The 72,089-nt window shown below is 37.6% G+C and overlaps 1 protein-coding gene across 1 annotated transcript; it reads right to left on the reverse strand.

Moving 5' to 3' along the window:
* Positions 1–12,755: 12,755 nt before the first annotated feature.
* On the reverse strand, positions 12,756–16,134 carry LOC143585004 (protein NRT1/ PTR FAMILY 4.5-like). Its single transcript, XM_077066902.1, has 6 exons — positions 15,956–16,134; positions 15,751–15,847; positions 15,454–15,671; positions 14,720–15,163; positions 14,010–14,137; positions 12,756–13,832 (listed from the first exon to the last, which is right to left on the reverse strand). Exons 1-6 carry the CDS (start codon positions 15,965–15,967, stop codon positions 12,935–12,937), a joined length of 1,797 nt encoding a protein of 598 aa, XP_076923017.1. The 5' UTR covers positions 15,968–16,134; the 3' UTR covers positions 12,756–12,934.
* Between the last annotated feature and the right edge of the window lie 55,955 nt (positions 16,135–72,089).

Raw genomic sequence — 72,089 nt, forward strand, 5'->3', positions numbered from 1 at the left:
GCTTGGGTGCATTAAGTCTTTCCCTAAAGGGACTTCGTGTGGGCGGGACGGTTTGCGAGCCCAACACATTTTAGATGCGTTGTGCGGAGAGGGGTCTCCGATTGCGGATGGTTTGCTCAAGGCTATCTCTGCGGTGGTTAATTTATTTTTGGGGGGAAGGTGTCCTAAGGTGTTGGCAGAGTTTGTTGCGTCTGCCCCACTTACGCCGTTGCTTAAACCGGACAATGGGATTAGACCTATTGCCGTTGGGGCCATTTGGAGGCGGTTGGTCTCTAAGGTGGCTATGAGGGGTGTCTGGAAGGAGATGGTTAAATACCTCGGTGACTTTCAATTTGGGGTGGGAGTCCCCAGTGGGGCAGAGGCCGTGCTTCATAGCGCGAACAGGTTTCTAAATCAGTTTCATTCGGATGGGTCATTGGCTATGCTTACTGTTGATTTCTCCAATGCCTTCAACTTAGTAGATAGGACGACCCTTCTACATGAGGTTTGGAGTCGATGTCCTTCCATTTCTCTTTGGGTGGATTTTTTATATGGGCAGTCGGCTAGGTTATATGTGGGTGATACTTTCATTAAATCCACCACTGGGGTTCAACAGGGGGACCCTCTTGGGCCTCTCCTTTTTGCCTTAGCTTTGCACCCACTTGTTCACCAAATCAGAGATCGGTGCAAGCTTCTCTTTCATGCTTGGTACTTGGATGATGGCACGATTATCGGGGATACTAGAGAGGTAGCCAAAGCATTAGATATTATCAGGTCTGAGGGGCCTCGTTTGGGTCTTGAATTAAACGTTAAGAAAACAGAGTTATTTTGGCCAACATGCAATGGGGTGAAGGCACAGGAGGGGTTGTTCCCTTGCGGGATTGGAAGGCCGGTGCTTGGTGTGAAACTTCTTGGTGGTGCTGTAAGCCAGGATGCGGGGTTTATCAGCAGTTTGGCTATGAAAAGGGCATCTAGCGCTGTGGAACTGATGAGCTGTCTCCCAAGACTTCGGGATCCTCAATGCGAGCTTCTTTTGCTTCGCTCATGTATGGGAGTCGCCAAGCTTTTGTTCGGTTTGAGAACATGCCAACCTATGTATGTGGGGGAAGCTGTTTCTATATTTGACAATGGTCTTCGAAGGGCGATTGAGGACATCGTGGTTTGTGGAGGTCCGTTCTTTGGGGATCTCCAATGGAGGTTGGCGTCACTTCCGATCCGTTATGGGGGGTTGGGTCTCTGTTCGGCCGAGGATGTATCTACATATGCTTTTGTGGCTTCGAGAGCACAGTCGTGGTGTTTGCAAGACCATATTCTTCGGGGTTGTGATATTCATAGGTTGGACTCTGATTATGGGTGTGCGATGGTCGTTTACGTACTTCACTTCCAGATTTTGATCTTAGCGGGTTCTCTAATAAGGACACCGCCCCCCCTAAAGCCCAACATGTTGTGGCGAGTGCCTTATTTAGTGGAATCGTCAAGAGTTTAGAAGTGAAGTTTGATCTATCCCCTCGCCAAAAGGCGGTGTTTGAATGCCTTCGGGCTCCTCGGGCTCAGGATTTTCTAACGGCTATCCCCATTGAAGGATTAGGCCAACGTATGTCGGGTTTGGAGTATCGGGCTATCCTTAAGTACCGGTTAATGATCCCTATGTTCCCGACGGATGAACCTTGCCCAATTTGTCGCAAGGTCTCTTTGGATTCTTTTGGTGACCATGCGGTGCATTGCAAAGAATTGCCTGGCTTTAAATACAGAAATGATCTGGTTAGGGATGTTCTGTGTGATGTTCTTAAACGGGCAGGGATTTCTGCTAAAAAGGAGGCCCCTGTTAACTTTCTCACGGACCCTATTGAAGGGAGGTCTACTTTACGACCAGCTGATATTCTTGTGTTCGGGTGGGCAGGGGGGAAACACGCCTGTGTGGATCTTACAGGAGTGTCTCCTCTTGTTGGGCTCAGGGACCGTGGGTTTGTTGTGGGTCAGGCTGCGTTGAAGGCTGAATCGGGCAAAGTTGTTAAACACGAGAAAGCTTGTTTAGATAATCAACATGTCTTTCTACCATTTGCCTTTGATACATTTGGTTTTCTGGCTCCAGAGACTGTGAAATTTTTGAGTAGGGTTCAGCGCGTCGTACACGGAACCTCTTCAGCTTCTAGGTCTCAAAGCTTCGTTTTTAGCAGGATTGGCTTTGCTGTTCAAAAGGGGGTTGCGACGCAGCTTGTTGCCCGTTTGCCTGCCACTTTATTGTAATTGTTTTATAGTAAATTATATAAAACTTCGATTATTTATATAAAAAAAAAAACTATTATTAACCAATTATTATTATTATTATTATTATTATTATTATTATTATTATTATTATCCTCTTTTGGCTCTCGGTCATTTTAAATTCCTTACAAAATCACTTTATGTTGAGTACCTGATGGTATATCTCAGTCCGGAATAACACGAGCAACATGTCAGTTGCTAAAAAAAGAAGACCAGAAAGATTCAAAAGCACCATATCCAACATCTACAAATAATAATTCAATCAATCATCTAACTTCATAGGTAATATATTATTAACAATTAACATTAAAGACTCACTCTTGGCTTTAAGTGAAAAAAAAACTTACACCCTTACTGTTTAAAGGTATATGAAGGATCAAACAAACCAGCTTATATTAAAAGATACATAAATGATTTAAAAAATAGCAACCTTACATCCATTGACCACAAAATTCATTAAGTCCCGTGTCAAAAGTCCAAACTGGTTACCAACTGGCTTCTACTGTAAGTTTGTAACCGGTTAGAATAGGAACTTGTACCCCTACAATCTTGTATAGTTGTATGTAACAGACAACACATAACCCTATGGATTCAACCTGTTGCATTATCATAATATCATGCTCAAATTGACCTAATCAATCACATAACACAATTTGGGAAATTTGACCTAATTCATCAGCAGGTAGGTGCAATCATTCAATAACACAGATCTATCACTAACAGAATTGAAATGCAGAATGAATACCTTCAAGAGTCCGGAAATTGAACCCTAGCCAATTTAGATAACAAAACAAAAATTGAAACCCTAGCCAATTAATAGTATAATAAGGTAAATTTGAAAACATATACCTCAAAGAAGATGAAATCCTTCAAAATTTACTTAAATAGACTCAAAATATTGCTTCAATTCTTCAAAAATTCCGACGTTAGTGGTGGTGACGGCGTTCGTGGGAGAATTTCGTGGTGGTGATGGCGTTCGTGGGCGGTGCGTGGTGGGAGAATGTCGTGGTGGTGATGGATTTCATGGCCGGTCGGTGGTGTTTAGAGATGAATAGTCGTGATGTTAATTCGAGAGAAGAGAGAAAGAAGGTCGGTGGGTTTTGATATATATTAGGTAAAAATGGGTCTTGGATATATCACACACATTTATGACGCGCAAACTTATTTTTTCAATTTATGACACCTGTTTAATGACACACAAAAATGAGTGTCGCAAATTTTCTAATTTTCAAAAATTATGACATTGTTTTAATGACTTGCACAATTGTGCGTTATAAGTTGAGCGTGTCATTGTGTGCATGTCATGGAATATGGTTGGAATTTTTGTTTACACTACAAAAAAGTGAGCAATAGCGCCGCTAAAGGTGTCAAAAGTCGCTGCTATTAGTATTAGCGGCGACATCTCGCCGCTAATAGGTTGCCGCTGATTGCTCATCGCTAAAGGGAGGTGTCGCCGCTAATGGGGTAGGTTCGTCGCCGCTAATACGTTACCGGAGACTAAGCCGGAAATTTTGACGGAGAAGAAGTTGCACGTGGCCGGGGCACATTATAACACCACAAGACATGATTATTAATCAAATTGAACACGAAAATGAAACAAAACATGTGTAATTTCTTAATTAAAATGGTTAAATTACAATATTTCAACAAAAAGTTTACATAAAACTACAAGAGATGGCTGTTGGAATACCGTATGCCCGAGACACATAATTAGGTTAATGTGGCTAGCCGTGTTTGATCCAAGTCGGGTCATACCCAATAACGAGTTAGACACACACCAATTATATATTTGTTGAGATATGATCTATAAAACAAATACAGAACACAACACATTCAGAAATCGGGTTTCTGAATAATTACTTGAAAGTGTTAAATAAATTAATTGGTTAATTTATTTATTCAAATAATTATTATTGGAATGATTATTTAAACATGTGTTCTTTTATAAAATGGTTTATAAAAGATGGGATGTTTATATATTTTATAAGGTATAAAATATATATTATTTAGACATGTATGCCTTACACCCCATACACTTGGTCAAAGTTGGTAAGGACTTGATGGAGGTTGAGTAACTTTTACTTGACAAAAAAAAAAAAAAAAACCTAACTTAAGATATGAATGAGATATGATCTCATTTATATAAAGATCAACATACTTTCAAGATATATAAAATAGGAACCACAACTCTCTCTTTCCCTCTAGCTTTTGGTTCGGCCGAAGTCAAGAAACAAAAGAGGTTCGAGTCTCGGTTTCTCGTGTTCAAGCTTCCTAACATAGCTCGGTGTGTGTTGGAGGCTCGGGGTATCTTCCGTTTGAGGATTTTCCCTTTGAAAGTCTAGCATCAACATCATCATCTTCTTCAACCATCAACTACATCTCTTAAGGAGTTAAGAATGTAAGTTTTACAAGCTTTGATAGTTTAGTTTTTCCGTATTATTTGATCCTTAGTCTCGGGTTTCTAATCTTAAGATTAATGGTAATCTTGAAACAAGAATAAAGGGTTATTCATAGATTAACACACATATGAACTTGTAATATATATATGGATATATGTACATAAAGTTTATAGATAATCACGCTTCCGCCTTAATTAATGACTAGTTAAATGGTTAACTAAGTTTAAAATATCCATAGAAACCCAACAAATGGCATCAAGAGCCGGGATACGGGAAACTAAGCTTCGGGTTTTCGGTTTTATATTTTCCCTTTGAAAGATTTTATACAAAAAATTAACATGCATGATTTTTTGTATTTAATCTTGTTATATTTTTGGCTTTGTTCAAAAAAAAATAAAAATAAATAAATAAATAAAACCGAGCAAATGGGCCGAAGCCCAATTCGGGAGTTATTGGGCTGAAGCCCACTTCTTTTGGTTAATGGGTTAACCGAAAAAAAGGGAAGAAAGTTAAATGGGCCGAAGCCCGTGAGACTTTCTTATGGGCCGAAGCCCAAGAACAAGTTATTGGGTCAAACCCAAATGGGTTGGGCTAGGCCCGATAAGGTTAAGGGGTTTTGGAACGGGATCCTAAAACATAACGGGTTATGTTTGTTATTTATTAAAACTAGACCGAGCCGTAGACCAAAATGGATGTTTGTTTGTGGTTGATGATTGTAATTGTAATTAATTATTCAAGTTTCGGTTTGTAATAATTAATTAGGGGCAGTTTTGTAATTTTGTAATTATTTATTCATATGGGTATGTAATAAATAGATTATTTGTAATATCTTTATTTTATAGAATAAAAAATGTATTAGGACATTTGGTTTTGTAAAATTAAAGAAGATTGCAAAATTGGAAGTTTGGGCCTTATTGGGCCGGGTATGGTGATAATGGGCCTCACAAGCCCATTAAGGGGATTCAAGCCCAAAAGGACCTAAGCCCACCAATTGAGCCCAAATGGAAGCTTATGGAAGGTAAGGCCCAAGTTCAAGCCCAATGGATTACAACGGGGTTGAAGAAGATGCTTGACGCATTTGGATGCGGGATCAAGTGGGAGCTACAACATCCATGTGTCGTGTGTCCCTTAGGATCGGACCTAAGACACACACTTGTTTCGGTTAACAAGTGTGGTCTAACTTAGTGGCTCGTGTCTAGTATAATTGTGTATGCTTGTTAATTGATTGTTTGATTATGTGGTTGTTAGATATTAGGATATCAACTTCGTCACATAGAATTAATTAACAAAGCATAAAACGGGTTCTAACAATTATCGGTAATCACGTGACACGTAGTTTAATAAAATGGATTTATTAACTAGCCGTCTCACGTCCATAATAAAATGGTTTTATTATAAATTAGAATTTTGAAAATGGTTTCAAAATAATCATGTTACTAAATGCATGTTAGAACATGATTTAAAGTTTTACAACTAGAATTATTAAAACTAAAAATCCCTTTTAAAATTAAGGATAACAAGTTAAACACCATCCTTTTGTATTACGCTTAACATATTAGTAAGCTCTTAGTGGGAAAAAGGTCACCTAACCGCGTAGAGTAAATTAATATGTTGAGGTAATATTGGCATATAAATGGGAAAAAGGTCACCTAACCGTTTGTATGTTGATATTACAAGTTGATACAAGTAGGACGACTTAAATTAGAACCATGTGAAGAGGGTCACCCAAGCATAGGGTCTAATAGGTGTTGATGGGATAAACATGCCGACACGAAATATGATTTCGAACCGGTCCCATAAACTCTAGAAGTTGCAAAAGGGTTTGCAATTGTTATGAATAACTACCTTGATAAACCGACAATGGGAAAAAGGTCACCTAACCGGAGTCGGGTTTATCGTTGGATTCTAGATTTTAATTATTAATTATATTTGGTATATATAAAAGGGTATTAATAATTAAAATAAGTAAAACACTAAAATGAACTTAATTAAAATTATGCAGATGGCCGCACACGTCGACGACAACATAATCCCTAACGTCCAAAATGTATCTCTCCGATCTATTCTCGCTAAAGACCGTCTTAACCACAATAACTTTTCGGATTGGTTCCGAAATTTAAGGATTGTTCTAAAACAAGAAAAATTATATCATGTTTTGGAAACACCTATCCCCAACGAACCGGAAGAGGGAAGTGAGGTCGAATACATGAATTGGGTCCAACACACGGAAGATTCCATTCAAGTGTCATGCCTCATGTTGGCGACTATGGTTCCCGAAATCCAAAAGGATTTCGAAAACCATAATGCGTACGACATGATTACTCAACTTAAGGAAATGTTCCTTAAGCAATCGAGGGTTGAAAGGTTCGAAACGGTTCGAGCCTTGCATGCATGTAGAATGGATGATAATCAACCAGTTTCAACTTATGTACTTAAGATGAAAAGTTACATTGATCGCCTCACCAAGCTCAATTGTCTCATCTCAAAAGAGTTAGCAACGGATTTGATCCTTAACTCTTTGTCGAAAAGGTTCGACACTTTCGTGTTAAATTATAACATGAACGGGTGGGACAAAAACATTGGAGAACTTCACTCAATGCTTAAAACAGCCGAGGCGAGCATGGGAAAAAGGGTTTTACCCGTGTTTGCGATCAATGAAGGTGGATCCAAGAATCAATCTCAGCCCAATCCTAAGGCTAAGGTAGCAAAAAGAAAGGGTCCTCCTGTGCATCTTAAGGGTAAGGGCAAGGCACCGGTTATGGCAAAGAAACAAAAGGTTGTGGAACCGAGGGGTCATAAGGATGATCCTTGTTTTGGTTATGGGGAGACCGGACATTGGAAACGCAATTGCCCGGTCTACCTAAAGGAGCTAAGAGACAAGAGGAATGCGGGGCATGCCTCGGGTAATGTCTTTATGATTAATATTGAGCTAAATCTTATTTCTTCTAACACATGGGTATTGGATACCGGATGTGGAACTCACATTTGCAATTGGTTGCAGGGGTTCAAAAGGAATGAAGACTTAAAGAAGGGCGAAGTGAGTCTTTTCATGGGCAACGGTGCAAGGGTGCACGTGGTCGCTAGAGGAGACTTCACTTTATCGCTTCCAAGTGGTTTGGAAGTTGTTTTGAGGAATGTTTTGTATGCTCCTAGTTTGACTAGGAACATTATTTCCGTGCACCTTCTTAGACAATGTAATTTTGACTTTAAATTTGTAAAATCAGAAATGCATGTATCATCTAATGGTATCTTTTATTTTAAAGCTGTACCAAACAACGGTATTTATGAACTGGTTCATGATAATACCTCAAATAGCTCATTATATCAAACTTCCACCAAAAGACTCAAAAAGGATTTGAGTGATTCCTACATTTGGCATTGTCGCCTTGGACACATAAACAAGAATCGTGTAAATACTCTCCAAAAGAATGGTCTTTTGAAAACAAACGAGTTAGGTTCGTTTGATGAGTGTGAATCTTGTATTCAAGGCAAGATGACCAAAGAGCCTTTCAAAGGTACAAATGAAAGGGCTAAGGACTTATTAGGTATCATACATACGGATGTATGCGGACCTCTCAAGCCCACTAGTAGGAATAGTGAAAGGTACTTCATTACCTTTACCGACGATTTTAGTCGATATGGGTATGTGTATCTAATGAAACACAAACATGAAGCCTTTGAAATGTTCAAGGAATTTCAAAATGAAGTACAAAATCAGCTCGACCGAACAATCAAGGTACTCCGCTCCGATAGAGGAGGCGAATACCTAAGTGATGCTTTTCAAAGTCATCTTAGAGATTGTGGAATTGTTTCACAGCTCACTCCTCCTGGTACTCCTCGACATAACGGAGTATCCGAGAGGAGGAATCGAACACTGTTGGACATGGTTCGATCAATGATGGCACGAAGCTCACTACCACCATCATTTTGGGGATATGCACTACTTACAGCAGCTCGTATTTTGAATATGGCCCCGACCAAAAAGGTGGATCGAACACCCTATGAAGTGTGGCATGGAAAGGTTCCATCCCTTTCATATTTAAGGGTATGGGGATGCAAAGTTTATGTTAAACGAGACACCCCAAATAAGCTTGAGGCTCGATCCATCAAGTGTATCTTCATAGGATACCCAAAGGATGATATAGGATATATATTCTATGATCCTAGTGAACAAAGAGTGTTTGTTTCACGCAAAGGATACTTCTTAGAAACTAAGTTCTTTATGGAAGGACCTAGTGAAAAGAGAGTGGAACTTGAAGAGGTTCAAGAATCACTGGATGATACACAGTTGGTCGATACTAGCTTTCAACACGAGGATGTTGAAGGTGATCAAATGGTTGATCATACACACGTTGCTCGCAGATCTAGTAGGGTTAGTCAACCTCCCGAGAGATATGGATTTCTCGTGGATGATTGCTACTTGGTCGATTCGGATGAACCGATCTCCTACAAAGATGCTATGTCACAACCTGATTGTGAAAAATGGCTTGAAGCCATGAGCGCCGAGATGCAATCCATGCACGATAACCAAGTTTGGGAATTGGTTGATCGTCCACTTAACTACAAACTGGTTGGATGTAAGTGGGTCTTCAAGAAGAAGACCGATATGCATGGAAATCTAGATACTTACAAAGCACGACTTGTAGCAAAAGGTTTCACACAAACTCAAGGGATTGATTATGATGAAACCTTCTCGCCGGTCGCAATGCTTAAGTCGATCAGGATATTATTTGCCATTGCAGCTCATTTTGATTATGAAATATGGCAGATGGATGTCAAGACCGCTTTTCTTAATGGATATCTTGAGGAAGATGTCCATATGGTTCAGCCTGAAGGTTTTGTCGATCCATCTAATCCTGACAAAGTATGTAAGTTAAGGAAATCAATCTACGGGTTGAAACAAGCATCACGGATGTGGAATCATCGTTTTAATGAAGAAATCAAAGCGTTTGGTTTCGTCCAAAACGGTGATGAGGCGTGTGTGTATAAATGGGCTAGTGGGAGTATAGTCATGTTCCTTATTTTGTATGTCGATGATATACTTTTATTTGGAAATGATATACCAAGTATGGAAAACGTTAAAGCGTGGTTAAGTAGTCGTTTCTCAATTAAGGATCTTGGAGAAGCGACATATATCTTGGGAATAAAAGTCTATAGGGATAGACAAAGGAAATTGATCGGACTCAATCAAAGTGCGTATATTGATAAAATCCTGAAAAGGTTCAGGATGGAAAACTCTAAGAAAGGTTTGGTACCTATTCCTAGAGGAACCGTGTTAAGCTCATCCCAAAGTCCTAGCTCTAAGGAAGAGCAGGATAGGATGAAGCATGTTCCTTATGCTTCGGCAATAGGATCTATTATGTATGCAATGATGTGCACTAGACCGGACGTCTCGTATGCTTTAAGCATAACGAGTAGATACCAGCACAACCCAGGTGACAGTCATTGGATGGCTGTCAAGAATATATTAAAATACCTTAGAAGGACTAAGGATATGTTTTTAATATATGGGTCTGGTGAGGAGGAACTCGTCGTAAAGGGTTACGTGGATGCGAGTTTCCAAACTGCTCGGTCACAGTCGGGATATGTCTTCATTTTGAATGGAGGCGCTGTCTCTTGGAAGAGTTCGAAGTAGGATGTTGTCGCGTTATCCACTACAGAATCTGAGTACATCGCCGCTTCAATGGCAGCCCAAGAGGCTGCATGGATGAAAAAGTTCATCATGGATCTAGGGATTATCTCTACCATTCAGGAGCCCCTAGAGATATTCTGTGACAATGAGGGTGCTATTGCACAGATCAAGGAGCCTCGTGCTCATCAGAAAACGAGGCACATTGAGCGCAGATTCAACTACATAAGGGATGAAGTTGAAAAGGGAAAGATATGTATTCATAAAGTTCATACCGATCAAAATATTGCGGACCCACTCACGAAGCTCCTCGATAGGCCAAAGCATGAGGGTCATGTTTGTGCATTAGGACTTCGGTATTCTAGTGAGTGGATTTAATCTGTGTTTAGTGTTTGTATAAGAACGAATGTAATGGGTATCTCATGAAAATTAATTATGTTTTAATTATTCAATGAGTTATGTTCTATATTTGCATGTTTAATCCATGAATGACTTATGTTGTTCTAAACGTCCGTAGTCGATCATACTTGTGGGAACAAGTATGAAGGTAAGACTATTATGAACCCGGATTGGTTGATATTCATGTGATGAATATAGGGCATAGGTTTGCCACCAAAGTTCATAGATATTTGTGGGATACAAATATTGGACTGACCCGCTCTCAAGGATCACTGCATGGAGTTAGTGTAACTGATCATAAGTAATCCTTGAGTAAAGGCGAGTATCATTGTGTCCTTTGACCTAAGATGCATATTGGATCTGGTCTTTCATCAAGTCTGATAACTTGACTCTCTTCTTTGTTATTTCGGTAACACGATAACGTGTAAGAAAGAGCTCAGATATCATACGAGATGTCAACAAGGGTGTATGCAGTCAAGATGGGATTTGTTCCTCTTATGTGTTGAGAGTTTAGATGTCTAAGGCCTGTTAAGTTAAATCATTGAGAGAATGATCACTCTGTGTCTCTTCGATTTGACAGGACATCTAGTAACAAAGGGATGTAGTGATAAGACTTACCTATATCATATCAAGTATGGACTTGAAGGGGATGATGTTATTGAATGGCACTTAGTCAAACACACTAGGGATGGTGACCTGTTGTTAGGCGGTATTCACCATTAGCATTAACTTCCTATGAGTCACGTGCAAGTGGGAGATTGTTGGAATACCGTATGCCCGAGACACATAATTAGGTTAATGTGGCTAGCCGTGTTTGATCCAAGTCGGGTCATACCCAATAACGAGTTAGACACACACCAATTATATATTTGTTGAGATATGATCTATAAAACAAATACAGAACACAACACATTCAGAAATCGGGTTTCTGAATAATTACTTGAAAGTGTTAAATAAATTAATTGGTTAATTTATTTATTCAAATAATTATTATTGGAATGATTATTTAAACATGTGTTCTTTTATAAAATGGTTTATAAAAGATGGGATGTTTATATATTTTATAAGGTATAAAATGTATATTATTTAGACATGTATGCCTTACACCCCATACACATGGTCAAAGGTGGTAAGGACTTGATGGAGGTTGAGTAACTTTTACTTGACCAAAAAAAAAAAAAAAACCTAACTTAAGATATGAATGAGATATGATCTCATTTATATAAAGATCAACATACTTTCAAGATATATAAAATAGGAACCACAACTCTTTCTTTCCCTCTAGCTTTTGGTTCGGCCGAAGTCAAGAAACAAAAGAGGTTCGAGTCTCGGTTTCTCGTGTTCAAGCTTCCTAACATAGCTCGGTGTGTGTTGGAGGCTCGGGGTATCTTCCGTTTGAGGATTTTCCCTTTGAAAGTCTAGCATCAACATCATCATCTTCTTCAACCATCAACTACATCTTTTAAGGAGTTAAGAATGTAAGTTTTACAAGCTTTGATAGTTTAGTTTTTCCGTATTATTTGATCCTTAGTCTCGGGTTTCTAATCTTAAGATTAATGGTAATCTTGAAACAAGAATAAAGGGTTATTCATAGATTAACACACATATGAACTTGTAATATATATATGGATATATGTACATAAAGTTTATAGATAATCACGCTTCCGCCTTAATTAATGACTAGTTAAATGGTTAACTAAGTTTAAAATATCCATAGAAACCCAACAATGGCCAGTGGCGGGAATGAAAAAAAAAATTGTGGCTGAAGTTGCACGTTGCCGGAGTTTGATGCCTTGACAATAGACAGAGCTTGAAGAAACGGTGGCGGAGCTTGACGGTAGCCGGAGCTTGAGCTTGATGGTGGCAGAGCTTGACGATAGCCGGAGCTTTATGGTGGAAGAGCTTGACGATAGCCGGAGCTTTATGGTGGAAGAGCTTGACGGCGGCGAGTGTTAGTATAGTTCGAAACTAAGTCATAAACCAAGTAGACATGGAAACACTTAATGCTATTGGAATATGTATTAAAAACATAATTATCAAATGTTATCAAACGTTATAATAGGTACACAAATCCTAACAATTTTTTTACAAAGCAAAAAACTAGTAAATAAATCAACACAACCACACCGTCACATCAACTTTAAACATACATGTAAACTGAAATTATACAACAACTTAAAATCATAAATACAAAATACAAGATAATGAGGATGCTCAGATTTAAGAACCCTAGTTATACTTAGAGATCTTTAACTTCAAATAACTAAAAATACTCTGTTGAAGGATTCATTGTCTTCGACTGATGTGTCTCGTGGTCATCCTTAACATCAAGACTCTGTGGCCTATACTTGTACTTTGATGCAACAAAGAGATAGATTATGAAATTGATCAAACTCAATATAGCAAGTAGCCAGTAAAAGTTTTCTAAATGATTTCGATTTATGTTGTTTCCAGCCAACCATCCTTTGCTTTTCGTAACCCCTTTTGTCGCGTGATTTACTATTTTCACCATGATACTACTCATGAAATACCCGATTGCCATTGAGCTCCATAGAAAGCAAGAAGAAATGGATTTGATTGATTTTGGTGCTTGTGAGTAGAAAAACTCAAGTAGTCCCACATAAGTGAACATATCAGCTATACCAAAGACAAAATATTGGAAGGATAACCAAAAGACACTGATGGGCAATGGTTGAAGCACAGGGAGCGCGTCTAGCATGTTATGGTGTTTAGCGATGTTTTTTCTCTTTACTTCCATAATTCCAGCAATCGCCATAGATAATGCTGAGAGAACAAGCCCTACTCCTACTCTTTGTAAGTAAGTTATTCCTGTAGGTATCCCGGTAAATTTACGAATCAAAGGTACAAATATTTGGTCATAAATTGGAACTAGAACGAGCAGGAACGCTATAGGAATTATTGGGAGGGATGCGGGTGGTATATTGAAAGAGTTTGTAAGCTTAGTATCCATGGTGGCTCCTTGTTGAACTGAAAATGTTTGTAATTGTGCTAAGCAAAGTGTCATAATAAAGCTACATAAGAAAACAGGAAGCATTGCTAATAAGATTTTTGCGTTTTCGACTTGTGTGACTGTACATAGTTTCCAAGGACTTGTTGATTGCTCAGTGTTATCAGATCGGATTGCTGCTTTGTCTAGCCATCTAGTAATAGAAACCACTAGTTATTTTGTTGTTTATTCATAACATCAAATAAATTATGGTCTAGCAAAATGATATGAATTATTGATAAAGAGTAGCGCTTATGATTTTGCTAGACCACCTAGAAATAATAAAAAATCATGAATGAAGACAAAACTTAATTTAAATACAAAACCAAACCTGTAAACATCTCTATGAGGTAAGAATTCTTGATGAAGTGCCGCCTCTTTGTCCATTGGGAGCTCATGTAGTTCAGTAGGGTCCTCAGGAAGTTGAAGCTTTCTATTTCTAATCGCTGCAACGTAAACCTAAACATGTACATACAAGAAGCTTAAGGGCAAGCGTATAATCAATGTTTAAGTAAACTTATAAATGTGACAATAGTGGGGTGAGGTTCTACAGAAACGAAGTTATTGTGATAACAAGCCAAAATTGTTTAATTCTTTTAATAAATGGTTCATATTTTCTATAACTTACATTTTTTACACACAAATGCATATGTTAAGTCCATAATATATCATTTAAACAAGTTAATTTATAAACGTTTACATACACAAGTGTAAGTTATGTGCAGGTAATATAACATACATATGACTTGCACATGTGTAGGTTCTATAAATAAATTTATTTTCTTCACATATCTTTTTTTAAGTTTCAAAAGAGAGAAATAATCTTTGCTTTCAATCATTCTTTATATTTTAAGATTGGAAAAATAAATGTTCTTTTTTGTTCTTCCAGATCTAACAAAAAATATGTTTTGCCTAGAACCTCCTCTATAAGTACTCATAAATCCTCCTGAAAAATCAAAAGTCTTTCTAAATGACACTTAATTAATAGATCCACAATTATTAAGTTCTTGTAACATATTTAAATGTTTATGTTCAACTAACCTGTATAATTTCAGTAATGGCACTGCTTCCTAGCACAACATATATACAATACCACGGCAATCCAAGAATACAGATAATTGCACCCAAGAACATGGCGATCAACGACAGCCCGAATCCCCAATCAAAACCCTTGTTGTCTTGTACCCACACGAAGACAGTTATGCTAATTGAACCCCCGGCTGCAATGCTTACTAGCAACCAGTTAAAGTAAGTTGACATTTGTATACCCTCTTTTGGGTCTTTTTCATCAAATTGATCTGCTCCATGTGATGGTAATGCTGCTTTTACACCCCCATTACCAACAGCCAACAGGTAGACTGCAAACAACAAGAGTGCAGCATTTCGTCCACTCACTTTCTCGCAGTTTGATGTTGGCAAAAAGATGTTGCATAGAGGTGGTTTGAGGCTTGGGTAATGAGCTTGAATTGTGAGTAGTGAAAACCCCTAGGGTAATTAATAAGTTATGAATCAAAAGAAAGAATATCGATTCGCTTGAATGAAGATTTTCTTTTATATCTAGATGTTTTAGCAAAATGATAAGCGTTTCTAAGAGTTCTTGGAAGTGTTTTGGTTTTTAGGGAGTTCGCTACTAGGGTAGCGGACTCTAAATTAAGAAACTAAAACACTTCCAAAAGGCAAAAACCTCCTATCAACATTTATCATATTGCTAAAACACTTAGTAATAAAACAAAATGGTCGATTTAATGGATATGGGAATTAGAATCAATACTTACGGCGCATTCTACAAACACCGCAATAAGAACAGTTCTAAATCGGCCAACGTAGGCATCAGCAAGACAAGCCATAACGATGGAGATGATGTAACCAGTGCCCATAAAATTCGTTACATGGTTTGCTGCTTCGGCCACGTCATAATGCATTACTTGAGTAAAATATGTCACGAAATTCACTGCCAGGGCCATGTTTGCCATATTTTCAAATGCAAACGTTGCTGCAAAACAAAAGTAGACAAAATATCACTGCCATATTCTCAACTTCTGCCCCTGTAATCACAAAACCATATATCCTACCTAATATTAAAACCGCAGCCCGCATGCCTCCATGCTTATTCTTTGTTGCAGCTCTACCTTTCCAGTTCACCTTGCCTTCAATGAACACATCCTTTTCCTACAATAATTAGAGGAAAATCATGAAAAATGGAAATGTATAAATCTAAAGCCAGTAAACAAATGCATGCAATAGAAGAATTTAAGAATATATGTAAGAATTAATTACAGTGAGGTCCATGATAATTAAGGTTTTTGAGACTGCTACAAGATAGAACTAGAAATTACAAGCTAGATTAATGGTGAAAGCATCGGTTTAAAACCATATATATAGACAACTATGTTGTGCTACTTGTACAAAAGCAAACTATTAAAGTTATATATTTAACCATGTTGAATTAGTCAACTATCAAAACATTAATTGCATATGTAATGACCAATTAAATTAAAGTATACATGAGCGGCCATTCCATCTAGTGGTTTATAACTTTATATTTCGTTGGACAAAAATAAGAAGCATTTGAATTATAGAAAATATGTCTGTTTATATTTTTAGGTAAATTGGATTCAATAATCCAAACACCGCACATTAATCAATAATGATTTATATTTACAGTTTGATATCAATCACACTTGTAACTTTTATATTCATTACCAAAATCATTCCTAGTAGAATAATCATCATTTGCACTTAGTTTACACTGTATTTACTTGATTTTGAGTCATAATTAAAATCTAATTTTCATATTTATTATACAACTCATGCGACTTAACGACTTAACGTTCCACGCGAAAATCTAAACTAATTTAGAATCTATTTGAGATATGTCTGTAGATATATTTTAAACTTTATCCATTATATGGGGATTACATTTCTTTTCTCTTTTTATAAACACTTAGAACTATTTTTTTATAATTGTATCGTCTCATTTATATGAAAAAATACATAATACATTTAACGTCAATATTGATGTACTAGTTTGAGACCCATGTGCTACACGGGTAGTTCTTGAAAATACAATAATCCCCCGTCCCATTTTAAATGTCATGGGACCCAAAACACACAAATTAAGAAATGTTTGATCATTTTTTATGAGCTGTAAAATGACAATAATGTCCTTTAAGTTATTATGCTAAAAATTATTTTTTCTTCCTTGGCTAAAAAATGACATTTAATAGTAAGGGCACAATTGGAAATTGAATTTATATGTATAGAAATGATATTTAAATTAGGACAACCAAAAATGGAAAAATGGACATTTAAAATGGGACGGAGAGAGCATTTAATAAATAATCAGTATACAAGAAACAATAAACCTGTTAAACACTATTAATGTAGTCGTTGTACAATTGTCTTTAAAACAATTTTAAGTAAGAGATAATTATAAATATCAAATTTTTGAAAAAAAAATAGGAAGTAAATATTAAATTAACAATTTTTGAAGCATAAATTTTAAATATGATAACTATATTTTACAATTATAAATTTGTTGTAAAGGATGAGGTTTAATGTGAGAGTGACAAGTAGCAAAACTCGTAGTTATTTATTAGAGAGTATATATACTCTATTTTTCTGATTTGAATTCTATATCAAAATTCGTCCAATCTCCTTATCTCCACCAAATCTTCTCAAAACCAACTATTTTCGTCAACAATATTGTGCTATTTAAAGTAAATTATGTCGGTTGTTTGGTGTCAGTTAGTTTGGAATTTTAAGTTTTAACAAAAGATGCTTAAGTGAGATTTGTTTCCCTTAATATAAGATCCACTTTTGTAAGTTTGTGAATAATATATTAATACAACTCTTTCTTTTAAAGTATGTGTTCAAAGCGAAGCTTGTTGTCCGATAATTACATTTGGTATCGATGTAAACACTGCTTTTTAATGAAATGTAAAAATGGATTGAACACAGTATTAATTTCAGTTTTATACCGTTTACTAAATCGCAGATTCCTAACCCTAAGAAGCAAGTAATGATTAGCATGCTCAATGTTGTACATACACAAAAGTTATTTATTTGCCGTCTAGTCTTTCCTTTTCCTTTAATCATTCAGACAATAATAAAATATTGAGAGGGGATAGTTTTGCCGTCTTGTAGACAGCAACTGAGTGACTCCAAACAAGGAGACAAGTACATTCAGAGGATATGTACAAAGAATATGAGGTTGGTTGATTGTTGGCATTAAGTTCTTATAATATAGGGTTCTTCACATTAAAGTGGTGATAAGCACTTGAGCTTGATTTAACTTGGATGATTTTGATTCGAACGGCAGTATTATAACTAATCGACATTGCTTGAAAGCAACCATCGTGAATCAGTTTTATTAGAGACGAAAGTTTGATTACTTCAGAACAAAAAGGCCCAGACAAAATTTACACAAACATGATAAAATATGTAAAATTATAGAGAGGTAGATAAATGCTCTTTAGCGAATACTCTTCTTTTTCAATTAGTAAAACTAACACCACCATAATATTAGCTAAATTATTTATTAAGCTTCCTCACTTGTCACACATTTTAAAATTTTTCATGTGCACTTAAATTCATATAAACGACATTTGTACCCAAATAGAATTTATATTAACCACACCTCATATTATTAGTTTAATCCGGCCGTAATAGGGGGTCTTAAAATGTTAAAACCTAGTCAATATTAATTCTTTTCATTTATGAAGTACTTGTTTTCACTCTGCAATCCACAAGATTAATAAAAGTAACAGTTATATGTGCCGTTAAAAAATTGAAAATTAAAGTGTGACATTAGGTGTTTGAAGGAGATTGATATTAAATTTCAATCTAAAATTATTTGGACAACAACCAAAATAATATTAAATGAACTCGTATTTTAAATTATGGAAACGATATGGCAGGTAAATTATATTTTTCTGTTGGAATTTTGTATGCTATCGTCACATGATATATATCCCATATAGCAGAAGGATGATACCGACACAATAGACAGTATTATTAAGATAGATGATATGGTAATCTTTGAAGATAAAAATACTCCCTCCGTCCCGTTATAAGTGTCATAGTTTGACTTTTCAAGTCTTTCTTTTGCAACTTTGACCGTAAATATTTTTTTCCGTGTCATATAATACTTGATGAAAATTATATTAATGTAAAATACATTTAAAACCCAATCCATTCATATATTTTACATCAAGTATTATATAACACAAACAAAAATATTGTTAGTCAAAGTTATACAAGAAATACTTGAAAAATCAAACTAGGACACTTATAATGGAACGGAGGGAGTAATAATTTAACCTTCTAAGTTTTATTTTAGAAGTCCTAGTTAGAAATAGACACTTGCAATATGGGTAAGGAAAATGTTAGCTTTCAATGCAATATATGTTAATATTGTTATCGAAATCTCCAAGCTTATATTGTTATAAAATCTTCAAGTTTGCACACACGTCAACAATAGGTAGATACAGTTAGTCCAAAACCTGCACACTTTGGATAGTATCTAGGTTATTTTTAAATTTAAAATGATCTAGTTTTGCTTTTCTAAAAAAGATTAGTGGAACAGTTTGTTGTTCGTTTGCCTCCTCTATCAATATAAACATCTTTTAATGAATAAAATGGTACTACAAGTCAAATTTATCGATGTACCTCAAAATGAATAATATATAAATTTCACATTAGCATTTATTGTAACTATAACAACAATCAATTTATTTTAGTCCTAATTTTTAATTTGGCTAGCGTTGACTCCAACTAAAAATTATATCATGTTAGTTTCAACTTTTAATTTATTTTCCGCCAACGAACTTTTGCTAGAATTAGATCCCATTAACATGGGATGACGTGGTGGGTTATGTGGATGTTAACATGGTTGCTTAGTTGTTAAAGATAAATTTTTTTATTAATTCGATATTCAAACTACTTAAACACCTCCTACACTTCCAATTTAAGACTTAGAAATGCTAGTTTCACTTGATCGGCATAAGTTTGCCTTCGTCTTCTTCATGTATCACATACAAGAACCCTAGAATCTATAAAGTTGACTCAGGTTGAATGTCAATCACAATAACCTTGAAATCCTTCGAGTTATAGGCCATAGAAGTCCTTGAATTTGGGGGGAATTTTTTGGCTACCACTATGGCCACTAAGTTTCACATTTGATTCTCCTTAGATTTCAATTCTCTTATATTGATTCGTTTTAATTCTTATTAGAGAATGGACTACAAATTTTTATCCTACACCTCCTACACTTCCAAATTTTTATGTCAAAACAGGATGTTGATGTTGACAAGGAAATTGCAAATATAGTGGCACAAAGATTGATGTTTTTGGAATTAATGGACAAATTGCTGCAAAAGGAGAACAAAGATTCAAAGAGCAACTCTCATTGACAAAGTCCAAGTGCAATAAACAATATGTGTTAGGTTAGTATTTGTTGTCATGAAAATCTGGTGGATTTTAGTTGTTTGAAGCTGTAAACATAAGTTTTTTTTATTGTCAATCTATGGAAGTTGTTATCAATCAGTTGTGATGTTAATGTTGTTGTTAATCTTTTGTAATGTTAACATTCTCAAAATAGACAATATGCTAATAACAGAATGAATAAAAAATCTTCACAAACCATTCTGATAGCCAACAATATGGCTCAAAATAGAATGACCTTAATGATCCTAACACAAGGACTCAATACAGAGTAACCAGAATAACCCTAACACAACGACTAAAAATGACCATAATGACCAAATGCTACACAAACCATTGTGATAACATGCTACTAAAGAATTAATCAAAATAGAATGACCATTATTCACCTAACGGATTTACCATAATGCCATTACACAACGACTCAAAATGTTGCATAAACTAGTTTAATAACCACTTCACAAACCAGTTTGATAACCACTGCATAAAATGACCATATTAACCTGCTACCATTGTATATAATTGATTGTTACATACATACACATGCATCATACATAAACTAAATTCCATACATTAGAAGTGTTGTAAATTACATGTGTTTAACCAGTACACATGGAACATCAAATGTGACAATCGGAAAAATTTATCTTGAACATTTGCAATACCACCAAAACAATTGCGTCACTAACCAATAGACAGGAGGTCTACTAGATTCATTTGTGATCTTTCAATGGACGGGAATTCTACTGAATTCATTTTGATCATACTTATAGACTGTGAGTCTACTTATTTATTTAGCAGCGCCTATCAATTTTCGGGACGGAAATAACGAGGGAATAATGTGACACCCCGCACTTTCACATCAGCAACATTAACCCAAACTCTGTTATCTTACACGTCATGCGTAACATTTACATGACTTAATACAGAGTCACACACATGAGTTCGTCAGTACGCGTTGGTGATTAATGTCGAATACGATATGTTTAAATCATTCGAATACAATTGTTATGTGTTAAATGATTTTTATGTGTTACACAATTTAGTACATTATGCTAGCTTAACAGGCTATTAGTTATTGTTTCGGTCAAAAATTAACAAACAAACTTTTGATCAAATTAGTGCGTGAGGCGAGGTGCTTAGTAGTAAAAAGATTGAACACGAGGATATGATTACGAGGGAAAAAACCCTTGATTATGATAATCTTCGTTTCGGTCAAGAGTTTACAACGTAATATTTAATCGAATCTCTTCGGTTAAAGATTATGACCTTAACTTTTGGTCGAATTATGCTTGATTATTATGATCTCCGGCACAAAAAACCCCCGGACGGTGAAAACTATCACCGTCGATATTATTAATAACAAAACCAGTGATTACAAAGGTTGGAGCTGATTAGTAAACGTGAGCTAAGTGATACAATTAGTACTAGCAGCTAAACAAGTGAGTTGTGTGTGACCTATCGATACTATCAGCTCGAATTTATAATAAGAAGATTACAACTGTTATTCCGATTATTCCGGAAACCCTAGACTAAGTCTTTAACAAGCCGCTGCTGCCCACGTTGTTTGTTGACAAAGTTCAAGCAGTATTCCGTTGCAATCCACGTTCTTATAAAACATATTTAACACGTGCTCTTATCTGCAAAACAATTAGATAATATAGGACAATTGAATTAGTCAACGTACCTTCCTCAGAATAACAACTTAAGTCAACATCCTCAAGTTATGCTCAATTCCGAGGACAATAAATCTACACCTAACAGTTATTATACGAAAATAATATCTCTAGCGTATGTTTATTATATCAACTATGTGAAATTACATGCTAAATGTGTATGCGTTTAGTTTATAGCCCATTTCATGAAATTGTGATTGAATGTGCGTAATTTGTATGTTTTCGGCTTTTATAAAATTGCTTAAAAAATTATATCAACGATAATTTTTTTTATTAACTTGGATTAGTATTTTAGTCTTAATGATTTGTTATAACATGGTTCGGTGTTAAAAAGTTAGTTTGAAGCCAAAACTCATTGTAAAAGGGCTATTATTGTAAATAAGATTAATAATAATACTAATAAAATGAAAACCCTAAATTCCCCACCAAAAAACCATCGATCCCTTTCCTTTGATCTTTTTCACGTCCTCAAGAACCCCCTAACCCTAATTCATCTTCAATTCAACATTAGTTATTGCAATTGGTGGTGTATTTGATTGATTCTCATCATTCCTAATGTTAATTGGTAAGTGTTATGCATCAATTTCATGTTTTGATAAGTTCTTGATAAAAACTAATGTTGGACTCGGTCTGCCCAAGAGACATATTAAATTGATGTGGCTAGTACGTTATGATCCAAGTCGGGTCATATCCAATAACAAGCTAGACAAACACCGATAATATTCGTTCATATATGATATGATCATAACAAATGAATATTAACACTTGAGTTATTTGGAAAAGGGTTTCTAAATAAAATGTACTTGTGTAATAAACAAATCATATGGATGATTTATGTTTTATGAAAGAACATTACATAGTGTTATTTAAGTTGGTTAAATAACAATATGTGAATAATAATAACCAAGCATGTCTCTTAACATATAATAGGTTTTATAAGTTATAAGTTATAAACTTATAAAAGTATATATGTATGGATATATATATATATATATATGTTTAAAGTTTTATAAAAGAAAAAGATAATAACTCTTTCAAATGTAATATTATTATATGTTTGAGTGGAGACATGCAAGGTGAGTGGAGACATGCAATGATTATTATTGGTGGAGAGAAAGATGCCTTTAAATAAAACCAAGTCTTTCTCTTTCATTCTTTCATAACACACATAATTTCCAAGTAAACTTTTCTCTCTTCCTCTCTTGGGTATTTTCATCCAATATAAGAAAAGAAGAAGAAAATTTCAAGTGCAAATCCTAGCTAGAAGTGGTGTGTTATTGAAGCTTGGGGTATGCTAGCTTGAGGAGCTTCCATATTCAAGTTCTTACCTTTCAATCATCATCTCTTTCACCCGGTTTTGTCATATTGAAAAGTAGTAGTAACATGCATGGACTTATAGTGACATGCATGTATTTGATAGTGTGTAATTCGTATTTGGATCCGGGTTTGGGTTTTGCATGTTTAAAATTGGTTTTATACATATCATATTAACAAGATTTAAAACTTTTATATCCGCTGCGTTTTTGGTAAAATAGGGATTTTATCACTTTGATAATCTTGTTAAAACCCAACAATGGCATCAAGAGCCGCTTATACGAATGCATGCTTCATTAGAACCAAAATTTTTCGGGTTTATGGTGGGTTTCACCATTTGGCCGAAACTTTTTGGGGTTTTGGTTACCCCATGGTTTTTCAAGGTTATACTTTACATGCATGTGGTAATCTTGAAAAACCAAGTCATTTGGATGATTGTTTAGTTTGTTTGGACAAAACCCGAAACTTTCGGTTTGCTTAAGCTTTGGCCGAAAGTTTTGAGGCAAAAAGGGGAACCATTTTGGTCTTGTATTATTGCATATTTGGATGTGTAATAGATGTTACCATGGCCTTGTGTTTGGTTGAATGATTGTGTTGGTTGTTTGTTCATTCGATTTGGTTGTAATATTTATTTGGGTTTGTAATCTATTTATTCATTCATATGGCTTGTAATAATAAGTAGATTAGATGTATTTCTTTTACTAGAAAAATGTATTAGGATATATTTTGTAAAAGAAGATGCATGGATGGAAGCCCAAATAAAATGATGAAGACCACAACACCGGGAGTAAACACTTGGAGCATATGGACGCGGAATCAAGTGGGAGTTCACCGACACAACTGCATGTTCTTTTGGGTCCCTTAGGAGAGACTTTTTGACACACTTGTCTTCGGTCAACAAGTGTGGTCAATATTAGGAGGCTATGGTTATGAACTTGTGGTTGTGTATATTTTATGCTTGCATGGTTGATTTACTTATTATTTGCAATATGGTTTGCTTAACAACTTAAAATCAACTAGCATAAAATTGGTTCCTTAGAAATCGTTAGGTAATAAAAATTGGTTTTATTAATAACTAATGATTTCATAATAAAAATGGGTTTTATTAATTGGAACTTTGAAAATGGGTTTTTCAACTAAGTACCATACATTTGAATGCATGCAAATGAAAGGTACAATAAATAGTTTTCCAATCTAGAATTTAGAAAACTAAAATCCCTTTTTAAAAACAAGTTAAACATCATCCTTTTATACGACACTTAAGTCACTTGTAGACTTGAAAGTGAGTTAGGATCACCTAAGCACTTTTAAGAAAACTTGTGATCTTAAGGTGATTTTACAAGTACTTTTGGCATTAGGATCACCTAACCACTTGTATGAGTAAACTCACACGTGTGTATAAGTAGGACGACTTGATTTGAAACCATGACTATAGGATCACCTTAACATGGCGTTCAAAGGTGTTGATGGGATTTAACATACCAACTAAACATATGATGTTTAACCGTTCCCATAAAACTAGAAGTTGCAAAGGGTTGCAATTGTCAAACGTTGACTACCTTGTTAATTCGAATAGTAGGATAAAGGTCACCTAACTACTATTTGAATGAAACGTTGGGTTCTAGATTTTAATCAATAATTGTCTTGGAGACATTTAAAGGGTATTAAAAATTAAAATTTTATTAATATCGAAAATACTAATTTGAACTTTGTTAAAATTCTTTTAGATGGCCGCAAACAACGCACCGAACGCAATTATCCCACACGTGCTTAATCTATCACTAAGATCCATTCTGGATAAGGAACGTCTAAACTTTAACAACTTCATGGATTGGTATCGAAACTTGAGAATTGTTCTCAAACAAGAAAAGAAGTCTTATATTTTAGACGATCCTATTCCCGATGAACCCGATGTCAATAACTTGGATGCCTATGCGGATTGGTTAAAATACACCGAGGATTCGGTGCAAGTTTCTTGCCTCATGTTGGGAACAATGATTCCCGAGATCCAAAAGGATTTCGAGAATCATGGGGCGTATGACATGATAACCCAACTTAAGGAAATGTTCCTTACTCAAGCTCGGGTTGAGCGATTCGAAACGGTTCGAGCGCTTCATGCATGTCATATGGAAGAAACCCAATCTGTTTCATCTTATGTACTTAAGATGAATAGCCACATTGATCGACATGAACGGCTTAACTGTCCCGTCTCAAAAGAGTTAGCCACGGATTTAATCCTAAATGGCTTAACTAAAAGGTTTGAGACATTCGTCATGAACTACAACATGAATGGATGGGACAAAAGCATTGGTGAGCTTCACGCAATGCTTAAGATAGCCGAGGCCGGCATGGGTAAAAAGGTTTTACCCGTTCTTGCGATCAATGAGGGTGGCTCAAAGAAAAGGCATCACCCGGAACCAAAAGCAAAGGTTGCCGTTGGTAAGGGGCAAGTCAAGAAGGGGTTCAAGGGAAAGGCAAAGGCCGAGCCAAAGCCAAAGAAGCTAAAGGTTAGCGCTGAGGATCCGTGCTTTGGTTGTGGTGAGATAGGTCATTGGATGAGAAACTGTCCGACCTATCTCAAGGAGTTGAAAGCTAAGAGGGATGCGGGGCAAACCTCAGGTACAACTTTCATGATTCACATTGATCTTAATATTATTTCTTCTAACACATGGGTATTGGATACCGGATGTGGAACTCACATATGCAATTCATTGCAGGGGTTCAAAAGAAGAAATGAGGTGAAGAAAGGAGATATAAGTCTCTTCATGGGCAATGGAGCAAAGGTTGACGTCCAAGCCCGAGGAGATTATGTTTTAAAGCTTCCAAATGGTTTGGAAATTGTTTTGAAAAACATTTTATATTCCCCTAGTTTGACTAGGAATATTATCTCTGTTTCTGTATTAAGACAATCTGGTTATGACTTTAAGTTTGTTGATAATGGTATTTATGTTTTCATGGATAATGTCTTTTATTTTAAAGCGATGCCGTTTTATGGCATTTATGAATTAATTCATGATGACTCATACATTGATAACTTGTTGTACCAAGCTAACACCAAAAGACTCAAAATGGATTTGAGTAATACTTTTCTTTGGCATTGTCGTCTTGGTCACATAAACAAGAATCGTATTCATACACTTCGAAAGAACGGTCTTTTGAAATCAAATGTTGATTCATTTGATGAATGTGAATCTTGTTTATTGGGAAAGATGACCAAAGAACCCTTTAATGGAACAAATGAAAGGGCGAAAGACTTATTAGGTATCATACATTCGGTTGTATGTGGACCTTTTAGGACAATGACAAGAAATGGTGAAAGATACTTCATTACCTTTACCGACGATTATAGTCTCTATGGGTATGTGTTCTTGTTAAGACACGAAAATGAGGCCTTTGAAATGTTCAAAGTCTTCCAAAATGAAGTACAAAATCAACTCAACAAAACAATCAAAGTACTACGTTCCGATAGAGGAGGTGAATACCTCAATGATGCGTTTCTAGAACATCTTAGGAGTTGTGGGATTGTCTCACAACTTACTCCACCTGGAACACCACAACATAATGGTGTGCCCGAAAGGAGGAATCGAACTTTATTGGACATGGTTCGATCCATGATGGCTAGAAGCTCATTACCTCTATCATTTTGGGGTTTCGCTGTGATCTCTGCTGCCCGTATTTTAAATATGGCACCAACCAAGAAAGTGGATAGGACACCTTTTGAAATATGGCATGGAAAGGCTCCAAAATTTTCATATTTAAAGGTATGGGGTTGTGAGGCTTATGTTAAGATCTACACCCCTGACAAACTTGAATGTCGATCCACTAAGTGTATATTTGTAGGATATCCCACGGATTCGATGGGATATTATTTCTACAATCCAAGCGAGCATAAAGTGTTTATAGCTCGAAAGGCTAAGTTCTTGGAAAGAAGGTTCCTTATGGAAGGAACTGATAGAACTGTAGAACTCGAAAAGGATCGAGAACTACAAGCCGATACACGTTTGGTTGGCACTAGCAATCAACAAGAGGTTGTTGAGGATGATCAAATGGTTGATCAAAACACACAAAACATTCGCAAATCTGGTAGAGTTAGCACCCCACCTGAGAGATATGGATTTTTCATGGATGGATGCTACGTGGTTGATTCGGATGAACCCACCACATACCGAGATGCAATGTCGCAATCTGATTGTGACAAATGGCTAGAAGCCATGAATGTTGAGATGCAATCCATGCATGACAATCAAGTATGGGACTTGGTTGCTCCACCTCTAAATTCCAAGCTGGTTGGAAGTAAGTGGGTTTTCAAGAAGAAAACTGATATGCTGGAAACTTGGATACTTATAAAGCTAGACTTGTAGCAAAGGGTTTCACTCAAACTCAAGGGGTTGATTATGATGAAACTTTCTCGCCCTTGGCGATGCTAAAGTCTATAAGGATATTGTTTGCCATAGCCGCATATTATGACTATGAGATATGGCAAATGGATGTCAAAACTGCTTTTCTAAATGGGCATCTTAATGAAGATGTTTATATGGTTCAGCCTGAAGGTTTTGTCGATCCACAACATCCTAACAAAGTATGCAAGTTGAAGAAATCAATCTATGGATTGAAACAAGCATCCAGAAGTTGGAATCACCGTTTTGATGATGAAGTTAAGAAATTTGGATTCATCAAAAACGCTGATGAAGCTTGTGTGTATAAGAAAGCTAGTGGGAGCATCATAACCTTTCTGGTATTATATGTCGATGACATATTACTGTTTGGAAATGACATTCCAACCTTGGAAGGTGTGAAAGCCTGGCTTGGAAGCTGTTTTTCCATAAAGGATCTTGGTGAAGCCGCCTATATTCTGGGAATAAGAATCTATAGGGATAGATCAAGGCGGTTGATAGGTTTGAATCAAAGTGCATACATTGACAAGATCTTGAAAAGGTTCAAGATGGAAAACTCTAAGAAAGGTTTGGTACCTATTCAAAGAGGAACGATGTTGAGTGCTTCTCAATGTCCAAGCTCAAAGGATGAGCAAGACAAAATGAGTGGTATCCCATATGCATCTTCTATAGGATCCATCATGTATGCCATGATTTGCACTAGACCGGATGTGTCATGCGCCTTGAGCATGACAAGTCGATACTAACAAAATCCGGGAACTAGCCATTGGATGGCTGTTAAGAGCATATTGAAATACCTTAGAAGGACTAAGGATATGTTTCTAATATATGGCTCTGGTGAGGAGGAACTCGTTGTAAAGGGTTACACTGATGCGAGTTTCCAAACTGATCGAGATGATTCTCGATCACAATCGGGATACGTTTTCGTTCTCAATGGTGGTGCTGTCTCATGGAAGAGTGCAAAACAAGATGTGGTAGCTTTATCCACCACTGAATCTGAATACATCGCCGCCTCCCTGGCAGCTCAAGAAGCTGCATGGATTAGAAAGTTCATTGCCGATCTAGGAGTGGTTCGTACCATTCAGGATCCTCTAGAGATCTTTTGTGACAACGAGGGTGCAATTGCTCAAATCAAGGAACCCCGCGCACATCAAAAGACTAGGCACATTGAGCGGAGATTCAACTACATAAGGGATGAAGTTGAAAAGGGAAAGATATGTATTCGCAAAGTTCACACTGATCAAAACATTGCGGACCCACTCACGAAACTCCTTGAAAGGCCGAAGCATGAGAGTCATACTTGCGCCTTAGGACTTCGATATTCTAGTGATTGGATTTGATCAAAATTTGTATTTGGATATTGGAACAATTTTATTTTAACTCAATCATATGGTTTTGGTTATGGTCATGTTCTTGAGTTATGTTCCATTTTAGTATGTTTAAATCCGTGAATAATTTGAATTATTCTAAACGTCCGTAGTCGTTCATATTTGCGGGAACAAATGTGAAAGTAAGACTATTATGAACTTGGATTGGTAGATATTCATGAGGTATGAATATAGAAAAGGGTTGCTGCCAAGGTTCATAGATATTTATGGGATAAATATTGGACTGACCCGCTCTCAATTTTACTGCATAGAATCCTTGAGATTTGTGATCATAAGTAAATTTGAGTAAAGGCGAACTTCATGGTATCCTCCGACCTGAGATACATATTGGGTCTTGATATTCATCGACTATTATGCTTTGACTTAGTTCTTCGCTGCTCTGAAATATGTCAGTACATAAGGCTAAGCTCAAGTATAGTACAAGGTGATAGTGAGAGACGTATGTAGTCAATATGGGATTTGTCCTTCTTATTCGTTGAGAGTTAAATGTCTAAGGCCTGACAAGTTAAATCAACAGAGAATGATCACTCTGTGTCTCTGGATTTAACATGACATTTGTGGCAAAAGGATAAATGATAGTTTCACCTAAATCATTTTCAAGTATGGGAATTGAAAGGGATGATGTTATTGAATGGCACTTCGTCATACGTATTAGGGGTAGTAAACCGTAGTTAGGCGGTATTTGCTACTTGCATCAATCTTCTATGTATCTTGTGCAAGTGGGAGATTGTTGGACTCGGTCTGCCCAAGAGACATATTAAATTGATATGGCTAGTGAGTTATGATCCAAGTCGGGTCATACCCAATAACAAGCTAGACAAACACCGATAATATTCGTTCATATATGATGTGATCATAACAAATGAATATTAACACTTGAGTTATTTGGAAAGGGGTTTCTAAATAAAATGTACTTGTGTAATAAACAAATCATATGGATGATTTATGTTTTATGAAAGAACATTACATAGTTTTATTTAAGTTGGTTAAATAACAATATGTGAATAATAATAACCAAGCATGTCTCTTAACATATAATAGGTTTTTTAAGTTATAAGTTATAAACTTATAAAAGTATATATGTATGGATATATATATATATATATATATATATATATATATATATATGTTTAAAGTTTTATAAAAGAAAAACATAATAACTCTTTCAAATGTAATATTATTATATGTTTGAGTGGAGACATGCAAGGTGAGTGGAGACATGCAATGGTTATTATTGGTGGAGAGAAAGATGCCTTTAAATAAAACCAAGTCTTTCTCTTTCATTCTTTCATAACACACATAATTTCCAAGTAAACTTTTCTCTCTTCCTCTCTTGGGTATTTTCATCCAACTTAAGAAAAGAAGAAGAAAATTTCAAGTGCAAATCCTAGCTAGAAGTGGTGTGTTGTTGAAGCTTGGGGTATGCTAGCTTGAGGAGCTTCCATATTCAAGTTCTTACCTTTCAATCATCATCTCTTTCACCCGATTTTGTCATATTGAAAGGTAGTAGTAACATGCATGGACTTATAGTGACATGCATGTATTTGATAGTGTGTAATTCGTATTTGGATCCGGGTTTGGGTTTGCATGTTTAAAATTGGTTTTATACATATCATATTAACAAGATTTAAAACTTTTATATCCGCTGCGATTTTGGTAAAATAGGGATTTTATCACTTTGATAATCTTGTTAAAACCCAACAACTAAATGTCCAAAGTTCTATAATACTGATGATTATTGTTTCGGTCAAAAATTGGCAAAGCAACTTTTGATCAAATTAGTGCGTGAGGTGAAGTGCTTGTTGATAATAAGATTGAACACAACGATATGATTACGAGGGAAAAAAACCCTTGATTATAATAATCTTACGTCGGTCAAAAATTAACAACGTAATCTTTGGTCGAATTACTTTGGTCAAAGATTAAGAACGTAATCTTTGGTCGGATTCGTATGTGATTATGATAATCTCCGGCACAAAAAACCCCCCGGACGGTGAAAACTATCACCGTCGACTTTATTAATAACGAAAATAGGTGATTACAAGTGGTGGAGCTGATAAGTGATCGTAAGCTATGTGATACAGTGTTTGCTAGTAAGCTAAGTCGTGAGAGTGTGTGTTCTAGTGATATTATCAGCTCGTTTATATAAGATAAGGTTACAACTGTTATCCCGAACAATCCGGAAACCCTAGAGTATTTCTATAATAATCCGTTGCTTGCCCACGTTCCATTTGACGAAGTTCAAGCACTAGCCGTTGTAAGTCCACGTTCATATCAGCATATTTACCATGTGTTCTTATCTGCAAAACAAACAAGAATAATATAGGACAATTGAATTAGTTAACGCACCTTCCTCATAATTGCAGATTAAGTCGTTATCCCTAAATGAGGCTCAATTCCGAGGATAAAAATCCGCACCCAACAATTGCCCCCAATTTTTACCGAGTGACACCTGTAAATATTTTGAATTTTAAAATCAATAATATCTCTGCGATTTGAAAGGACGTGCACGTGGATCAAGGAGACTCTATAACCATTTCTTTAGGTTATAATTAAACCATTCCCACTTTTCCAAATCATAATACTCTTCCACTGGTTCATAATCAGATTAGTTCTTATCTCTTGTCTTCTTAATTTCTTGAAATTTTTCTTCCGATTCAAACGATAATGAGGAAGAGAACCCCTCGAGCGCCCAATCCTTTCTCTTTCACAACCTCGGACGATTTTGTTGACCAGGCTCTCAATCCGGCCACCGATGAAGACCAGTGTCTCTTTAGAGATATTGACATTAGATTTCTAAAAGACTCAGACCTGTTACCTGCCGAAGCCATTATCAGACCCTACGATTCTAAAGCCAAGGCTGACTTCTCCTACAAAACCTGGGTGTGCTTTTTCAATTACCCTTTTTCAATCGGCCTTTCATACCCTTTTCCCCGCTTATCAAGGAGTTTTTTGACGCCACCGGATTCTCGTACTCGCAAGTCATGCCGATGGTGTGGAGAGTTTTGGCCATCGTAGATCGATTGAATAAAACCCATGGGTTGTCGATTGGTATACCTGAGATAGCTGCCACCTATAACCTCCGTACACACGGGTCTTTCCGCTACTGCCTTCAATCCAAATCCAGCCGTCTTTACATGGTTCCCAAGGTGTCCATTAGTGACCCTGATTGGAAGAAAAAAATTTTTTTGTCCGTCGTGACTCTATTCTAGATGGAATGAACTTGCCTATCAAATGGGTTCACAAGGGTAGGAAATCTTTATGATAGAATCTCTTTTGCAAATGTTTTGTATTAATATGGTTTCTTTGTTGGCAGTTGTGTTTGAGGATTTGGTAAAGTATAAGAAGGATACAAATAGAAGGCTCAAAGCGTTGTTTAAGATTCCACCAGAGGACAAGGAGTTCTGGTTAGAAGAAGAAATGGGAGAGACAAGTGTAACTGCTGCAAAGTCTATTGAGAGCATGTCTTCTGGTAAGTTTTTTGGGGTTTTCATTAAATCCTTAGGATTTTACTTTATTGGGAATAACTTGATAAATTGTTTTATAGGGATGCCGAAGCTAAATTCTTCTTTCAACTTAGTTGATCTGGACGATATCATTGAGTATAGGACCGTGGTAAAGCAAGAACACTCCAAGACCGCTTCTCCGATAATGAGAGTTCCGACGACCTGTCAGAAAAGCACTGAACAGAAGAAGAGGAAAGCCACTACTTCAACCGAGACCGAGCCCTTTGCTGATATGAGCACTACTGACGCTATGGAGAAGCTGCAAGCTCTTGCCAACTTTCTTGGGACAGTAAGTATTTTTGCTTATCCTGAAAATAGTAAACTGCATAAAACTTATGTTAATTTGGGGATAACAGAAAACTGAAGGTTACCGTCAGAGATCCCAGGATTCTTAGTTGGCCCAAAAAGATGCTGAGGCTAAGGTTGTCGATCTTCTGCATGCTGCTGACATCAAGGATAAGCTGCTCATAAAGAAGGATAAGGAGATTTTGGATCTCAAAGCCTCATTTGAGTTGGAGAAGACTGAGTTCCTCGAAGAGGCTAAGAAGTGTGCAGCAACCAGTATCTTGGAGTCGATGCTCAAGATGTCAGAAGAAGTTCAAGAGAGAGGCTACGCGATGGATTCTTGGAATTCGGTGGCTTGGAGGAAGAAGCTGAAGATGCTGAGGGTGAGAAAATTGAGGAAGATGATGTGGCGGGCACTTCTGAGGTGGTCAAGGAAGCTGGTGTTAGCGAGCAGGTGAAGGAAAACAAGGCTGGTGAGGTGACGAAATCAGAGAAGAAGGAGGACGACCAGGTTGAAGGTGATAAGGTTTAGGCCTGGTTTTCAAGTGGTTTTTATGTGTTTTTGATGGTTGTTTGGACAATTTTTATTCTGGTTATGTAAGGATAATGTAGTATGTTTAGGATAACGGTTTGGGTGGAGGGATCCTGGTTTAGGACGAAGCCCAAACCATTTATTTCCTGCTTTAAGACAATATGATGGTTCAGGTGGATGGGCTCTTTTTTGAGTGAAACCTGAATTATTCTTTTCCTGCACTTTTAATATCAGTAGAATAACCTTTTATGACTTATGTTGGTGTTTTATCTTCGCTCATGTTATCGAATTCTCACAATAAAGCTGATTTCATTTAGAACTTAGAAATCTAAGTGAGATAAGAAACAAAATTTAGGTTTAAGTTAATGAACCAACATAAAGTCATAAAATTCATTAAATAGAAGGGAATAAAGAACAATCCAAAATAAGAAGTCATACCAGAATTATTTTGTAACCAACTTCGATAATGTATAGATCACTTCGTCCTTGTTAACAAGATTACCTCTCAGGTTGTTCTTCTAATCATAAAGATACCCTGCAATATTATCCTGAGAAAAATTTCAGAAATTCTCGCAACAAGACCCAAATATACTGGCGACAAGGCCTAAACTGGCGACAAGGCCCTGAGAAGAGGTGAAAACTCCTTAAACCTTAGGATTAAACTGGCGACATGGCCCTTGAGAAGAGGTGAAAACCCCTTAAACCTTAGGATTAAACTGGCGACATGGCCCTTGAGAAGAGGTGAAAATCCCTTAAACCTTAGGAAATGGTACGTCTACCATAAACTTGAGATTCAAACCAATAGCCGAGGATAACGAGGTAACGAGTCACTATATTTCATGTGCTGGCCCCGTCTCTAAAACTACGGCCGAATAAACGTGCGCTACAGGAGATCGTAAGAAGAGGTGAAAACCCCATAAACCTTAGAAAGTATTGAATAATACCTTTAACTGGCGAAAAAGGCCAACTAGCGACAAGGCCCTTAAGAAGAGGTGAAAACCCCTTAAACCTTAGGATTAAACTGGCGATAAGGCTTAAAAATACTGGCGACAAGGCCCAAATTAACTCCATTCCATGTGGGGATATCACATATCTTCAAGCTACAACACAGTCAACTCTAGGTGAGGGGTGGGCTAACACCCCTCCGATGCTTAAGTCAGTACCAGGATAGAAGAATAATAATATTGAAAAAATAAAAAGATAAATTAGAATACATACCTTAGTTGTTTAACATTACTGTTAAATTATCCTCGGGATAGAAATCTTACATAAAATATTTTTTGAGGTGGATAGCGTTCCAAGCCCTTGGTAGTAAGTCACCATCCAAAGTGGACAATTTGTATGCCCCCTTTCCTGCTTCTGAATCTATCAAGTAAGGACCTTCCCACTTTGGTGTAAGCCTTCCATCTGCAGGATTTGTAGTATTCTGAAAGGATTTTCGGAGAACCAAATTCCCTTCTTGAAATCTACGAACCCTGATATTTTTGTTATAGGACTTCGCTATCTTCTTCTAATAAGAGGCTATTCTGATCTTTGCTAAATCCCTGAGTTCTTCTACTGCATCTAAATATTCAAGTAGACTTTGAGTGTTATCTTCGGGATTTTGATGACTGACTCTAGCTGTAGGGATAACCATCTCTGTCGGGATAACTACTTCAGCCCCAAACACTAATGAGAAAGGAGTCTGACCAGTGGCATTCTTTGAAGTGGTCCTGTCTGCCCAAAGAACGAAGGGCAGTTCCTCGGCCCACTTTCCTTTGTTAGACCCTAACTTTTTCTTCAGGTTATTGATAATGATTTTGTTGCTTGACTCGGCTTGTCTGTTAGCCTGAGGATGGACAAGTGTTGAGGTGATCATCTTGATTCTCCGACTGGCACAGAAGTTAGTTGTTCTCTTGCTGATGAACTGCGAGCCGTTGTCACACACTATCTCTGCTGGGATTCGAAATCTTGTCAGGATATTGTGCTTGATGAATGAGATAACTTCTTTCTCTCTGACTTGAACAAAAGATTCAGCCTCGATCCACTTCGAGAAATAGTCTGTCATTTCCAGGATAAAGACTTTTCCTCTCGGAGCTCTTGGTAGCTTTCCCACAATATCCATACCCCACTTCATGAAAGGCCAAGGGGATATAATAGGATACAATGGTTCAGCCGGCTGGTGCAGAATGTTGTTGTGTCTTTGGCATGCATCACACTTCTGAGAATAATTCATAGCATCCCTCTTCATCATTGGCCAGAAGTATCCTGTTCTAAGAATTTTGGAGAATAGTGCTCTCCCCCCCAGTATGATCCCCACAGTCTCCTTCATGGATATCCTGAAGAACTTCTTGAGCTTCTGCCTTCTCCAAACACCTAAGATATGGTCCTGCAAGAGATTTTATGTATAATATATCATTCATTATAGTATATGGGATTACCTTTGTGCGAAAAGCTCTTGGGTTTTCATTGGGGATAACTCCATCCTGAATATATTTCCTGATCGGAATAATCCAAGAATTTTCATTATCTTCAGGAACCTTGGCTCTCATATCTTCATCGTCTTCTGATATTTCATTGACACCTTGCTCTTCTATTGCTGGACCCAGGATGTGTATGATAGGAATCTTGACACCTTCCGGTATTCTGAAGGATGAAGCTAAGTATGCTAGGGCATCTGCTTCAACATTCTCTTCTCTAGGTACCAGTGAAATATCAAACATTTCGAAACATTTTGCTAGTTTCTTGACTAGCTCTAAATATTTCATTAGTTTTTCTCCTCTAACAGTGTATGAACCATTAAAATGATTAGTTAATAATAATGAATCAACATGTACTTGAATAAACCTGATTTTCATGTCGATTGCTAGTTGTAATCCTGCTATCAAAGCTTCATATTCTGCCTCATTGTTTGTGGCTTGAAATCTGCAGGATATGGATTGAGGTATAATGTCCCCCTGTGGCGATTTCATCAGAATCCCGAGACCTGTTCCTCTAACATTTGAAGCATCATCAGTGTATAGAGTCCACTTAATTTTGGTTTCTTCCAGTTGTTGGACTTCCAAGTCTGCTTCTTCTTTAAGTTCACTGGTGAAATCAGCCACAAAGTCTGCTAATGCTTTGAATGTGATGGCAGTCTTGGGTTCATATGCTGTATCATATGCACTCAGTTTTACTGCCCATTTTGCCATCCTACCTGACATTTTTGGTTTTCTCAAAACAGACTTAATAGGGTAATTAGTTTTAACAAGAATAGGATGAGTTTCAAAATAATATCTAAGCTTAGTGGATGCCATAATAAGTGCTAAAATTAATTTCTCAAGATAAGAATACCTGGTTTCAGCATCCAATAAACTCTTACTTATATAATAGATGGGATGCTGTTGACCTTCGAGATCCTTAGCTAAAACTGCACTCACGGCATTATTTGATACAACTAGATATAGAGATAGAGGTTCACCTTCTTTTGGTGACCATGTATCCTCATGCTTACTGGTCCATTCGAACCTTTTGTTTTTCCTCAGGATATCATAAAATTCCTTGCACTTTTCTGAGGATTTGGATATGAATCTGTTGAGTGCTGCTATCCTGCCAGTCAGTCTTTGAACATCTTTGACTGATGCTGGGGATTTCAGGTTCAGGATAGCTTGTATCTGCTCTAGACTCGCCTCTATCCCCCTTTTGGTGACCATGTATCCCAAGAATTTGCCAGCCTTCACTCCGAAATGGCACTTTGCAGGGTTCAGCTTCATGTTCTATTTGTCGAGGATATCAAATGCAGTCTTGAGATCCTGGAGGTGATCCTCAGCTTTCTTAGACTTCACCACCATATCATCAATATAGACCTCCATCGTGTCCCACAGTTGCTCTTTGAACATCATGTTGACTAACCTCTGATAGGTTGCACCTTCATTTCTTAGTCCAAAGGGCATAGTAATATAACAATAAATACCTGTGAGAGTCATGAAAGCTGTATCTTCTTGATCTGAGGGTTCCATTTGGATTTGCTGAAATCCCGAGGATGCGTCCATAAATGTCAGCATCTCGTGGCCGGCTGTAGCATCTACCATCGAATCGATGTGTGGTAGAGGGAATGGATCTTTTGGACAGGCTTTATTCAAGTCTGTAAAATCTACACAAACTCTCCATTTTCCATTCTTTTTCTGCACGACCACCACATTTGCCAACCATCGGGGATATTGAACTTCCCTGATCATATTTGCCTTCAAAAGTCTTTCAACTTCTTCTTGGATAATTATGTTTCTCTCAGGTGCAAACTTTCTTCTCTTTTGATGGATTGGCCTGAAAGAATTATCAATTCCAAGTTTATGTGTTATAATATCTTTGGAAATACCTGTCATATCTTCATGTTTCCATGCGAATGTCGACAGTCTTGACTTGAAAAAATTGAGCAATTTTGACTCAATATCCTCAGGAATGCTGGTTCCCATCAGCACTTTGACTTCAGGATCCTCGGGATAAGGAAGTACTTCTTTGATTTCTTGTTCCCTGGCCTCCATTACGCCTCGTGCTGGTTTCTGTAATTGCTACGCCTGCTGGGGTTTGGCAGTACACTTCATAGAGGATGTGTAGCAATTCTTTGCATCTTGTTGATTGCTGATGATTTTGATAACTCCCCACGGACTTGGGAGTTTCACACATTGGTGATAGGTGGAGGGGACTGCTTTCATGTCGTGTATCCAAGGCCTGCCTAATATGATATTGCAACAAGACAAACAGTCAATAACACAAAATTTTTGTATTTTATTTACCCCTTCCACGTATACTGGGAGTTTTATTTCCCCAATAGTGCTCTTAGTCTCTCCGCTGAATCCAACCAATACTGAGGAACTGGGAACGATCTCATCCTCAGGAATATTCATCTTTCTCAGCACATCTAATTGAATAATGTTGACAGAGCTTCCACCATCTACGAGGATCCTGCGCACATAATGGTTAGCTACATATAATGTTATTACCAAACTATCATGGTGGGGATCCTGAATGTTGACTCTATCACTTTCATCGAAGGTCATGGTCTTTGTTTGAGTGAGAACGTATGTCTTTATTGGTCTGTCAGCCACTTCTAACTTCCTCTGATTAGCATTTCTTTGTCACACCCCAACCTACGGCGAAAATGCCGGGGCGTGAACTGATTATCACAGCTCTCAAGGTACTATCATGCAATATTTAAATGACAATATCTATTAATTTTATTCAATTTTCTAATAAATCTAATACAAAATACAACTCATTAAACAAACAATAAACACGAATTTAATTCTTGATTTTATCTTTTCTAACATAATTCTTCACTAAATCTTCACAAAATCTTGCAACTAATTCAAGCGATAACCTGCATATACGTATAAAATAGAATTTTGTCAACAACACATGTTGAGTGAGCAACACACCAGTTTAGTTGTACATATAGTATATATAACAAAATACGTTGCTGCAACAAGTCATATGAGAATAACAAAATAACCAAATGAGCAAGTATAACTGGGATGTCGAGAAGAACAAGGCTATAACGACTGGCGTATGATCATACTAGACTGAGATTATGTTGGACCTCTGCGAATGCGAAAACATACAAAGCAAATAAGCACATAAACAAGTAAGGTATAAGTTGTTAACACATAAGACAAAGTTGCAGTTTTGTATATAAGTATATATGAGAAGTATATTTACGCATATGTCCCCAAAACGTGGAAAACAAGTAAAATAGGGGAATGTGGTACTCACCTCAATAGACGAACAAAAATGAAAAGAGAACATTAGGAATGATTAGCGGAAATCACGCGTTGACGATAAGCCCTAATAAGGAAAATAGGATTGTAAGAAAACTAGATTAATGAACTAGATCGGTAAGAAGCTCGATATTTAATAATTATCATTAAGCTATATTATATTCTTTTTACTCATAACTAATATAATATTTTATAAAGATTTTATACAAAAAAAAATTATTAGTTTGTTAAATTATAGATAAGGTATATTATAATATTATTTAAGTAAAACACATCCATAAAAATATTATTAGTTTATTAATCCGCTTAAAAGTATTTATTATAATATTCTATTACAAAAAAATACTATTTAAGTAAAATACATCTTTAAGAATATTTAGTAGGTTTGTTATATAGTATATTATATATTTATATAACCAAAAATATTAGTTTACGTGGTATTATATATATATACATACGCATATATACATATATGTCTACATATGCGTACATACACGAACGAAAAGTGCGAGAAAACAAGTATTATATGATCGCTTTTTGGTAAAAGTAATTGTTTAATAACTATTATTACTATTTTATTTAATTAAAAGCCTTTAAAAAGGAAAATACCAAAATTTTCCTAAAAAAACGGGGTGGCAGGGTCAAACCCGTGACCTGCCATCCCAAACACAAAGTCTTAACCAACTGGGCTAACCAGTACAAGCAACAATGGTTAGGAACTTAAATTTATAAGCAGACACAGACTGAGCAAAGTTTGATTATGAACCCTAACAATACAATTGATCAAATTCGTTATCTTTACTCGATTAAACTTTAGGGCTTACGAAGACGACATTGCGACGATTAGAATTATATAATATATTACCTCAGAACACGATCGGTGAGGGTTTAATAGATCGCAAAAGTGGCCGACCAATAAACGGATCAAGAACGCGATTTAGAAGCATCAATGATATTATTAATTATGGGGGTATTACAGGCGCTGATGAGAGGGTACTATACATGCGTTTAATTGAATTATGGTGATTGTTAAGATGTATATTCAAAAACGGTTTAGAGGCGGTTCGTTAATAATCAATTCATTGAATAATTGATTGTGTTTTCCTAATTGAATATGACGGTGAGGCCTGTTTTTATGTAAAGAACATAAATCATAGATCAATTCCATTAATAAACAAAGATTAGGGTGCAAGATAACATAAACGGGTAAACGGTTTACGGATTCAGATCCTAATTTGTGGGTTTGGGTTTGGTTAAATGGGTTATGTTATAAATTTGCACTTTAGACCTTCTAATATGGAAAAGGAAACATATTTGGATACAAACGTAGTTTAGGGTAAACTTTGTATATAATCCAAAGTTAATTATTATATATAATAAACAATATTAATAAACTAATGAACACTCGAAAAAACGTGATATTTTATCGTTTAAATTTCCCGAATGAGAAAACGGGTCGGGTGACGGATAAGAATATTAATTAAAAGAACCGAGTTGTTACATTCTTTTTGCAGAAGAATAAGAGGTTCCACAGATGTCGGATCCTCCGGATATGAACATGATTGTTTTTGCATCCGTTGGTGGAGGAGTTGGCTTTTCAGGAATATTCTCAGGATTTTGTTCATTTCCCTTCTTCCGGCTAAGTAGTTCTTTCAAGTGGCCTTTGCTGAGAAGATAGCTAATCTCCCTTTTGAGTGCGATGCAATCATCAGTCAAGTGCCCAAAGTCTTCATGGAAGGCACACCACTTTGATTTGTCTTTGTAGGCTCCTTGTCTTTCCGTCTTCTTTGGCCACCTGGCTTTTTCACCTAAATCCTGCATGGCACACATTAATCCACCAATATCAACAGAAAAAAAATATTCAGAAACTTTAGGATATTCTTCATCATCCTCATCATCTACTGCATTGATCCTGGGGTTATCAGGCTTGTAGTAAGGCTTTGACCGATATGATTTTCCTGGGGATTCGGCCTTCCTGTTTGTCTGATCGTACTTCGGGATACCGATCTTATAGTTTTTCTTATCATCTTCTAGCTTGATAAACCTAAGAGGTCTGCTTCTTTCTTCATCTAATGACCTGCATGGAGTCATAACAAGATCATCATAGAAAGAGGAGCCCTTTTCTAACCCCAGCTTAAGAGCTTCCATTGCTGAAGCCGGGTTTAGATTTGGAATTTCCAACGACTCCTTGCTAAACCTGGTAATAAAATCTCTCAAGGATTCCCCAGGATTTTGGGTAACCCTGTAAAGATCACCTGTCATTTTCTCAAATGTTCTACTGCAAGAAAACTGGTTATTGAACAAGTTAATTAAATGAGAAAAAGAAGTGATAGTATTAGGAGGAATACTCAGTAGCCATTTCATGGCTGCTCCAGTCAAGGTAGACCCAAATCCCTTGAAAAGACATGCTACCTTGATTTCCATAGGGATTGGGTTGATCTCCAAACGCTCTCTATACTGTGCAACGTGTTCCTCGGGATCCGTTGAACCATCGTACAGTTTCATATTTGGGGTTTGAAACCGTTTTGGGATCTGTACGTCACCAATTGATGGTACAAATCGGGATATTCTGTGACTATCAGTGGGAACTTCAGCTATGGGACGGGTAACACCAGGAACATTTGATATCACGTCCTTAAGCTTTTGTAATTCTCGAGCTAAACTTGAACTTATGCATGCATCCTGCAAAAATCCTTGATTAGCATTAAAAGGAATTGTATTGAAAGTGTTACCCTGATTGATATTCTGAGGAACGGGTTGGGTATTGTAGCTTGCATTCCCGAACATAGTATTTCCTGGAGTGACAAATGGAGTGGCCGAAGTGTTAGCCTGCATTGGGATGAAGTCTCCCTGGTGCATCTCGGAGGACCCTGCAAATTGCTGAGTCTGAGCAAATGGCTGCTGAGGATTGAAGAACCCTGATGGAGGTACTCTTGAGAATCCTGCCTGTTGCGGAAATCATGAGGATACCACCTGCTGAGAAGGACCTAAGGATCCTCCCTGCTGCGACAAAACTGAGGATAATGCCTGTTGATAAGGACCTGAGGATCCTCCCTGCTGCGACAATCCTGAGGATCCTGCATGTTGAAACAGCCCATCAAAGGATGCATGCAAGTATCCTTGGGATCCAGATGAGTACAATCCCGCAGACCCTGAGTGCTGGAAGAGCGAGGATCCAGGGTTGTACGCCGTGGTTGACTCCGGACGCACCAATCCTGAGGATCCTGGAGGAGTGAAATCCAGAGATCTCGGGATTAATGGCGTGAATTCTTCCGCCGGCTTCTTGGCTTTTCTGATATCTTCCAGTTCCTTCACCAGCATCTGGTTGGTCTTGTTCTGGCGATCCATATGTTCCTTTAACCGCTTTAAATAGATAAAGTTCATTATTAGATACCATAACAGGATCCTGGGGAGACGGTCTCGATCCCGAAAATACTGGAGTAGCAATTTTCTTCTGAATGTTGTCAGGTTTCTTCGGAATAACAGCAGCAGAACGAGGAGGATGCATGGAAGGTTTCCCGGAGGAATCTGAGGCTGCGGTAGAAGAAGAAACAATCTTTGGTTGGGAAGACATGTTGTGGATATTGAAAGTAGGGTTTATTTTGAGAGTTGATAATGATCAAAGCACCGCTGCCCCATGGTGGGCGCCAAATTGTTTCGGTCAAAAATTGGCAAAGCAAATTTTGATCAAATTAGTGCGTGAGGTGAAGTGCTTGTTGATAATAAGATTGAACACAACGATATGATTACGAGGGAAAAAACCCTTGATTAAAATAATCTTACGTTGGTCAAAAATTGTAAGGCCCCATTACCGGTAGCCCTACTTTAACGTTGGATTTACTCATAAACGCAGTTCTAAATATCAGAGTTAACAAAAACTTTCGCTGAATAATAAAAACTTCATCCATAACATTTTAAATAACCATCAAGTCATGTCTTATAAAACATTCGTAGTCAACTAAAACAAAACATAGTCTTTAAAACATCACAACATTTTTTCGAGATGCCAGTATCTTTGATTTCCAGGCCATGTGTCTTCAGTCACGCGAGCTGCCTCAACCTATTTGCCTGCGTGCATACTAAAAGTCAGCTATGCTGAGTGAGTTCTAGTTAATCACGTAACTTACTTTCCATACACGTATACGTGCCCGAAGGTACGCATTACAACATATCAAGGTAAGAATTCGTCCATACACATTCATATCTAACCATACATTATAAAGGGCGTTTCACCCTACATACCTCGGATATTTTTAGGGTCCGGTACCCTCCATCCTCGGATATTATTAGGGTCCGGTCACCCTTCATCCTCGGATATTATTAGGGTCCGGTCACCCTTCATCCTCGGATATTATTAGGGTCTGGTACCCTTCATCCTCGGGTATTATTAGGGTCCGGTACCCTTCATCCTCGGGTATTATTAGGGTCCGATACCCTTTCTTCCATAGCTTCACACTATACCTGTCCTTAAATATTTTTCCTGATAATACGTGCAATCTTCGAAGAGCGTTCACGTACCATTAACTTATCATACGTACATTATGCATACATCATAAATATTCATACATACATCTTATCTTACATCATACATAGCAATCACGTCTTTAGCTACCACCTGACGGTACATGCAATATCCGAAGATCGTTCATGCACCGTCAAGCAATCATCATACATCCATCATACAAGGCATACACTTACCACTTAAGGTAAGTGTATTAACTATCACATCGAGTATGCACACAGCCTCGAAAACATAACAAGGAAGTGGGGCTAGAAACTCACCTCAATGCGGTTGCGTTCACCGTTTACGGTTATTCCCTTCTTGAGCTGTGCTCGACTAACTGTATAATAATTATACGTTTCAGTAAACTATCACTACACATATCGCCTTTCTAGTTTAATTATTACCCTCAACGAACGGGGTCCGGGGGCAGCGCCCCTGGCAGCGGGGTTCTAGGTGCGGCAGCCCCTAGCGGGGTCCAAGGGGCAAATCCCCTGGCTAGGGTTAAGCTGGCAGGTCAGCTTGGAAAAATTTTTATTTTCATTAACTGTCTTAACACATTTTCCATTAGGATTTTGAATCCTTAAATAATTTGCTACTTAAAGTCCAAGGGCTTCTTTTTAATTAAATCGTTCTTTTCTAAGTCCAGGGACTGTTATTGTCATTCAGTTAAAATTCTAATTCGTTATTGGTTCATAGCGAATTGGATTATCCTAGCGAACTGGTTCTTATAACGAATTGAACCCTTAACGAACTGGACTCCTTAACGAATCAGTCCATATAGTGAATTGGACCTTCTAATTCGTTATTTCTTTTAACGAACTAATCATAACGAATCAAGGGTAATTCGTTACCCTTTTCCCTTAACGAATCAGAGGCGAATCATAGCCGAACTAGAGCTAGTTCGCTGTGCTCCCTTAAGCGAATCAACTAACGAATCACCTTCAATTCGTTAAGTCCCCATAGCGAACTAGGGTTAGGTCAGGGAATGTCAGAACATTCCCTGACATTCCTTATCCTCGTACCACTATTCCGGCGCCGCCTTTGCCGGAAAGCCGCCGGAAAACCGCGAACATGTCGGAAAAACGAGTTTTAACTCGTTTTTCACCATTTTTCGTCCCGTTCGATCCAGATCTGAGCTAGGGTGACCCCTAAGCTCATTATAGGTTCGGTTTATACCCGATTCCACCCGGATCTCGTGACTTAAACGGTTTAACGGTGTCGGCTCGTCGTTTAGTGACCATAACTAACGGATTTAAGCTCATACAACAAAATACTATCATACCTTGGGTCGGGATCCGTTTCTTCTTCTATATTTCGGCTAGAGAGAGGTTAGAGAGAGAGAGAGAGAGCTTAAGTGTGTGTGTTTGAGAGATGTAAGGGATATGTGTAAATGAATTAAATGGAAGATTAAGGGTATATATATTTTTGATCATGGGCTTAAGCCCATGGTCTTTCCTTCATTCCTCCGTAACCCAAGTCCATAACCTATATCCATTTACCCAACGCAAGTCCATCTCGTATTCTATTCAACTAAACCGATAACGACCTGCTATAAAATAAACGAACTTTATTTTATTAATATAACCGAAAGTAGGATGTTACAAAAATTAACAACGTAATCTTTGGTCGAATTACTTCGGTCAAAGATTAAGAACGTAATCTTTGGTCGGGTTCGTATGTGATTATGATAATCTCCGGCACAAAAAACCCCCGGACGGTGAAAACTATCACCATCGACTTTATTAATAACGAAAATAGGTGATTACAAGTGGTGGAGCTGATAAGTGATCGTAAGCTATGTGATACAGTGTTTGCTAGTAAGCTAAGTCGTGAGAGTGTGTGTTCTAGTGATATTATCAGCTCGTTTATATAAGATAAAGTTACAATTGTTATCCCGAACAATCCGGAAACCCTAGACTATTTCTTTAATAATCCTTCGCTTGCCCACGTTCCATTTGACGAAGTTCAAGCACTAGCCATTGTAAGTCCACGTTCATATCAGCATATTTACCACGTGTTCTTATCTGCAAAACAAACAAGAATAATATAGGACAATTGAATTAGTCAATGTACCTTCCTCAGAATAGCAGATTAAGTCGTTATCCCTAAATGAGGCTCAATTCCAAGGATAAAAATCCGCACCCAACAATTATGATGTTAATTGATGAATTATAACCACAGAGATGTCATACACGTGTTAAGGTTTGAGTTTTGATGACAACAGTTTGCTAACAGATTCATTATCATTTATTGATTGGTCTGTAACTTGATGTTAAATGATGATATTTGATCGATTATTGATTCTATAATGTTAAACTTTGAGTCTAGTTTCCATAAAGTTATAGTTTGTGATTTTTAGATGATTTTTGAGTACTTTTTATGATTTTATAAATCTGTGGGTCAAAGCTGTTTCAGGGAGTTGTATTCTAGTCTTTCTTTCCGGCACCATAACTCCCGAATGACAAAGCCAATTGGATTGGTTCCACTTTTGGAACTTAATATTATGAGTATAAAAGATAACCCAATCAGCATTGCATAATTTGGAATAATGAGATGAAAGAACCATTAATCTGATTTTTGTTGCGCAATCTGCTAAAAAGTTTGTACCTATCTGCAATAATGGAAATATTGTGAGCTTTGTATACATGATAAAAATATAACAAAAGTAGTTTGAGAAACCTAATTAATATATGCTACTTTTTTAAATCTTTTAGAATTTATCCTTAATCTTTTCTTAGTGAATAAAGTCATTTTGTGCATGCAAGAATATGTCTCGTGAACTGAATGATTATAAGTTAAGTTGTATGACGAATATTTGGTTGCTTTCCCATGATATGATGTGTGTACACATGTTAGGAATTTTTGGTACAATTGACAATAATTAGTATGGCCAACGAGTCATCGGGTCATGTTTGTGTTTGTGAGCGAGTCCATACGTGGGGTTTAGAGTCATGTGTTATTGAACACACGCTCATAACTTAAACACTTGTGCTAGGTAATAGTTATCGAGTCAAGTGCATTCATATGGTTTAAGAAAAGTCTGTTACACACGTCACCAGGTGAGTTAATGCTTTTTCTATTTGTTTTCTAGATTGAAAACATTAAAACTATTTTTGTATACTTGTTTTTAGGATTAAAAACAACAAAAACATTTTCCTTACTTTGTTTTCTGGATTGATAACACGAACATACTTACATACTGATTTTCTGGAGGAAAATGCAACGACTTATTTTGGATTTATGTAGTTTCTTATATATCCAAGTGTATACTAGATGCTTTCGTATCGCTTAAAGTCCTTACATACCTTGAATCGTTAGGATGGATCGCGGGGAAATATAAGTAGTACTACTGGGTTTGACAAACTCCACCTGCTAAAACTCGACTGGAGGTCAGACAGGTGTAAATTGTACTAACATATATGTGCCAGTGTTTTGTGATAGACCTGGTAAGAAGGCATACAGACAGTCAGCTTCGGTTCAAACATCTAGTAGCTTGTAAATGGGTTAGCTACCTGGGTATATTTGAAAAGTGCTAAATCTACTTAAACACACACTACTTAAGCTACGTATACTACATATACTATATATACTACTTTTTACTACAACTTATGAACTCACCAACCTCATTTTGACCCTTGAGTATTTATAATTTCCCAGGTTGCTAGATGTTCTAAGGAGCGGTTGCATTGTATATGTCAGGAGTCACACTTGTTGCATGAACTTTTATTTCATATTGTTTACATATGATGGGTTGTGCATGTCTGATCACATGGTTTATTTTTTTTAAGTCGTTTACTTTAACGCTTCCGCAACACTTTTAAACTATTTAGTTTGGTTTTGTTTTCTCGTGTTTAAATAAGACTTAAATAATGTTTTGGATAGTTATATTGGTTGTTTGATATGACAAATGAGCTAGACCCTGGAATGTCATACGCCTCGTGGTAAAAATCTGTTAGTCAAAATTTGAGGGTGTGACAGATTGGTATCAGAGCCATTGGTTATAGTGAACTCGGTTTGTTTTTGAAAAAGCGGTCTATGACCTTTTCAAAGCTCAACAGCTTTTCAAAACGTGTCAACCCATTAGTACATTGTTTTCATGAATTGCATTACATATATACATAGCATTCACACACACACACCATGTCACTGGTATTCCCACAATAACCATGTCATCATCCCTAGCTGATAAGATATCCTAAAACTGTTTATCTCGCGACTTGGAGTCTTTATCAGAATTTCCTGCCTTCAATTCCTGAATACGAACATCTTTGATTACCGAATCTTGTTCGAGTTCAAAAACCCGACGCTTCAATGCACGAACATCAACAGGAGCATCTTAAAGAACCACACCTTTACCTTTATTCTGAAGATAAGCTTCCGGCATAGCTAGAATCTGAGCTACCTTGTCTGACGTACCGGCGCTTGATTGACCCCGAGTGTCTGGGACAGAAGAACTGGAGGGAAGATCACCAGTGTTGAATTGTGGAATGTCTGTATCAAAGTCAAAATCATCACCAAAATCACTAGTCAGCAAATCATGGAATGATGGCTCATTAGCAGGCATATCTTGTTCAGCTTGTGTTTCTAAAACAGGTGTCTCAGGTTGGATTTGAACTGGGTTGGTTGTTTCATTTGTTGTTGGTGTAATGGTTGTTTCAGACTCATTTATCAGCACTCCAGGCCTCGGATCTTTCTTTCTACGTTTTCGAGGACCTAGGTCTGCAGTTGGATCTTCAGCTATGTTTTCTTCATTGACTTCAGCAACAGACTGAGGAGGTTTCAGAGCAGTTGACTGTAATAAAGCTTTCACAGCTTCCAAAGCACTTAAATTTTCAGTACTTGAAGGGGTATCTGTCTGAAGGTGTTCAGTTTCATCATCTTCATCATCAGAAAGTTCGAAGGTAGCAACACGCGGTTGAACTGGCACTGCAAGTTCATCAGCAACCTGAGCCAACACATGCTCAGCTTCTGTCTCAGCAAATCTTCCGAATTTCACCAGAGCATGAAGGCCCCGATAAACAATCTTGGCCCCCTTTTCTATTTTGTTTCATCAACCCAAACGTATTGGGTCCCAAAGAATTCATATCCAAGGTCTTAACAGATTTAACCAGTGCAGTATAATGAGAATCAAAAATCATCTGTAGGAACCTTGGATACATTAAGAACATCTCCTTCTTCTTTGCCTTTAGATTGCTCATCATTTCATTGAAGACAAACTTGGAATAATTGTAGTTCCAATCCATGATCAGAGCAACAATAGCAGACGTCTGAGTGTGACTGATCTCATCTGAGCCTCCCTTCCTCCCAGAGATACATGTGAAGAACGTGTGGAAAAGGTATCTCCAATACGGGTGGAATAACTTCTTGATAGCAGGAGGATAGGTACCCTCATAACCCATTCTTGTAAGAACTCCAGTAATTTCAGCGGTAGCATACTCTGTTGGGTAATCAGGATGATCCCCAAACAAAAGAACTTCTCTGATAATACTCTCTGTGATAACAATGGGCATCTTCTGTACTTTGGAGTCAATAGACATAGCTTCATCTGGTCCTTGAGGGTTGATTGATGCATTGCTCCAAAAATCAGAGATCATCTTCTTCCAGATGACAGGATTCTCTGGTAGTGTATGAGAGATTCTACAAGTGTTGAGAGCCACTATCATCGAATTGAACTCCTTGTGAGCCATGGGTGGATCATACAAATATCTAGCCACGTTATGTGACTCAACAACCTTTAATGTGTTCTGATCAGCCATGTCTGCACCAAACGTATCAAGTTAGATATCAAATAGTTTGGCTTAATAGTGTTTAATGACTCTCATAATTAGAAAAGAAATTTAAATAAAGTACAAGCCAAAAAAAACATTTAACAGCCCAAAAAAACATTAATTGGCCCAAGTGCACAATACTGTGCAATTTGGGCCCAATCAGCGAGCAGAGAGCCCAGTAAGAGGGATCTCGGTCAACTCAATGAGTTTTCGGTCAACGATAAATAAGAAGGTTATCCGAGAACAGGGTTCTCAGTCAAGATTTGACCGAAAACGAAGTTATCTGCCAAGATAGGGAGTTCTCCGTCAATGAAAGTCAAACAGAAAACTCCTTGCCAGCTGGTAACAGAAAACCCCTTTGTATTCCACCTTGGATTCGGGCAATCCTTCTTTAACCCACCGAAAACCCTAAGAAGCCATTAAACCTGCAACATCTTAGCTAGACATTAGCCGAAAACCCTAAATCAAAACCAATATTCCCATCGAAGCTCTAATAACTCATAAATCCAATTTCGAATCAAGATCACCCATAAAATCAGTTCATGATAACAACAATATAGTCCTTAGTATCATACAAGACTCTTTTGATCTTGTCCAGTACCTGCTAGTTACCAATGAACACTTTGAAAAATTGTGATTAGTGAGAAGGAGCTTGATTTCGGCAGAGATGATTTCGACAAAGATGATTAGAGGGTTGGTAATGAGTGAAGTAATAAAACATTAAAAGAAGAAACCCTTAAAATATTTATAACCACTTCAGCGGGCCGAAAAACTCTTTATGGGCTCACCTCAGCGGCCGAAAACTCTTTATGGGCTCAAACTAAGCCGAAAAACCAAAAGACAGCCTAACTGGACTTATGATCCATTAGAGCTGATCCAAATCATGCAACACCTTTTAACTTAAAACTAGAAGACTTAATTTACACGAACATTTCAAGGAGAGTAATTTCGAGGTAAACAAATAGAACTAGACAGGGAGAAGCAACATAAAAGGAATAAGATCAAAATAAAAAATGATTATTTATCCACAAAAGCAACTCCTTTTCGAATTTAAAATCGGGATCAAATTTCAGTTCTTAGTAAAACTACCGCCCTTTTTATGAAAAGATCCGAACATGGAATCATATTGTTTAAGAGGCTGTCACAAGGATTCATGTTCAACGTTATTATGACATAAGAGACAGGTTGATAGCAGGTATAACATACTCAGCATGATTTTCATTGCATCAATGATATGATTAGGGTTCAGTTCGGCATAAAACTTAGATGGACATCACTTATGGACCTGTGGTGCCTCCTATATCTTCTCAAGGCGTATTTGGCTTTCCCCAGATCACCCCAATTGGACTCCAACCCCCTAGTGCTTGATCAAAAGTTTTTATAAACGCAAAATTTTAGGCTTTAAGGTTGAAAGTTGGATTTAGTGTTACTAAACTGACAAACCTTTCATTCGAGACATGATAGGACTTACTTGAGTGCCCCCATCTTTGTAGTTCTAGTTTGTCCCTTTAAGCCTTTATTAAAATTAATTTTAATAATAGATAATTAACTCATAAATGACTCTTTTTTTATAATAATAATAAACATAAAAGCACAATATTTTTGGTTATCAAGGCACTAACGTGCTCGTGTATGACTGGGTAATTGCTTTTCTGCCTATCATTCGGAGAGATATATCTGGAGACATGCACCTGTCTTTAAAATGACCCTTCACATTAAGTTTAGCAAATTTAGTTTATATCACCTTAACTTTTACGCATCATGGAAAGCTACCGTACAATATCAATGACTATTCTAGAGCCTTTTAAGCTTAATAACTTCATCCGTTAGGCACACAAAAACAATTTATCTATTATTTTCCAAAGGTTTGATCAATTTTCATTTGAAAATATTTTGATGCTTCAAAGAAGCTGATAACTGAATAGTAATATCATTTCCCAAGTAGTTTAAAAGAAAAAAAACGTGTTAATTATTCAGTCACCCTGGTCCCTATCAAGTTTTTAGGTAAATGGTTGTCCTGTATGACCACAAGTGGTTAACCGGACCAACCATGCATATATGTGCATGTCCTTCCAGCTCAAAGTTGTCGACATAATTTTAAGTGAAAGAGCACTGAACACAAAAACACATCATAATCGCCCCAGGTGCTTTCAGTCATTGGGTAAATGGCTATCCTGTGAAACTACAAGTAGAACACCGGACCAACCATATACGAGTATATGTCCTTCAGACTTGAGCAACCGACATAATTTTAAGCGAGAATGAATTATAATAACATATTTTTTTTTTATTTTTTTTAATAAAAGCAACACACGCACACTATTTTTGTCTTTTTGATTTTTCTCCCCTTAAATTTGTGCAAAAATAAACTAACTGTACAAATTTATCCCCAAAAAGACTCAATCCTCGAAACGAAGCATTTTAAGAAAACTCACAAGCACATTAAATTTTGCTGTTCCAACCAGTTTTGTGAATAAATCTGCCACGTTGTTACCGGTATGAACTTGTTCAAGATGAATCAATTTTCGATCGAAACAGTCACGAATAAAATGAATTTTGATATTGATGTGCTTGGTTTTAGAATGTTGGACATGGTTTTTCACAATAGCAATGGCCGCATCATTATCACAGAAGATAGGAGTGTCAAGAAATTCCAAACCGTAATCAGCAACTGATTTTGCATCCAGATAACCTGAGAGCAGCAAGCAGATGCAGAAACATACTCTGCTTCGGCGGTTGAGGTGGACACTGTTTGTTGTTTCTTACACTCCATGAGATGAGGCGGTCTCCGAGAAACTGGCAACCGGCTGACGTGGATTTCCTGTCAATGTCATCTCCACCATAATTGCTGTCAGCAAAAGCATAAAGATCAAATTCTGATTGTTTGGGATACCAAAGACCTAACTTCGGTTGTCCCTTCAGATATCTAGAAATACGTTTAACAGCAGTTAAATGAGAGAGTTTAGGATTAGCCTGGAAACGAGCACACTGGCAGACGGCAAACAAGATGTCAAGACGACTTGCCGTCAAATACATCAGGGACCCAATCATCGATTTGTAGTATGTTTGATCTACGAGACTCCCATCAGGATCAGATGATAGCAGTAGTCTTTCCGCCATGGGAGTATTGGCACTCTTTGAGTCTTGAAACTCGAACTTTATTAGCATATCCTCAACATATTTCCCTTGATGGAGTAAAATCCCTTCTGAACTCTGACGAACTTGTAACCCCAGAAATGTAGTCAACTCACCCAACGAACTCATTTCAAATCTCTTCTTCATTACACCCTCAAATTCTGTACACAACTCCGTGCTGGTGGATCCAAAGATGATGTTGTCAACATATATCTGTACGAGAATCAAATCTTTTTCGACAGTTTTCCGGAACAAAGTTTGATCTATGGTTCCCCGCTTTTACCCATGATCAAGAAGGTGCTTGGTTAGTGTAGCATACCATGCTCGAGAGCCTGATGTAACCCGTACAAGGCCTTGTCTAGTTTGTAGACGTGATCTGGTTTCTGGGAATTGACAAAACCAGGTGGCTGATCAACATAAATCTCTTCTTTAACTTCTCCATATAGAAACGCAGTCTTGACATCCATCTGATACACAGTAAACCTCATGAATGAAGCATATGCCAGAAAAATTTTAATAGCTTCAAGTCTAGCCATTGGGGCATAGACTTCAGTGTAATCTAATCCCTCAACCTGACGAAAACCTCGAACTACCAATCTAGCCTTATTACTTACAATAACCCCTGTTTCATCTTACTTGTTTCTGAAAACCCATCTAGTGTCAAGAGCTTTCTTTCCTTCTGGCAGTTTAACCAATCTCCAAACCTTCAACTTATCAAACTGATTCAACTCTTCATGCATTGCATCGACCCAACTTGGTTCTTGAAGAGCCATTTCTACATTTTTAGGTTCAATTTGAGAGATGAAACACGAGAACATACAACTATTTATGTGTCCGGTTTGGCTTCTGGTGGACACTCCCGCTTCAACTGGACCTATGATATTTTCAATCGGATGATCTTTCTGAATTCTTGATGGAATTAACTGTTCAGATGCATCACCGTTGGGTTGCAAATTTGACAAGTTCTCGATATCATCAACAAGAGGGTTTTTCCATCCAGATGTTGCCGTACTATAAGAGTATGAGGTGCTGGCGACATATTCATTTGGAATGTCATCGGGAAACAAGGTGCTCCCGAAGATCTGGCGAATTGAACTCTCCCCCTCAACATTGGTTGCACTTTCACTCGGGTTTGGCGAGCTTTCAGGTCTTGGAGTTTTGTTGGACTGACTGTCAGTAGCAGGTTAGGCCACGTTCGATTCTATAGTATCATCATCAATCAGTGGAGAAATGTGAGACACAGTCTGTGGAATTTTTGTTGCAACTTCCACCGTGGAACTACATGGAAGTTCGGAGTTGATGACTGGAAACATATTGAATGGTTTGAAAAATTCATTGTAATCGAATAACCAATCGGGACCGACATGAGCATCAGTCTCATTTTCTTCCAACCAACGAACTTCATAAGATTCTATAATCTGTTTGGTGGACTTGTTTTAAACCCTGTAAGCTGTATTTTCCGCATACCCAACAAAATAACACTCATCGGCTGCAGCCCCAAACTTTGGTGTGGTTTCAAAATTTAGTAAAGTACATGGACAACCAAACGCTCTGAAATGTGCAACCGTGGGTTTATGACCGTAAACAATCTCATATGGTGTCTTCATCTTCGATTTGTTGATTATTACCCGATTCTGAACATAACATGCGGTGTTAACAGCTTCTGCCCAAAAGAACAATGGAAATTTGGAGTCACACAAAATAGTTCTAGCAGCTTCGATAAGGGTTCGGTTTCTTCTTTCAGCCACACCATTTTGTTGAGGAGTACGTGGGGCGCTGTACTGACGAAGCACCCCCTTTTCTGAGCAGAAATGATTCAGAGTTGCATTCTTGAATTCTGTTCCGTTGTCACAACGAATTCCCTTCAGCTTCAGATTCAGTTGATTTTCCATAAGCACAATAAACCTCTTGATGAGATCTGCAGTTTCACTATTATTTGACAAGAAAAATACCTATGTAAAAAGTGAATATTCATCAGTAATAATAAGACAATAAAAGCTACGAGACAAACTTAGAACATGAACTGGCCCGAAAAGGTCCATATGAAGTAGTTGAAAAACAGATGAAATGGTATTAATCAATTTTGGCTTGTGAGATTTTCGATGGTGTTTGCCCAAAGCACAAGACACACATTTTTCAGCGGTCACAAAATCCTTGATTGGTAAACCACGCACTAAATTGTTTTTAGCAAGACGATTCAAGTTTTTAGTATTAGCATGACCAAGCCAACGATGCCAAAGCATCGCATTATGTTCCGACACTTTTGAAAACAAGCATGTTATTTCGTCAGGAACATTTTTGTTCATGTCGATCACATAAGCATTATCTTTTCGTTGTGATCGAACAAGAATCCAATATTCAGGTATGATTATACCAGGTTTCAGAATTAAGCACTCCTTCTTAGTAAAATGAGTTGAAAAATCTTTGTCACAAATTTGTGACACGCTCAAAAGACTGTGCTTCAATGCTGGAACAAAATCAACATTTTCAAATTTTAAAACACCGTTACTTACAGTACCCTTCTGAGTGATTTTTCCTTTTTCACCTCCCGCAAAAGACACGTACCCACCGTTAAATGTTTGAATGTCGTGTAGCTGGGTAATGTCTCCAGTCATGTGCCTGGAACATCCACTATCAACATACCAAGGTCTGATGATATTCCTCTATAGTTTTCCCTACACAAAGCGCGGGACTAGTTAGTTTTTAGTACCCAGTCCATACTTACACTGGGTGACCCTGACTCATCTATAGTTGTTACGGATTGCCATGACATATCCTTTTGATCATCAAAAATAGATCTTGTTGAGTCTTTTGCCGTAGATTTAGGCAACCATCTATGTCTGTGAGATTTGGAATTATATGTATGAATGGTTGTCATAACCACCGGTGATTTGGTCATGGGAGGTGACGAATCTGCCCTTTTCTCCTGTTTGGACTTAGTCTTAGTGTTTATTCTAGCATTTGGATTTGAAACATCTTTTCTGACCATTCTTTTGGACCTGTTAGGTTTGGTCTGATGAGGACAAAACCTGCCAGATTTGTTTCGATTCCAATCATCGTCAAAGGAACTAGTTGGATGCCTGAATCCTTGTCTGTACGCATTAAGGGGCACATATGGCATATTCCTTTAATGAAATCCGTAGTAGGGAATGTACGGACGATGTGGATAATTTCTGGCAATATGACCAGGAGTGCCACAGTTAAAACATGTTTGACGTTTTATGAAAAAACCCATTTTGGGCAGCTCCTTGTCTGGACTGGTTGTGTGGACCAGTCTGCTTAGATTTGTGAGAATTCGTATTTTCCCTTTTAAACTTGTCACCTTGTTTGTCATTGGAGCATCCCTCCTTAACAAACTTTGGTGCAACATATTTTTCTGATATTTTTGAAATTTTTGAAATTTTGTTTTTTATTAAGAACCACATTATTAGAGTTTAAAATCTTAACCGAATCAACCACACAAGAATCCTTGCTCTTTAAAATAGAGCCCACACAAACAGTCGGAATAACATAATTCAAAACAGGAAGTTCTAATGAAATATCAGAAACATCATTATTATCAAAATCAAAACACGGGTCGTCATCCTCATCAGTCCATTCCTTCACAATTATTCTTTCTGCACATGAAGTAGATAAATTAGAATCGTTCATATTTAAAGTAGACGAACCAGCATCAGCAGAGCTGGTTCCACCACCTTTGTCCTGTTTACTATACTTCATATCCTTTATCTTTTCTTCCTGTTCTTTGGTAACAGGAGTAGGAACATAATTGTGATTATATGGTGGGAGAACCTAACTATATCATATTCCTTCACCTTCATTTTCTTTCCACCATAGCTGATTTTCAATCACTGAATCAACTAATTTACTGGAACCGTCGAATTTCTTAAAATCAAGTTAGCCTTTTCAAATTTGCTAGTGAGATTCAAGATTTCTAGCTTGGAGGCTTCCAGTTTAGCAGTTAATTCTACGATTTCTTGTTTGGCATCACGATGGTGACAGCTCTTAATGCTAAAATCAGACTTAAGTTTCTTAATGTCTTTGTTAAGAGATTCAGTTTTGTCTAAAAATCCCTTTTCATTTTTCTTAAGTTTGAAACTCTCTGATTTTATTCTTTTCATATCTCTACTTTGACTGTCATTATGAAGTTTATACATTTCTATTTTCTCATCACAATTTAAAGAGCATGGTTGAAAACGTACCTCAGATGAGTCTGGAGAAGTGAATGCCATGTAAGCAAACTGGAGCTCCTTGACCTTCTCCTCAGCAATGTTTTATTCTGCCGAGTCTTCAACAGTTGCGAAATTCGCAGTCTGATTTCCAATGTTCAGCGCAGCCATTTGACCTTCCCAAGAGAACGTTTGGGCAACCATACCCCTTTCACCATTACCCGAACTACCTCCAGCCTCACCCCGAGCATTTCCAACTAGAACCAAAGCCCTTTCCGTATTCCCATCCTTAGCCGGATTAGTGCATTCACGAGCAAAGTGACCAGGCTCGTGACAGTTGTAACACCTGAGAGTCTTTTTGTTAAAACCCACTTTTTGATTATTTGGCATGTTCCAATTATTTCTACCCGTCCTTTTGGTAAACTTCTTAGCACGGAAAACCACCATGGCAATTTGCCATGAGATGTCCATTTCTTCAACATCATCAGGATGAATCTGGTCTAGTTCAGTAGCAGCCATGGGTTGAACCAAATCTCCGGCCAGAAAGGCATGGTAACAGTTCATAAATACCGCCATTAATGCGATATTCTCTTGAGTTTCTTTTGGTATAGTAGGGATCTGGCTGAAGTTCTGACTTGGGTTGGTCCTACCAGAATCATTTGTAGACTGACCCGAATTGGTGAAAAATACTGGAGCTGAGTTGGGTGAATTGGATGATGATGATTGACCAAGAGTAGATGAAAACATCTGAAAGTTTCCCTGTAGTGGTTGTTGAGTGGGCTTGAAAAGTGAAAATCTATCTTGCGACATGAGAGCACTATTAGACGCAACGTTATATCTAGCAGCACTATAAGAACTAGCATGATTTATTGCCCGCTGTTTATCATCCATGTCACAGGCTTTAATAGTAGCAATCATCTCAGTTATGCTTATTCCATTGAGATCTTTAGTCTTTTTAATAACAGCAACATTCATGTCCCAATTCTTAGGCAAAGAATTCACCAACTTGTTGTTAATTTCTGAGGTTTGGAGAAAGATTCCAGCAGTTCTCATTTTAGTCACAAGAGATATAAATCTTTGAAGTTGAGACTCCAGTGTCTCTCCCAGAACATGATTAAACATGTTAAACTTTTGTCTCAGCAGATCCTGGCGACTTCTTTTCATATCCTCATTTCCTTCATAAACCTCTATCAGTGCGGCCCACAATTCCTTAGCTGTTCAGAGTTCTCTAAACTGAAGGGCAATCTCGGGTGAGAGTTCCATGGTTAGGGTTGAGAGAGCTTTCTCATCTTCTTCAACCTTAGCAAAATCATCATCATCGTAGTCAGCAATCGGCTTTACAAGAACCTCGTCTGAATTCTCCCTTTGATAAGTGATCCTTTGAGGTCCTCTCACAATGCTTCTCCAAATTTTCGCATCTTTAATTTTGGCATAGTGTTCGAAACGGAATTTCCACTCACTGAAACCCTCGTGGGATAACAAACGGGGTATGCGAGTAGCAGTGCCCATGATGGAATCAAGTTTTTGATGAAGTGACGAGTTGGTCGAATTGTTGCCATTAGTTAATTGTGCCATTTCAAATTTATTACTGATTGAAAATTGTACTTAGGTCCAGTTAAATATAAATCCAGTAAGATGGTCCAAGTCCGAGAGTAACAGGCCCAAAAACAACAGACTGAACAGCTGACCGAGAACGCTGAGGTTGACCAAGCGTTGACAGAGAATGCTGAGGTTGACCAAGTGTTGACCGAAAACTCACTCTTGTTGACCAATATTTTGACCCTTGACCGAGAACTCAATATGTTGACAATTTGTTGACCGAAGACTAAACTTGTTGACCAAATCTATTGATCGAGAACCACTCTTGGCCGAAAACACTCAGTCACCGAAAACAACCAAACACCGAGAACAATAATGATCCGAGAACAATCACCAATAATGTTGCCAAGAACTAACAATGGCCGAAAACCAGAAAATTCCTCAAATGACTTGTAACAAACTTCCGAGAAATTAGGATTTTGATTTGTTTCCAAACCAAGGTGAATCTGTTCAAAAAAAAGTTTCTTTCTTCTTCTCCGATCACACACTCACCGGAAACAATCAGGAACCACCCAACCTTAATATCTTGAATCCGTCGATATCACAATAACGAGCCTGAAATCGTCAAAGGCTCTGATACCAATTGTAAGTCCCGAATCTGGATCACTACAATATGATATCAACCCAAACTAGAATTGGTGCGGAATACCAATACTCGGTGATTCAAGAACACAGATACGAACTAGTAAATAACACGATGTTGCTTCAAAACACACGTATATTGATGAATACATCGGGTGCTTAAGCACATACAATACTTGAACAAAGACTTGGAATGAACAACCTTTAACCCTATACATAATATTACTATATATAGGGACACTAACCAACTAGGCCGGCCCAAACAACCACCAAGCCCACCGAGAACCCATAAGTGTTCTCGGTTCACACATTAACTAACAACCCAAGCCCGAAGCAACTAGAATTAACCCCAAACTAAGCTCAAACCACAAAACTAGGCCCAACATAATAAAATTTTGTAATCCCTAACACAACCATAAGAAACTGTTAGTATCAAAACATAATTATAACTAAGAATGTGAATAAAATGTCATACCTTTTATTGATTGGAAATGAGAGTCCAATCCTTTCCACCGTCATTGATCTATAAAGACTTCCTTATCAGTTCCATAAATCATTCATGTTGGTGCATGATGTCAGTAGTTCAGTATCTCGTGTTTATTAATGTCTGTAATCGTTTAGATTGGTCATTTTGTGTTGAACTTGTCTTATATGTTCGCCTTTGTTTTTAGCGAACTTGAAGTTAGCGAAGTTAAGACAACTTCGCCTAGTATGTTAGGCGAAGTTGTCGAGTTATATAAACTCTTAACTTCGGCTGTGTTTGTTAGACTTTTGGACGGCTGGTTTAGGTGATTCTCTAAATCACGTGATTGTTTCTTTGGTTATTACACATTGCAATATAACAAGTATTATCATCGATTCTAGTGTGTTTGTTTAGATTTAACGTATTAATCGTCTCAACACTCGTATCGTATACGTGGGGATTTCGCACCCTCGTGTTACGAGATACTCCTGTGTAGATCCAGCTGGGAACCTACAATTGGTATCAGAGCTTTTTGCTCGTGATTGTGTGGTTTGGGATTATCACACGGGTGTTAAGATCGTTCCGTTAGACCATTCACGGAACGAGTTTACGTTGAAATACCTCGTTTTTTGTTAGTCGCTACTCCTCACTCATCAAGTACCCCTTCCAATCACCCTCACGGCCTATGAAATTGACCTTCCTAACTTGCAAAACCCCTTTGTTCTTCTGGCGAACTTGCCGTCACAAAAACTAGGGTTTTGGTGAAGATATAGAGTTTCAGCGAAGTTGTGTTAGCCAGCGAAGTTGTGTACTCTTAATTAGCAAGCGAATTTGTCTTATAGCGAAGTTACAAAAGCGAAGTTGTTGTAACTTCGCTGCTTACTGAAGTTACAAAAGCGAAGTTGTTGTAACTTCGCTGCTTACTCACACAGAATTTTGTTTTTTAAGTTCTAATTCTCGTTTCATTCAAGTATGACTTCGATAAACATCACCGAACTGGTAAAGATGGAAGTTGAAGCTGGTTCAGCAACTAAAGCTCCAAAACTGCTTAAAGGTACTGATTTCGTCACATGGAAAGATAGATTTGAACAGTATGTGAAGTATCAAGACGCAAAGATGTGGGTCTGCATTCAAGACGGGTACATTCTACCAACATCCATGTTTGAAGGTCATGAACAGATTAAGAAGTACAGTAAGATGGAAGATAATGAAAAGAAAATGTATGAGGCAGAAAGTAAAGCGCATGCAGCTATAACAATGGCACTTCCACAAGAGATTCTTCATACTTTCAAAAAATACAAAACTGCTAGAGAGCTATGGGAAGCACTAGAGAATAGATATGAAGGAAATGTTGGGATACCTACCTCCAAGACAAAGCTGCTGAAAACTCAATTCTCCGTATTCAAGTATCTGAAAAACGAATCACTTGATGACATCATCACACGATATTATCATCTGATGACCGAGCTAAATAACTACTCTATTGAATACAAGGAAGAAGAGATAGTGGAAAAGCTTCTTGATGCTCTCCCACCAATATGGGAGATGTACACAGTTCTGATGAGAGAAGATAAGGACTTTGAGAAGATTGATTTGAAGACGGTGGTAAATAAGTTACGGAATTTTGAACTTAACATGGCTTGAAAGGAGACACCTACTGATCAGGTTCAGGATCCGGGAATGTATGGTGCTAAAGTCACTCCAAACTCAAGTTCAAAAATAGAATCCACTGCCTACTACTCAAAGGCGGAATCAAACTCCACTCCAGATGGTCATGTGATTCTCAATATGGATGGTGACTTATGTTTTGTAGCAGGAGGTAGTAGTTCCTCAAAACCTCAAACCACAGTTGGTAATTTCTCAACCAATGCTTCTAGCAAGAACTACTCACAGATGCCTATGAGTGTGAAATCAGCTGAACAACAGTTTGCTCTTTATGCCTCTTTCATTGCCTCATATGAGAATTACATCAAAGGAAAAATAGTCGACCCTGCAACTTTGGATGAAGACTATGATCAGATTGACGCTGATGATCTGGAAGAAATGGATCTGCAGTGGCAGATGGCTATGATAGTTAGAAGGGTAAAGAGATTTATGAAGAAAACTGGCAATAAGTTTGTCGGAGAAAGACCAGGGTTTGACAAGTCAAAAGTTCGTTGTTATAACTGTCAACAAAATGGTCACTTTGCTAAAGAGTGTACAAATGAGAGAGTCGAGCGAAGTTAAAACAGGTCTGCTCAACAGGGGTGGAAGTGAAAACAAGGCTATGGTATCTCAACAAAACGGTGGATACAACTGGAATATACAAGTTGAGGAGGTGTTCGAACAGGCAAATCTGGTAAATATCAAAACTGGAGGAAGTGATAAAGAGACGGGGGAAGATCAAGCATACATGGTAGAAGTGAACGATCAACTCTCAGAGATATGTTCTGAATCTCATTGTGAACAATGTGAAAAACTGTCTGATCAATTGAAAACATTAACTGATCAGTACGTTAGTTTGGACACTCAATTTAAAAATTTAAAAGAAGAACATCACTATTCTAAGACTAAAGAAAATAGTTACTCGGTTAAAATAAAAGCTAGTGAAAAGGATATCAGAAGTCTTAAAGCCACCCTAGCTGAAAAAACACAAGTGATTGATCTTAGTTATGAAGTGTTAGAAGAAAAGACCAAACTAATGGCTGAAAAAGATAAACAGATAGCTGATTACCAGGTAAAAGTGGTGGAACTAAATAGAAAAATTGAACAATTTAGAAATTCTTCTGCGATGTTAGATCACATCATAAGTGTTCAAAGTTCCCCAGTTAACAAAGGGGGAATTGGATTCTCAGAAGTCCCACCACCATACAATAATAACTATACTTATAATCCTAGTAATCAGCAATCTGCGAATGTTGAAATTAGTCAGACAGTTCCAATAAAAGTCTCTGCTAAAGAAACTGAAGTTAATGAGAGTGAAACGAGTAAGGCAAGTTCTGTCTCAAGTTCTGTCTCATCTAATTCGGACTCGGACAAGTCGTCCAAATCGGGTGAGATAAAAGAAGAGGTTGTGTTACTAAAACGAGGGGAGGACTATAAGTTTGATGAAAAGAAATCTTTCCTAAATCCGTTTGTCCCACCATATGTGAGACAAACTGATAGTAATGCAACCTCGACATTTGCAACAACTTTTGAGATGAGAGTTCAAAACAACCAGAATAATTTGAACAGAAGTTGTTTTAGATGCAACAGGATAGGACATCTTGTCACTGATTGTCCTCTGAAGCAAAGAAAATCTTGAAATATGAGGCCTACTAAATCTGAGAATAAAACGAATACTAAATATGATACTGGTAAGAATGCTAAAACATCAAATTTCAATCATTGGACTAATCCAAGATTTCAAAGAAACCAGTCTAGTTTATTCCCAGTGAATTACCAAACCAACAATTATAATTCCATCAATGCTAGAAATTCACGAAGGTTTGGATGGCCTCATAATCAGTCATCTAGAAATTTTCCTTTTAGATCTTACAGAAATTCTCCTCAAACTAACTTTGGGCAACCAAGGTACTGGATGCCAGATAACAGGTTTAATCAACCCAAGACCAGAAGGTCTTGGGTCCCCAGATTTTAATCTATCTCTTTAATTGTGCAGGAAAAGTCGAACAGGGCTGTAAACAATATGTGGGTTGTTGACAGTGGCTGTTCCCGGCACATGACAGGTAACAAGAAATTGCTACGTGATTGGAAGTCTGTTCAAGGAGGAAAGGTTAGTTTCGCAGGAGAAAGTGGAGGAAGAATTAGTGGTATTGGGACTGTGACGAATGGAAGAATAAAGTTGGAAAAAGTTAATTTTGTGGAAGAGTTGAAACACAACCTGTTGAGTGTCTCTCAGATTTGTGACAAAGAATACACCGTTCATTTTACTAAAGATGAGGCACTCGTACTTTATCCTGGTTTCAAGATACCAGAAACCTGGGTTGTGATGAGAGCTCCAAGAGAAAAGAACACGTATGTAATGGATATGAGATCAACCGAGATGACAACAGAAGAGTCATGTCTTATGTCAAAAGCGACAGAATCTGAGTTAGAATTGTGGCACCAAAGAATGGGTCATATTCATCTTCGCAAGATGAATTACATTGTCAATAATGGGCTGGTACTTGGGGTTCCCTTGAAGAATTTCAATTTTGAAGACCAATGTGTGTCATGCAAGAAAGGAAACAACACAAAAAGCCTCATCACTCCAAGAAGACCAATGTATCTAACTGCATCTAGACCTGACATTATGTTTGCAGTTTGTCTTTGTGCTCGTTTTCAGGCAAACCCGAGGGAATCACACATGAAGGGAGTGAAAATAATCTTGCGGTATCTTAAAGGAAAGCCTAAGTTGGGAATATGGTACTCGAAAGGGGGAGAACTGGATTTGGTAGCATACACTGATTCTGACTATAGAGGTTGCAATCAGAACAGGAAGTCAACAACCGGTGGATGTCAGTTTCTCGTAGGAAGATTGGTGTCGTGGCAGTGAAAGAAGCAGACCTCTGTAGCCATTTCCACCTGCGAAGCAGAATACATGGCAACATCGAACTGCTGTTCCAAGGTTTTATGGATACAACAACAAATGCACGATTATGGTCTGAATTTCACTCAAAATCCTATTTGCATTGATAACACTTCTGCTATCTCAGTAACTAACAATCCCGTTAAACACAATAACTCTAAACATATTGACATTCGTCATTATTTTATACGGGATTGTGCTGAGAAGAAATTAATTTTGCTTGAAAAGGTTGATACACTGGATAATTTTACCGATCTTTTTACTAAAGCGTTTGACCGATCCCGTTTTCAAAATCTTGTTGAGCTTAATGGGATGATCAATCCCGAGTAACCGTGTTTTCTCGTTTATCTTAAAAAAAAAAAAAAACATCACTATCGCTTAAAATTATGTCGGTTGCTCATGTTTGAAGGACATATCCCAAGGATATGTTTGGTCCTTACATCTACGTGTAGATTATAAGGATAGCCATTAATCAGATGACTGAAAGCGACCGGGGCGGTTTATGATGGGTTTTTATTCTTTCGCATAAAATTAGTCGTTCACACTTAGTCAGAGGGACACATACTCGTATGTGGTCGGTCCGGCTGATCCACAGGATCTTCAGGATAGCCGTTTACCTAAAGACTTTGACTTGATCGGGACGTTTGAATTTAAATTTTTTTTGGGGGGAAATGATATGATTTTTCAGTCTAAAACTTCGCAAGAAGTTTCAATACGGTGTTAAACTGAAAATTGATCCAACCTTGGAAAGTGATAGATAAACTGTTTTTGTGTGCTTAACTGGTGAAGTAATTATGCCTAAAAGACTTTAGAACAGTCATTGTATGTTATGGTAGCTTTCTATGGTGCGTAAAAGTAGAAGTGATACAAACTAAATCTTCTCGATTTACTGTGGAGAGTCATTCTGAGTTGTGCATGTCTCCACATACATCTTTCCGAATGATAGGCAGAAAAGTGATTACCCAATCATACACGAGCTCGTGAGTGTTCTGATTCCCGCGAAGATAGTGTTAAGTATCTGCAGTGATCCAGATTCGGGACTTGCAGTTGTCTTAGACTTGAAGTTGTACTATTGTTTTTGATTAAAAAAAAAAAAACTCTAGTTATTATTGTTAAGCCTTATGAAGCTAATCTTATTATAAATATCAAGAAAGAGGCAAGAAAGAATATTTCAAAGTATAAGAAAGATCGGGAAGACGAATCGGAAGATCGACGTGTGATCATTGATTAATTTGACACTACGGGTCGAAGTCAACTCGAGGTGACTTGGGGAAAGCCAAATAAGCCTTGAGAATATATAGGAGCATCACAATCTCTCATGTTATGTCCATCTAAATTTTGAGCTTAATTGAACCTAATCCATATCACAGAAGCGATGAAAACCATACTAAGTTTTATACCTGCCTACAACCTGTTTCTCTATGTCATAATACCGCTGAACATGGATCTGTGTGACAGCCTCCTAATCAGTATGATTCCTCTTCGGATCTTTTCAGAAACATGCAGGCTTTCGTCAAGACTGAAATCTGATCCCGTTTATTTAGTTATTCAAACTTTTCATTATTATTATGTATTTGTTATTATGACCTAACCTTTTAAACTTTTGGTTACTTGGTTCTTTGATCGTTAATTTTAATCTTTTTGAGCGAAGTTAAAGGCAAAGTTGACCATGGGTCAACTTTAAGCGAGTTGTTTTAAGTTAAATAATGGGCGAACTTACCAGATGGGCGAACTTACCTGTTGGGCGAAGTTAAACTAACTTCGCCTCCTAGGTTTTCTGCAAACTATATAACGGGTTTCGGTGGTCAAACCTTGTCAAACTTTACACTCGTAAACCCTCGTCAAACTTACCAAACGAATCAATCCTATTTTTATCAGCTTTTTTAACCCATAATCAAGGTTCGTCTGTTCATTGTGATTCATAATTCGACTAATATGTTTGTTAATCCGACCCACAATTTCCAGATTTGAACCTATGTTATTGCCAAACCCTTTTGTTTCTTGTCAAGTCGGTTAAGGGTAGTTTGGATAATGAAACATTGGTAATCACCTTAATCGTGGTTCACGTTGCACATAGTAACTCTCTGATTGTCTTTTCGTCTCAAAAATCATGTGTTTTTGATGATCCGCTTTTGCGGCGAAGTTAGGGTTTCAGGCGAAGTTGATATAACTTCGCCGGTCATTTAACATCGCCGAAGCTATAACTTCGGTTGTACCATGCAGGGCGAAGTTGTAGCCTGTTGATGTACCGGTCTGACTTGGCTCGTTTGTTTTGCAAATATGGCTGCTTTGGCTGGTGCTGGTGGAACTGGTGGTGACGAAGGCGGAGGTGATAAGAGACAGTTATTTCCGGGTCATAACATATACATCACCTTGGATCCGGATGGTCGTGGAACCAATGACTTTCGTGAGATCATTACGTTTCTTATTCGGTCACGTATTTTCCATGCCATCACTACTACTCTTCCAATCTCACTACCGAACATTGAAGATTTCTGGAACACGGTTGAGTATGACTGTCGTGTTGACCCACCTGTGATGCGTGCTACTGTTAATAATCGAGTGGTACAGTTCTCATCCAATCAGATCCGAGAAACTTTACAGCTTGGGGTTGAGACTATTGACGACCCTACTGACTTTTCGGCCACTTTCCGAAATGGTGCATTCGTTCGTATGGGGTATTCAGGTCCATTGGCAGACTCTCAGAGAAGGAAGGGGTTTTTGTTAGATCAGTGGAGATTTCTGATGCACGTGATGATTGTGTGCATGTCTGGTAGTAAAGCTGGTACAGATGGTATGGGTGCAACAATGCAATCAGCGATGACTGCGTTGACTTACAACAAACCCTACAGTTTCAGTCAGATGATTTTTTATGAGATCGATCGTCAGAGACGCGCGGTGGCTCGGGAAAGATTTTTGATGTACTCGAGATTTTTACAGATGATCTACAATCATGTAGCTCCAAATCTGCCACAACGTCGTCCCATTTTTTATGTGGAAAGTGTTTCTAAGAGAATCTTTGCTCAATGTCGATCTTCTAGTACACGTAGTAAGGAAGAGCTACGCCCACGACACACTGTCTTGTTTGGGTACTTATTGAATCCTGCTTATGTTGCTCCTCCGGAAGATGAGTTTCTTGATCCAGCACCTCAACAGGCTGATATCCCTCAACCACCTTTTGTGCTTCAACCACCACCTCCTGTCGGTCAACCTCCGGTGGTACAACACGCACCTCTTGTTGACCCTATGGAAGCTCCAGAAGAGCAAGTAGATCTTGATGTTGTCTTTGGTGGGAATGACTTCCTTGATATGGGTACAGTAGATCCTATGGAACTGCCAGCCTCAATGGCAGCAGCTTCTGTATAACGGTGGTCCGTCTGTTGCAGTTGTGGAGGACTCTGAAGAAACTTTATCAGATTCCTCTACTGATGATGTTGATGAAGCACAGAAAGTTCTGGCAAGACAAGAGAAAATCCATGGCAAACTAAAGAAAGACTCAGATGACAGTGAGTCGGACTTTGAGGATTAATTGTATAAAGTGGTACGTAGGTCAAAGAAAGGAAAGGTTGGTGAAAGTTCAACGGCTGTACGTTTCTCTCAGTCAGCATTATCTGGTATGTCTATGCTACCTGCTTCTTCGGCTGTTCCTCTGCCGGTAACCTCATGTGTACCCTTGGTGAATGTATCGTCATCCTTTGGCATTCCTCCGACCACGTTCCAGTTTACAGCACCGGAGATTATTTCTTTACCACCTCCTACTCTCACTCCATCGAGGTGGTCGCTAAGTTTGTTGAGTCCACACTGGTAGTGACTGCGGGGTTATCTGTCTCGATGCCACCCCCAATTACTACTCAGTCTACACCCGTTATTCCTGCAAGCTTGGAAATTCCACCACTGTATGCTCAGGATACCTCTCACTTTAATGTTGATTTTTATTCAAGTTTGTCTGATTCGGAGAGGATTGCAGCACTTGAGAGGGTGGTTGCTAAATAGTCACGGGTGATTGTTATTCGGTCTCAGACTATTAATCGTCTGGTGGCACAGAATCAAATTCAGACTGCACTGCTTATTGAGCACGGTAAGATGTTTGATCAGCTTAAGAAGTTCTTAGCATCTCGGGGGGAGTCGAGTTGCAAGGGTGATGAGTTAAGGACAAAGAAGAGGCAAGACAGAGACGATGATCCTAATGCATCGAAAGATGCAGGTGGTGAGTGGTCAAGAACTGAACAAAATCTTGGGTCTTCCACATCACAGGGGGAGTCTGCGGGTCCGTCAAGCAGTACAGGTGGTGAGAATGTAGTGGTTGTAGACGATGAGGATGTGATGGGAAATGATGATGATGATTTGGTTGATGATGTAATGACGGCTAGTGAGATTGAAAAGATTGGGGAACAGATAGAGATTGATAGTGAGTTGGAAGAAGGAGAGATAGTTGATGATGGTGTAGAGCATGATATTCCAAGTGTTGATGAGGTGAAGCTGGGTCAAGATGAGAATGTGTCGGGTGTTTCGGAGTGGGAAGAACAGCTAAGATTGAAGGAAGGCTGTGCGCAATGGTTCTTCAAGACTAAGAAACCTACAGTTCCAACAATGTTCAAAAAAAGTTACAGTATCAAGGGCTATGCTGAATCAAAGAAAGGTATTATCTGTTGGTTGTATGATGAACAGCTGAAATTGTTTGTGATAAAGCGATATGATGGGGTTCAGTACTTTAAGAAGGCTTTGAGATCGCTCAACACCTTTCCTGAGTGTGAGGTGAAAGATTTGGCACATTTGAGATTGATTAATCGAAGTGATGACAACTTTGCTAGATGGGTTGGAAAGATCGTGTGGAAGGAAAGTGTGAAAGAAAAAAAGTTTGAGTTGTTGAAACCTCGGAAAGGGAAGTTGGTTGAAGACAAGGAACGAGGCATGAGGGCTGATGGTAAGCCTTGGATGGTGATGAAATACAAGCCGATTCGATGCTTGAAAGAGGTTCCGATGAAGCTGATGCCCAAGGATATGTTGAAGGATCTCAAGTGGTGGTATGTTGACTGTCAGACTGCTGAAGCTGTCATGGAAGATGAGGATGAATAGGAGATTCTGAGAGTGTATGATCCCATGCACTTGGTTAATTTCTCTCAAGCTGATTTGCAGGTACTTAATGATAAGAAGATTTTCTATATTCCTGCGTGGAAGGATGAAGCTAAGAAGTACCAGAGGGTGGTCTCTGTCTGTGTGAGATAAGGCATTCATGCTTGAAGACGGGGGTACGTGATATGTGGATTACAAGGCACGAGAATAAAGATAGAGATATGAAGCTACTGCCAAGGGGGAGTATGTTGGTGCATGATGTCAGTAGTTCAGTATCTCGTGTTTATTAGTGTCTGTAATCGTTTAGATTGGTTATTTTTTGTTGAACTTGTCTTATATGTTCGCCTTTGTTTTTAGCGAACTTGAAGTTAGCGAAGTTAAGAAAACTTCGCCTAGTATGTTAGGCGAAGTTGTCGAGTTATATAAACTCTTAACTTCGGCTGTGTTTGTTAGACTTTTGGACGGCTGGTTTAGGTGATTCTCTGAATCACGTGATTGTTTCTTTGGTTATTAAACATTACAATATAACAAGTATTATCATCGATTCTCGTGTGTTTGTTTAGATTTAACGTATTAATCGTCTCAACACCCGTATCGTATACGTGGGGATTCCGCACCCTCGTGTTACGAGATACTCCTGTGTAGATCCAGCTGGGAACCTACAATTCCCAACTGTCAATGTTTTCTCCTTCAACAGTTGCCAAAGCTAAGGGGTACATATGGTCAGTATCATCTCTCCCAATGGCAGCAAATAACATACCACCAAGAAATGTTTTGAGAAAATATCCATCTAAGCACAAGACCTTCCTACAACTTGCCAAAAAAAACCTTCTCTACCCTCATTAAAGCACATAAAAAGTCTGTAAAAGCTTCAGTTGTTGAGCTTCGATCTGCATTGATGAAGCCTGATGGGATAGTTAAAGTTCAACTGTTGAACTTGGATCTACTGCCTTTAAAGCTGACAAATATGATCCAAGTTTTCTGAAGTGATCCTTAATTGAACCATGAAGCCTCTTGTGTGCACAACTTTTTTCCTTGTAAGCATGCCATTTAGTTACAATAAGCTTGTAGTTCTCCTTAATTGCTTGTTAGATCTCTTTAACAGGCCATAATGGCCTAGCTTTAAATTTGACAACTCAGTAGTATTTGTTTCTTGTTTTTTAACCATATAACAACCCTTTGTTGAATTAAAAGAACACTAAAGATGGAAATGACATCCTTTCACACAGTTGGCCCTTACACATCCTTATCAATTTTTGCTACTTACATAAATATACATATTCCTACCGTTTGAAACAAAATATATTCTAATTGTCTCTTTAAAAGTTTCTGTTGTTGGGAACCTTATTCCAACAACTCAAACAAATTTCTTCTTATCAATTTGTTCATCTACAACCAGAACATCTTCTTTGTACTTATTCCCTAGTATGTCATCATCCTCACTCTCCCACGAGTGACTTAACATCACCATCAAAATCCTCATAACTTCTAAATGAACCTCCTTCTAAATGAGAACCCCCTCTACATCAACAGATCTTTTTACATATTGCTCAATCAAGTTCTTTTTTCATACAGAATATTTTTTCAACAGATCGTTGTTTTCCTTTGTTTTGCTCCATACATATGTATTTACAGCCGAGGGTCTCTCTAGAAGCCACCTCTTTATCCCTTTGGATAGAGGTACGGTGTGCCTACATCCCACCCTCCCCAGACCCTACTTATAGCTTTGCTGTCGGTGGGACTTCCCTGGGTATGATTGATTGATTGATTGAATCTTCTATATCAACTTGTTATATGGCAGCAAGTGAGTCTAACCACTAATCATCCTTATCAGGATCACAACTAATTACCTCATCATAAAGGTATTTATCATTTCCCTATTAACTAGAATTCTCCTCATCTGATCCACAAGTAAATGATTCATCGCCATCCTCTTTATCAATATCTATTTCATCACCATCACCTAAACCGGATCCCTCCTTATCAGAATCTATTTCATCACCCTCCTTATCATGATCATCACCCTCCTTATATACAGTCATGTGCCCAACGATTGAACTAGGGCTTCTACAAGATTCTACTTCAAGTTTAAGTATTCTAGTAGTAGATTTAGTGTAATTGGGTGGGCTTGTTATTGAGCTTAAATGGGCTTGAGGTAAGGTGGGTTGGTCCTGAGGTTTTATGGGCTATGCGTTAGGTTTAGCAATCGATCCCTTTTGAATGTATACATCAAGAACTTGGCAAGAGTTTGTACCAAAAATCATCACCAACCCAGTGACATCTCTATCAATAACTAAACATTTTAACTTTCCTTCAACATGAATCAAGCAATAGATATTGAAATCTTTAGATTCATACCAACAGCTTTCCATTACGTAATCAACAAGCTCAAGAAAGATTATCAATGTCTAACCTTAGAAGTGTCAATTGACCCCCCCCCCCTTCCCACTTCTCACATACACACACATACCTAAGTCTGGAGTAGCAAATTCGAACGTACCATCATACCAAAAGTGGGTGAGATGAAGTCTTTTATTCTAGTTGAAAGTTGGGGCTAACCTATTATATTTCTGTAGTTGGGATCAGCGTCGACCAGTCAAGCAAAGATCGGATTATTAAAATCCATTGCTCCTAATAATAAAAGTAAAGAATACTAAGTAGGTAAAGTTATGACTATAAGGAATATTACTACCTAAACTATATATTTTCATAACACTATATACTAAGTAGGTAAAGTTATGACTGTAAAATATACCAATAATAGATATAACAATTAGATGATTAATATATTTTTTAAGTTTTTTTTAAAGTTTATATAAGTGTTCACGTTATAGTAATAGACTGTCAACCACTTGAAAAGGATTGCATTTATCACACACAACTATTGGAGAAAACTTCAAACATCTAGTAGCATGTGTTGAATAATTCTTCCAAAGATCCAAGACAACGTCTTTTATTGGAAAACACTCGCAAAGAACAAATACATGCAAACCTGCGTGGAAAAGAGTCAAGCCGGGAGCTAAAATTCTATCCAAAACACATGGAATAAATCGCTAAACTTTGAAAAGTCTTGGCAGGAGGTCTCAGGATCAGGTTCAAATGTGGGCAAGATATATTGTTGATGTAAAGTAGATAATGGCTGTAACATTTGTAGTTTTAAAAAAATATAATTGTAATAAAGTATCGTGCAACTTATTTCAAGATCTCAAGCCAAATTGTAGTTTTGATCTTTTTTTAAATAGGTCAAATTGGGTAGTAATGGATAATACATATGTGTTTAATTATTGGTTTATATTTA

Source organism: Bidens hawaiensis, unplaced genomic scaffold (genome assembly GCF_021521415.1).
Source record: "Bidens hawaiensis isolate Kalapana, Puna unplaced genomic scaffold, B.hawaiensis_p1.1 tig00033530_1, whole genome shotgun sequence".
Lineage (NCBI taxonomy): Eukaryota > Viridiplantae > Streptophyta > Magnoliopsida > Asterales > Asteraceae > Bidens > Bidens hawaiensis.

Bases quoted from the DNA above. Each gene is read 5' to 3' on its own strand.
- LOC143585004 (XM_077066902.1), bottom strand. The intron at 14,138-14,719 runs GTTAGTTGAACA...GTACATGTTTAG, and splicing joins CCATTACTGAAATTATACAG to GTTTACGTTGCAGCGATTAG. The intron at 13,833-14,009 runs GTTTGGTTTTGT...TTCTATTACTAG, and splicing joins CCTCATAGAGATGTTTACAG to ATGGCTAGACAAAGCAGCAA.